We start from the raw sequence: 72,089 nt of genomic DNA on the forward strand, positions 1-72,089 counted from the left end.
TTATCGGTATGAGGATTACACGGGACAGGAAAAATAGAACCTTGAATTTGTCCCAAAGTGAGTATATAAAGAAGGTGTTGAAAAGATTTAACATGCAGGATGCAAAAGCAGTTAGTACACCTTTGGCTAGTCATTTCAAATTGACTAAGGAGATGTGCCCAAAGGCACAGGAAGAGGTAAATAAAATGTCTAACATCCCGTATTCATCAACTGTTGGCAGTTTGATGTATGCAATGGTATGCACAAGGCCAGATATTGCACATGCAGGGGGAGTTGTGAGCAGGTTTATGAGTAATCTGAGTATGGAACATTGGAATGTTGTGAAATGGATTCTTCGGTATTTGAAAGGAACTACTACGAAGGCATTATGTTTCAAAGGATCTAATGCTGCTCCGAGTGGATTTGTTGACTCTGATCTGGCAGGTGATATTGATTGACGAAGGAGTACTGCAGGGTATGTTTTTACTATAGGGGGAACTACATTCAGTTGGATTTCTAGGCTGCAAAAGGTTGTTGCACTTTCAACCACTAAAGCTGAGTATGTTGCTGCTACAGAAGCCAACAAGGAGATGATTTGGTTACAATGTTTTCTAGAGAATTGGGTTAGACACAAGAGGATCACCCATTATATACTGATAGCCAAAGTGCCATTCATCTTGCGAAGAACTCTGCTTTTCATTCAAGGACAAAGCACATTCAGCTCAGGTACCACTTCATCCGAACTATTTTGGAGGAGGATCAATTACGACTTGAGAAGATTCACACAAGTGAGAATCCTACCGATATGTTCACGAAGGCAGTTCCATAGGAGAAGTTGATTTCTTCATCAGTTTCTGTTGGTCTTCTTGATTGATAATTGTGGAATTTATACCAATCAAGTCCAAGTGTTTTATCCAGTAGATGCTGCAAGTACAGTGGTGTCGTCTAGTATCAGTCTCCAAGTGGGAGCTTGTTGATATGTGGTGACTGATTAGCAAAGTACTGTACACTCAACATGTATCCTCGTTGGGATCCGGGGCTGGGTCGAGCCCCAAGAATGCGGGCGGTAGCCCACAATGAGGGTTCGAGGGTGGCAGCCCCCGAGAATTTTTTTTTTTGATGTTTTTGTTGATGAAAACCGACATTGTAATAAAACCCTAAAAATACCGACTTTGTTTGGTGCCCAAAAAATGCATATTATAAGCGACTCGAATGCTTAGGGCATAGTGATGTTGATGTACTATTTTTTTTGCTGGATAATAAGAAAGATTGGATGACTGTGTATGGTGGACGTAACCCATTTGGGTGAACCATGTTAAATCTTTGTGTTATCTGTGTCCTGTTTTATTCTTTTATCTTTTGTATTTTAATTTGCATATAATTGTTAGTTCATATTTGCTTTGGATCTGCTTGAAACCCTAACAGGTCTGGCCCTTAGGTTTTGCAATTCTAAGTTTGGTTTAGTCTCGCCACTCCTTCAAAATCTTATGTATTCTCTATTTATCTATGCCCTCTTGATTCAATTGTGCTAGTTTTTTGAAATGAATTTCTCTATCCTTTCTATTGAATCGCTTTATCAATGTCTCGCTGAAATCTTCTAAGGTAGTGATTGAATCTTTTCCTTGGGCCATCATGCCATGATATCGCCATTTGTGAGTCATCCCCTCAAGATGCAAGTTGGCAAACTTGATGGCCTCTTCTTCAAACTTAGGATTCAAAAGGAAACATGCGTCCAATTTTTGCAACCAAGCTCTTGCTGAAGAGCTATCAGATACAGTAAAGGTGGGAATGGTGATCTTTCCAAAGCAATGTTGAATGTCCTTTTGGGGCTGCTCATCACATCTTCTCCTCCTATGCCCATTCCTTGTCTTCATCTCATACTATTTTGTAAAGGAAGTGTCTCTTCACATGCCAACACTTAGGGCATTGTATTTATCATGAATTCTTGTCATTTCATCTCCCTGATTGGGTTGCTCTTCTTCCATTAGTGTTGTCCCTTCCTTTTCCAGAAAATTGGCTTTAAAGGCTCTTGTATTTGGGTTAGCTAATTCCCTATCAACACTAGAGCTGCTCCCTTTGATCCCATTTTTAATAGGTTTACCAGTACTCAGTGGTTCATACAGTCCTCTTAGGAGTTGGACCATCTCAACCATGGTGCGCCTCATATTAGCTTTAAACCAGTACCCCTCATATTAGCTTGAAACCTATGCCCCCTATTGGTAGCTGATGGGGATAGAATACCATTTGTTGTACATATCAATGAGATGTGCTTTACGTCTAGATAAGGAGAACTACTCCTGGATATATTTTAGAGAGATGATGTATGTATAGAGATAGTTGGAAACCATACATATATATTTGAATAGCACTCCTGGCTGCCCCAACAAAGGTATGTGTAGATCGATGAGGACACCACCTGAAATAGACTGTAGACAACACCTGCCCTCCAGCTTGATACACTAGTATTCAGGAGGATCTAGACTGTGGAAAACACCTCCACTCCAGTAAGTCAGACTACATTAAGTAAACACTCGGCTGATACCACCTGCCTTACCCTGCTGCAGTCATAGTATGGAATAATCAAATTAACTAGTTACTTACCCCTTGCTGTAGTCACAATACGAAATAATTAATTTTTTTTTAAAAATAAATAGCCGTCGAAATTTCGACGCGAACTAAACTTTGCACCGACGACCAAACCGTTGGACCAACAACATTCTCGTTGGTGCAAAGTTTCTGGTAGTCGTCGGAATTTCGATGCCAACTAAAGAAACATTCAACAAGGATGTTGTATGTCCGACGACACTTCCTTGTCGGACGGTTGTCGATGCATATTCATGAGGGAGCGTCGGAATTTCGATGTCCATCTTACAACATTTTTGACCGGAGGAGCGATCATGGTCGCCGTCGGAAGAGTTCACGATGTCGTTGGAATTCCGACATTAAATGGCTTCGTCGGGAAGTCCGACGACGATTTTTCAACGACTTCATTTATCGACAGTCTGGACGAAAAGTAGTCGAAATTCTGACGATAGGCCGTCGGAAATTAGCCCCGAATGTACTAGTGATATAGTAAGAAAATTAATATTTTGAAAAAATATATTAATTTTTTCTTTCTTCTTGTTATATATAATCTCTTATGAGTTCTTTGAAAGTGAACCGATATGTTTAGCAAATAAAGTGGGCAAACATATCTATATATTTTCATGAACAATAAAAATAATTCAATACTAAGGCTTGGTATGTGACAAGGATGGCGAAATTTCTTGATATTCACACATACATAATATAGTCTATCATTAAAAAAAGGATCATGAAAATTTTAGAAATATTAATTCATAAACTATCATGTAATTATTATAAAATTCTTTCAAATTTAATTAGGTGATAAATTTTTGAATTAATGTTTCAAATCAAACTATAATCTATAAAAAAGAGAAAAATAGACCAAGAGGTCCCTTGAAATATTACCCTAAACCAAATTGAACTTAAATACTAAACTAAACCGATATTTAACTCGAACACTAAATGAAATTGAACCCTAACCCTAAAAAAATATAATTGTAACCTTAACCCTTAATTGAACTCTAGCCCCAATCTTAATTAAATATTAAACCTAATTAAACTTTAATTCTAACTATGAACCAATCTATCATAAACCTAATACTAAACAAGATTGAACCTAACCCTTAACCTAACTAAATAATAAATCAAATTTAACCCCAACCCTAACCTTAATCCTAATTAGATCAAATTGAACCCTAACACAAAACCGTTTTAAACCTTAATCCTCTACCAAATTGAACCCTAACCCTAACACTACACCAAATTGAACCCTAGCACTAAACCAAATGGAACCATAAGTCAAATTCTATTTGAAATCAAATTCAAACTTAACCTATACCCAATTGAGTCCAAACCCTAAATTAAATTAAACCCAAATCTTTAGGTCATGGAGAATGCTATTGAAGATATAAAAATAATCACCTTGAAAACCAAATTAAACATTGAACCAAATTGAACCCTAACCTCAACCCTAAACCAAATTACACATTAAACTAGACTGAACTCTAACCTTAACACTCAACCAAATTGAATCTTAACCCTAAACCTTGAATTGAGCCTTATACTAACCTTATTTTAATGATTTTTTAATTAAATGACAACCTTAGTTAGTGTCTTATCGAGTGATCTCTTTTCTAATTAATATGTTCACATTACATATTTTTAAACTAATATTAGTCTAATCCGTCATAAATCTGAAACCAAGTTAAACCTTAACCCTAACACCAAACAAAATTGAACCCTAATACTAAACCAAATTGAAGTTTAACTCTAAACCCAAATCTAAATTGCACTCTTACACTTATAAAACCTTAACACTAATTAAACACTAACTTAAAACCCATTTGATTATTAAATTGAATTATAACACTAAATCTTAAAGCCATCATCATCAAGTTTATCTACTCTAAGGTTTAGAGTATTTGACTTTCCAAAATCTATTGTCGTGTTGGATGAATTTTTAGAGTCATTGTTAAATTCAATTAAATAATAGCAAATAAAAATACAACCATATTGTAAATAAAATGATAAAATATTTAGTTTTGTATTTGATATGATTGAATCATGAATTAAGATTGATTAATTATCATAATCAAATATATAATATAATTGGAATAGTGATAAGGAAAGAGCATATAACATAGTGATTAATGAGTATAGATTGATTAATTATTCATTTGAAAGCAATATTTTATTACTGGTTGGAGAGGGCAGTAGGCCCAGAAGTAGGCCCAGAGGCAAGCTTGCTAAGTTGTAGGTTTTATTACATTCAATTTCTTTCATATATATCTATCTTGTAAGTAAGGCTTCAATGTCTCATCAATTGATCAATGCAATAGGGGAAGCGTACCACTAGCCGTTATAACTAACTTCGTGTACCCACAAATTCTAAACAATACGTCAGATATTGACAATTTTTTTTTTGGTTGTCTTATCATGTGACGTAACTGCTTTTGGCTACTATTTTGGCTTCTGGGTAGTAACGATGCACACTGTGGGATCCATTATGCGCACAAGGGTCAAAAGTTGCACTTTTCAAAGTGTCACCTGATATATGCTTAAAGATGCCTCAATAACTATGCACTTAAAATCACCAATACTTATGCACAAATGCCCTAGTAGTTGTGTGCTATGGGTACCAATAAAGGTGCACAAATGGGTCAATTATGGTCCAAAAAAGCTAAAAAATGAGTGACCATTGGTACATGTGTAATTTATTAATGAGCTTTTGGTTATTTTTTTTTTTAAAGTTAGTAATTGGAGGGTTGGGTGTGCAAGGAGTGAATGGTTATTGGAACATGAATGGTAACATGTGCTTTTCCCATATGGTCCTTATATATGTTTTAATTGTTTTTAATAGTAAATCTTGTCATTTGTTTATATTTATGAATGCTAATTTAAAAAAAATTTGATATCTCTCGACATCCTCTACATGAATTTTATTTGTAAAATATAGGTATGCTAGTTTTAAAATTATTATTTGTAATTTCAAATATAAATAATTGAAATAAATATTGAACTTAATAAAAAATTAATCCTTAAAAGAAAAAGGAGAAGGAAAATTAGAATAGAGCTAATACTTTTTTTTTTTTAATAATTTTTTCTTTTTCTATTTAGAAACTTTAGAAACAAGATAATGAACGAAATAATTTTAAAAGATATTCTTATCAAAAGAAAACGATAAAATATACATTTTTAATTTTATGAATATTTTTTTTCAATTAATAATATTAAAATATTTATTTTTTTAAAATCAATATAAAATGGTTATATAGTCTTTCATCCTTCTCCATTTCAACAAGTAGATGGTTCACTTCATATAGAAAATACTTTTGACATAATGAAAGAAGAATTTTTTTATTCTAATAATTAAAAATAATTATTTAAAAAAAAGAACATATCCCTTTTAAAAAAGAAGATAGTTTGAAAAGAACCCTTCCTTTCTTCAAAATAATAGTTTAAAAAAGAACACTTCTTTTTAAGAAAGAATAATTTAAAACACAATTCATTTAATTTTTTTAATGCTATTTTTAAATGATTAAATTTACAATTATTTGCAAAAACTTTGCTTTTAAGAATGGAAAACATGGCAAACCATCATAAACCTCTTGCGAGACTCCATAAAATAAAATAACAATAGTAATAAAATTCAGCACAACAATTGTCCCCACCTAAGCAGCCCACCTAAGCAGCCCATCGGTTGAATCCAAGCCTCAGAATCAAACCTAAGACCAATGAAGAACAAACCTATTGTCCAAGCCAACGCTGCTACCTCTATGAGCTACCACAACAGATTTGTAGTCACAAATAGGAAGAACAATGTTTTTTTTAATAGAAATACACGGTATTAATCATTTATCATTTATAACGCAACGAGTTCGAAGTGACTAATCAACCGCATGCATACATTAGGCACGCAACGCACCAAGTAAGATTCCCGCAGAATGCCCAACACTAAAAATATAAATTGCCATTTGTTTTCTATTTTCTAATATTCAAATGCAAAAAAATTTATTAAAGCGCTTCCGGCCTCATAATAACAGGAGGCAGGCGATGCCGGTAAGCCTGCAACGGAAAATAAATAAATTCTTACATCTCTAATTTGTTGGGAAAAAATGGAAATCTTTTGGATCTACATTTATTTAGAAAAGGAAGATCTTCGTTCTGCTTTATAAATTCTTAGGAAAAACGTAGGAGCTAACTCAATTCAACAATATAGAGAATTGCGATAGATATTTAATCTGAATTGCTGTAGAATGACGCAAACATGGTTTTTTCAAAATATAGAGAATTGCCATAGGTATTTAGTCTGAATTGTCGAAGAACAATACAATTAAGGGTTCCCAGCCTGAAGAAATTGAAAGGATTTGAGAGGTATAGTGCAAATAAGGGTTTGCAGTAAGAATAAAGTAGAGAGGAAAATTCATGAAGTTGAGATCTTACCTGTAGGCAACAATGGCGTCTTCCCAAACCCTAGGAGGTAGTACCCGGCTGGGTCGTGTTCTGGGAACTTCGCTTGACAAAATAATTAAGAATGCTGCATGGCGAAAGCATAACAAACTGGTTACCCATTGCAAAGCCGTGCTGGATAAGCTTCCCGAAATAATATCAGACTCTTCTGAAACTTCTGAAAAAGATCTATTTAGTTGTTGTCTGTTCAATAATAATTTGGCTTGTTTTAGCCCTTCCGATGAAGAATTCATACTGGAACCCTTGCTTATGGCCTGTGACACTGGATCTGTCAAGGTCATTGAGCCTGCCGTGAACTGTATTCAGAAATTGATCATTTATTCGCATTTATGTGGTGAAGTTGACAGTAGGGAGAGGGGAAACCCTAACTTGTTTCAGATTTTTGAGTCGGTGTGTAAATGCCATGATCTGGGAGATGAAAACATGGAGCTTGTTGTGCTCAAGACTTTACTTTCTGCGGTGACATCAGTGTCACTGCATATTCATGGTGATACCCTGCTTCAGATTGTGAGAACTTGCTATAATATTTACTTGGGGAGTAAGAATGTTGTCAATCAAGTCACTGCTAAGGCTTCACTGGTACAGATGCTTGTTATTGTATTTCGTAGAATGGAGGCTGATTCTTCCACTGTTCCGGTGCAGCCCATTGTTGTTGCAGATCTCTTCGAAACGAGTGAAAAATCATCCCCAGTTGACTATATCAATGTGCTTCATTTTGTGCAGAATTTTATTAGCAAAGTAATTGAGGACATTGAAGGGGTGTTGAATCCCACTACTTCGTTGAAGTCTATGGGGCATGAGGATGATGATGCATTTAAGGCCACTGTTTCCGGTGATGGTGGCAGTGCAGATCCAGAATATTTGTCTGATCAATTGACCGACAAGGATATGCTGGATGCTAAATATTGGGAGATTGGCATTTTTGAGAGTGCAAGGAATGGTGATTTAGTAAATGGAGATGCAGAGAAAGATGGCGGAGATCTTGAATTTCAGATCAGTAATAAACTACGCCGCGATGCATTTTTAGTATTCAGGGCTTTGTGTAAGCTTTCAATGAAGACAGCCACAGAAGAAGGTGGTTCTGTGGAGCAGGTGTTGATGAGAGGGAAGATTCTTTCACTGGAGTTGCTGAAGATATTGCTTGAGAATGCTGGATCAGTTTTCCAAACAAGCAAGAGGTAAATTAGAGTACTGATGATTGTATTCGTATATATGTTTCTACAGAATTTTTCCTGTTTCACTATCTTTTCTAACTGTAGATGCTATTCTTTGAATAAACTTTGTTCTTTTCTGTGAAATTTATGTTTATGGTTCACTTCATGATTCTTTACGAGGATAATAAAGGGTAACAGTTTGCCAAGATGAAAAAAGTAATAAATAATAATAAATCGCACAAAGGTTAAATTTTATTGTGCATAACTTACCAATTTGTGGTGCATTTCAACCATATTTAAATGAATTGGATGTCACTTTGAGTTAATTATGAATCAGGATGATTCATTTCTTTTTGAATGAGGGGGAGTAGGAGATTCCCACAGTGATATTTTTCTTCCTGTATTTGAGTTTTTTTCTCAAGTAGCATTGTGTGTGAAAGTAAATGATAAATAATATAATTTTCTAGATCACTACACCATTTAACATTCACGCCAATATACATATTTATGAGTGATCATATATTTAAATGTAGTTTCGCACAGCTATTGTTACAGGCTTCAACCACAATTTTTTCTCTGTACAAACAATAAAAGCTCTAAGTTGCTGATTCAGGTACGGGATATGGGTTTGGATATAGAGGTATGGCAACTTTTTTTCTTTGTGTATGGGTATGGGTACGACTATATATATAACTATAAAATATAACTATAAGAAGAGTTATACTCGTAGATGCATAATTGCCAATAAATAAAATTTTAAATGCCTTATAATATCATATTCATAATTTGCAAAAATGATAATATTCAAGTCTCAAAATGGCATTACACAATGAAAATTCAAATTACAATCGATTTTTAATATTAATATTCATCTTCATCAGAATCATCAAGATCAACAATTGGTTCAACTTCTTTTGAAACACAATCCATTAGATTGCCACTCCCACTAGCTGTGTCTGTGTTAAGTGCAAGAGCTGCCTCATCTATAGAGACTCGGGCAAGCTGTGCAACTGTAGCATCTAAATCAGCACAGGGAGGGGCTAGATACCAATTCTTTGTCGCACCCTCAGGGGTTAGATCCCAATTCCTTGCCACACGCTCATTGTATTCAGGTTTCTTGTGTGACAATAGATGAAGGTTGGAGTGTATGTAGACCAAATCCTTTACTTTTTTTGCACCCAAATGTTGTGTTTGAACGAGTGGATGTAGTATGTACTCCAATTCTTTTCAGCTGGAGAAGAACTTGCAACTTGTTGAGTTTGTAGACAACATTTAGTATTTAATTTTATAATTCAAGAATCAGAATTTAAAACATAGATAAAAAAAATATGTTAAGATGATATATAGTATGTTGGCATTGAATGAACAATGATAAAAATAAAAAATTACATGATTGGGAGAAAATTTTAATTGCAAGAGGCTGTGAGTAAATGGAGCCTTGACCATGTACATACAACCACTCATTTGCACTCATCTTATATTTGTCATGAAGAGCAAAAATATCATGACTTTTTGAAGATACAAATTGGTCAAACTCGCTCAAGACAATACTTAGAATTTCTTCATCTATATATATATCTTTCTAAATCCAACCTTATAACCAGTAGCAACCTCCCCAGCTCTATATGGTGCCACCCTCCTTGGCAATGCAAATACCTCTTTGGTATAATATTTTGGCAACAAAGCAAATGTTAAGAGATGTAAGGGGGTGGTCATCTTGTTCTAACGGTCAACAATAATTTGTTGCACAATTTCGAAAAATGTTTTCATTGGGTCATGCTCCTTGGCCTCTAATATTGTTCTTAATCTCTCCACTATGGAGTCCATGCCATCATATATATCATTCAAATATGGGCTATTAGTGTTAATTTTAAGATCAGACAGTAGCAAAATAGATAACAATCAATTCAATGTACACAAAGAACACCAATATACCTTGGGAAAACCTCCCTCTTGGAGGTGAAAAACCCAGCTATAGTTCTCAGATCTTATTATTCAATAATCAGTAGGTATCTTTACAATTTAGCTTCAGCACATGAAGCATTTAACATCAGCATAGTAGTGTTAGGTGACAGGTCTGCAAATTAGGGCAAACATAGAACTTATCTGCAATGTACAATGTGATCGCTGCTGCAAGGGAGAATGGTGTTCACTGTTCACTGTCACTGCTAAGTGAATTGCAGACCAGATAATGTGTTCGCTGACCCTACAATAAGGTTTGCTGCCACTGGAAACCAGTTCACTGTCCTAGGGATATGATTCGCTGTCTCTGCAACAGTTCGCTGACCTTGGGATATTGTTCGATGTCTCTATAAACAGTTTGCTGACTTTGGGATATGGTTCGCTCACCTTGAAGGGTGATTCGCTGTTACTAAGGAGCGATTTGCTGATGCTAAGGAGTGATTCGCTGACACTAGTAGTTTACTGAATTTGCTGAGTGGATGATTGATCTTTCTGAATGGATCATAGATGCTCACTCTCCAACTTGTATATGCAGGTGATTATGCATCCTAATTTGTCTTAGGTCGGTGTTGTCAATTTTGGCGCCAAGAGGGATAGGTCACGATTAAATACAAATTACATATGAGAGATTTACAAGTTACACGATCACAAGTTATATGATCACAAGTTACATATATCGCCCACTTAGGGCCCGGCTGACACAAAAATCATTTATGCCTTCTAAGGTCAGCAGGGCCACATACACACTAGGTGTGCTAGGTCGGCCCTAGAAGGGCTCCGACCTAGCTACATGCATCAACACTCCCTCTTAGCTAGGGAGGAGACCTTCTCAAGATCCGAGCTACATGGCTGCTCCCATGAAAAATGTAGATACATATAACCACCATGGCTACTCCCAGAGGGTGAACAAGCATAAGTGCTATGACATCCACCATGCCTACTTGCAGAGGGTGGATCCACCATGCCTACTCGGAGGGGGGTGGAAGAGGGCTTTCACCTCAAACTTTTCCCAGAGAAGAGTGCATTACCACCATGCCTACTCACAGAGGGTGGTTCCACCATGCCTACTCGTAGAGGGCAGAACAAGGACTTTCACCTCAAATTTCTCTCGCAGAGAAGAATGCATCAACAAGGGATTGCACCTCAAACTTCTCCCTCATAGAGAAGAACTCATTAACAAGGGATTGCACCTCGAACTTCTTCCTCACAGAGAAGAACTCATTAACAAGGGCTTTCACTTCAAATTTCTCCATCACAGAGAAAAATGTATTAACCAAATCTTCATGATGACATGGCTCCCTCTAAAGCTGGAATGTCAGGCTCCCTCTGAAGCTGAAATGTCAGTCTCCCTTTGAAGCTGGAAAAATGACATTTCCTCCTTTTAGAACAAGAACCCTTTAGGGTTGACATTTGACCTTGGCTCCTCCTGAGGTGTCCCTATGTCAACTTCTGCAGAAGAAACTAGAGGGTAGACCTAGATTTGCACTCTCGAGCAATGTGGCCATACTTGTCACACCTAAAACATTGAATGTGAGATAAGTCCTTTTTCGGAACAAGATCGGGACCTCTATCTCTATCCCTCTTTCTTCTTTTGCCTCTTTCCATAGAAGTGTGTGTAGCAAGGACTTGATTTTCCACATCATAATAATTATGCTCAATTCCTCTTGATATCAACCTTGACTCTTCTTGAATACAATCAGCACGAAGGCGATCAAATTTGGGAAATTTGGATCTCCCACTTATGCCTTGGATAAATGGCTCCCAAGAGTGAGGAAGGCCATTCAAAGCTAGCATGACAAGATCCTTGTCCACAACTTCATCTCCAATGGCGCTAAGCTGATCTCTCAATTCTGCAATCTTCATGAAGAAGGATATGACTGATTCTCCCTTTGCCATCTTGACTTGGTGAAGTTGCTGCTTCAATGCAAGTGCTCTACTTGTGTTGTTGATCTCATACATCCCTTCCAATGTTTTGAACATATCTCTGGCAGTAGACATCTTGGAAATGATAGGCATGAGGTGATCCTTCACGGAGTCAATCAGGATCTTCTTTGCTTTGATAGCATTCTTCTTGAATTGGAGTTTCTCTTCTTGATCTTCAGGCTCAGGTTGATCTTTTCCTTCTACAAACTGAAGTAGATCATTCTCTTCAAGTGCAATAAGAACTCTAACCTTCCACAAGGTGAAGTTCAAAGCTTCGTCAAGTCTATCTTCAACTTTTAAACCGGTCACCATCTTCAATGCTGGAAATAGCGAGAAGAAGGTGAAGTGCTGCTATCAATCTGATCACAATCAATTCGAACCAAGCTCTGATACCATGTTAATTTTAAGATCAGACAATAGCAAAATAGATAACAATCAATTCAATGCACACAAAGAACACCAATATACCCTGGGAAAACCTCCTTCTTGGAGGTGAAAAACCCAGCTATAATTCTCAGATCTTATTATTCAATAATCAGTAGGTATCTTTACAATTTAGCTTCAGCACATGAAGCATTTAACATCAGCACATGAAGCATTTAACATCAGCACAGTAGTATTAGGTCTGCAAATTAGGGCAAACATAGAACTTATCTGTAATGTGTTTGCTGACCCTACAATAATGTTCGCTGTCATTGGAAACCAGTTCGCTGTCCTAGGGATATGATTCGCTGTCTCTACAACAGTTCGCTGACCTTGGGATATGGTTCGATGTCTCTACAAACAGTTCGCTGACTTTGGGATATGGTTCGCTCACCTTGAAGGGTGATTCACTATAACTAAGGAGCGATTTTCTGATGCTAAGGAGTGATTCGCTGACACTAGTAGTTCGCTGAATTTGCTGAGTGGATGATTGATCTTGCTGAATGGATCATAGATGCTCACTCTCCAACTTGTATATGCAGGTGATCATGCATCCTAATTTATCTTAGGTCGGCCTTGTCAATTTTGGCACCAAGAGGGATAGGTCATGATTAAATACAAATTACATATGAGAGATTTACAAGTTACATATATTGGCCACTTAGGGTCCGGCTAACACAAAAATCATTATGCCTTCTAAGGTCGGCAGGACCACATACACGCTACGTGTGCTAGGTTGGCCCTAGATGGGCTCCGACCTAGCTACATACATCAACAATTAGAATCAACATAGCTAATCATGCTCATGATGGGCTCAACGAAACTCAAAACATATTCCACACGAGCCCACCGCTTATCATCAAGGACCCATGCTTTTACTTTTTGGGCTCTTTCTGCATTTGATTGCCTCATGCTCACGATGGGCTCAACAAAACTCAAAACATATTCCACATGAGCCCACCACTTATCATCAAGGACCCATGCTTTTACTTTTTGGGCTCTTTTGCATTTGATTGCCCCATGCTGATGATGGGCTCAATGAAACTCAAAACATATTCCACACGAGCCCACCACTTATCATCAAGGACCCATGCTTTTACTTTTTGGGCTTTTTCTATGTTTGATTGCCTCCATACAGTCTACAAGGTGTTGATGACCATAGAACTCAAGGCCCCTTGCATTTTCACAAGTCATCTTTAGATGACTATGTGAGATGCAAATATGTTTCGACAACCTAACATGGCATAAAAAATACATGTCATATATCAACTATAACAAAATAAAAATTAAAAAATTAAAAAATAAAATTTAAATTACCTTCAACAACACCAACTTGGAGAAGGTCTTGAATATGGCTTGTGATATGTGATGATTAGTCACGAACACTTGGATCTTCTCGACCTTCGTGTATACTTGTTTGACCCATTCAATTTGTATGCCAATATTTTGCAAGATTAAAATGAGTGGACTGCACATGGTGTCCAAAAAAATGTGACTATATGTAGCCTCCACTATAGACCCAATTGCCCTACAATTTTTTAGCATTGTTTGCTATGACTTGGACAACATTTTTAATCCCCACCATCTCAATGGATTCTATGAAAATATTGGGATGAAACTTGCATCTCTTACTTGTCCATCACAATCCATTGCCTACAAAAACATTGCTCCTTTAGGGGACACTGCTATAACTTTGACCAATGGTCTATTTTTGCAATCTTTCCATCCATCAGAAATGGACACTTGTTTTTGGCCATGTATCTTTGATCACTCTCAATAATTTCTCTACTGAAGCTTTTGCCTTTTCTCACCTTTTCATACTTGGGACTAACATAATGAGGAGGTGTATTGCAAAGGGTATTCTCCATCTCCCGCCAATAAGGTGTTCTAACAATGTTGAAAGGAAACCCATTGATATAAATGCAATGAGCAATGCTTTGATCTGCAATCTCTCTGATTTCATTTTTGAAGGTCCTATCTAATGAGCCTCTTTTTCGTGCAACCGAAACATCCTTTGGTCCAAAAGATGGTGGCATTGACATGAAAGGATGTGGGCCAGCTGGTTGTGTCAAGCCACTATTACTAGGAGGTGTCTTTGATCTTTCCTTGGCAAGAGGATAATCATTAGTCTTTGATTTGTTGCTTCTCATGTTGGCATCCTCTTCTTCTTTAATATGAGATATTATTAGATCATGTGGCAGCCCTTTGTCATCTGGCCCCTGACAAGCTTTATTTCTGTGTCCAGGGATGGCATATAAGTGAGCTTTCAATCGATAATAGGAGCTTGTTTGCTCTTTGCTGCAAAGGTTACATCGCCAAAGAGAACTCTCACCACCAGACATTTGTTTAATCATTGTTGTATATTGCCAAAGAAAACTAGCTTGGAGGAGAAAAATGGTGAGAATGATGTTTTGTTTAGAGGAAATGAGTTGCAATGACCGAAGAAAGCAAAGTGAGGGCAAAATTAGGTATTTGGTGGTGGTTATTTATAAATGTATTTTTTTTTAATATTTGTAGGGTCAGTTTTTGGATGCCCTCGCCAGCGGGTTCAACTAGGGTACCACTCTGGGCTGCATCAGAACCAAACCCACCCATTTCCAGCCTCTAGGAGGGTGGTACCTTGGGCGAACTTGGGGCTGCATTGCTAACGGACTCAAACTGGAATCAAACCCTCACCTATTTCCGGCCTCTGGGAGCCGAACCGACAACATAGTTTAAGAAGCTTAATGGAAAGCATCCTCAAGAAACACAATCACTAGAATTGCTTGTATTTGGCAATGGTTTGGCTAGGTACTTACCTATTTGGGTCTGCTGAACTTGATTTTGTAAACCAAATATGTGAGTGAAAAAGTAAAAGAATGTCAGAGAACGAAACTTGCATGGCCTCCTACAATGTACAACTTACTATGCAAAATATCAATTAGTTTAAAATTATTAAATCTAAAAAATATACCTTATCGAAGCTGTTTAAGAATCCCTCAAGTATGGTAGATTGATACTTGGAAATTGTTCAAATATACCTCCAACTTACAATTTTAGCTCTGGTTTCTCCTATGGGCTTGTTGGCATGCTATTGCTTCTCTTGTATTATACTTTCTTCAATACTAGCACATAAATTAATGACAAATGTTGTTCAACAATGTTGAGTTTCTTAGAAGAAGCAAAATTGTATCCAAGAATCATTAGAATCTTTTTCCATAGTTAGAAGTTTTTCACTTTTTGCCTTACGTTTTACCTAGATTTTACTTGGCGGGTTGACTGACATTACATTGCTTCTCTCACATGATCATTGTTCATGCTGTCACATTAATATGAATACTAGAGTAGCCGGATGCTCCTCTGTACCTCCTTGGGCACACGTATCCTAGTATCCGAAACAGATATGTATTCGATATGGCCCGGATACACGTCGGATATTGTACCCACGCATGCCCAAAAAACCTTGATTCTCCAACCGTGCCAAATACTATGTGATCTGATATTTTCAAAACTTGACGTAAATCTTCCTAAATTTAATTAAAAAAACTCCATTCATGCAATTTAGAAAAAAAATGGTGTAAACAAAGCTTGCACCAAATTTTTGGGTTATCTTCCAATGCAACTCTGCTATTTTTGCATATCGTAAATTGTTAAATCAACTTATAATTATTTATGGTACGATTATGTGTCTATATTGTTAATGCATGATAGCTTCGGTAAGATAAATGATTGAATGAGAGATAAATGAAGTCTCTCATTCAATCATTTATCCTATCGATAATTATGATGAATATCTTCAAGCCTTCATTTGATAAACCATTCTTTATTTGTATATGATCAATCTAATTAGTTCGATCAAAATGCTTAACTGTCGATTATCATTCTATATCATAGAATCCCGATTTAATATCGGTTACATTATTTGTTCACCGATTATTAAATCGGGTTAACCATTGCAATCCGATTTATTTCGGTTAACTTATTTAATGATAAACAAACAATTATCGTGTAAACCAAACATTGATTAGTATCGATGTTAACATATGTTTGCACCGATTGATATCGAGTGACACACCGATTAATATCGGGTGGTAGAATAAACATACACCGATTGTTATCGGGGGTTAAGACAAAGCATACACCGATAAGCATACATCGATTGTTATCGGGTGTTAATATAAGAACACACCGTTTGATATCTGTTGGTAAATAAACACCGTGTATTATTATTATGATTAGCGAAGGGGCACGATCAAGTAATGTCTTGATTGGCCATGTCTAAAAGACATGGCCGGTCAAGGCATTGCTTGACCATACCCAGTTTGCTATATATATCAAATGGCATTCGTGAGAAAGGACATCGAAATTAATAAACGCTCCTCTCACCTGCCATGATCAAAAGAAGATAGTCAGATTTATATTTTAAATCAGTAATACATAAAACAAGATAATATCATCTAGAATATAACCTGCATATTGAATGTAAATTGAACATCATTTACATGGTATCAGAGCTAGGTTAAATCGAACTTGAGGCTGTTCAATTTTGCGGAAAATTCAAATCAAGCATATATTCAACATCACAATTCTTCAAATGGCTAGCGCTATCAGATTTGAAGATAGACTCGGAGGAGGTGATGACTTCTCAACATGGAAGTTCAGAATTCAAATGATTCTAAAAGAAAATAAAATCAAATCATTTGTAAAAACTGAAACTGTAGAACCTGAGACTAAACCTGACAAAACAACTTGGAGAGGGAAATGAGAAGGCTATTAAAATCATAGTTGATGGGGTAAGAAACAATATTATGCCCACCATAAGGAAACATGAAACAACCTTCAACATGTTCAAAGCACTTGAAGATGCATTTGAGATATCTAATGCCAGTAGAACCTTGGCTTTAAAAAGAGAAATAAATCACATAGCCATGATCAAAGGAGAATCAGTCAATGCCTCCATGCGAATATCTGCCCTAAGGGATGAACTGACAACCCTTGGATATGAGATCCAAAGCAAAGAATTAACTCTCATTGCTCTAGATGGGTTGCCTAGCGTATGGGAAACATTCATCCAAGGCATCAGTGCAAGGGATGAATTTCTAGGAGGAATCAAGGCAAAATAAGAAAGGGATCAAGCAAAAGAATATAGATGAAGATCTCCAAGTTCTAAATACAAACTCAAACAAGAAAAGTAAGCAGAAACAATTCAGGAAAAGAAAAAGTCGTCACGACAAGAACACCTTCAAGAAGGACCTTTCTCAGATTCAATGTTACAGATGTGACAAATTTGGGCACCATGTTGCCAAATACTAGAAAGAGCTAAGCAAGCCATTTTTGCCAAAACAGGAAAATCTAAAAGGGAAGAGGACCCCAAGAAGTATGTACTCTATTCAGCACTCACAAACCAAGCATCTAATAAAGTTAACTCCTGGGTGATCGACAGTGGCTCATCCAGACACATTACAGGATTTAGAGAAGTACTAGACTCCATGAAAGAGGAGAATGATGAGGAAGTAACTATCGGAGATGACTCTATACATCCGATCAAAGGAGTTGGAACTTGCACCATCAAACTAAAGTAAGGTGTATCATTACAACTTAAAGGAGTACTATATGTATCAGACATTAAGAGAAATCTAGTCTCAATATCAGCACTGGAGGACAATGGATACAAAGTGACCTTCATGGACAACAAAGTATTGGCTTGGCCAAAGAACTCATCCATCAAAAAAGCTAAAATGATTGGTCAAAGACAAGGCTACTTGTATGAGCTATGCACAGAGCCCAACCTAGCCCTAATTCATGAAACTACAGATGCTAAAGAAGTCTGGCATAGAAGACTAGGCCACCTAAATTTTAGAGCTTTATCATCAATGGGAGACCTTGTCACAGGTCTACCTAAGTTAAAGCAATATCATTCAGGGCCATGCAAAGGATGTGCCCTAGGTAAAAATACTAAGGGTGCTTTTCAGAATAGTACTAGGAAAACAAGTAAAATTTTAGAGTTAGTTCATTCTGATGTATGTGGACCTATGTCTATACCTCATTGGAGGGATTTTTGAGATCCTTAATAGGTTTAAAGAATTCAAATCACTAATAGAGAACTACTCTGGTAACAAAATTAAAACCCTAAGAACTGATAATGGGGGGGAATACACATCAGAATTATTTAAAGAGTTTTGTAAAAATTCAGAGATTAAGAGGGAGTTAACAATACCCTATAACCCTCAACAAAATGGGATAGCTGAGAGGAAAAATAGGACAATCGTTGAAGCTGCCAAAGCTATGATTCTTGATCAGAATCTGAATGTCAATTTTTGGGCAGAAGCAACTAGCACTGCTGTATATATTCAAAACAGATGTCCTCACTCTCATCTTGAAGATAAGACCCCTGAGGAAGTCTTTACTAAATCAAAACTTGATATTAGCCACCTTAGGATATTTGGATGCCCTGTCTATATTCATGTACCCAGGGATAAAAGATTAAAATTAGAGCCTTCTGGAAAAAGGGGAATCCTTGTAGGATATAGTGAAACCTCCAAGGCCTACAGGATCGAATATTGAACTAAGTAGGGATGTGATCTTTGAAGAAGACAACCTTCAAAAGAGCCCAAAGCTCTCTAGACCCTGAAGTCTATATCCCCACCCCTAGCATAGATAGAGATCCTACTCCTGAGCTTCAGAGGGAGAATCCTGAGGAAACTATAAGTGAAACTCAAAGTCCACCTAGAGAAAACCTCAAGAAAAGACCACTATGGGCCACCAAGACTGTAGAAGAAGCTCATAAGTTTGTTGCTCCTTTAGAAACCTTCAGGGAAAGCAAAAGGCCTAATAAATTCACTAGCTATGTTGCCCTTATGAATGATCTCTCTAAAGCCGAACTAGACAATGTATTAGATGCATTTGAACATCAAGTATGGAAGGATGCTATGTCTGAAGAGTATCAATCCATTATGAAAAATGATGTTTGGGAGATTGTTCCTAGGCCAACTAAGAAATTTGTGGTTTCATCTAAATGGCTTTTCAAGATCAAACATGTTGCAGACGACAGTATTGAAAAACACAAGGCCAAATTTGTAGCTAGAGGGTTCTCACAAAGGGAAGGAATAGATTATGAAGAAACCTTTGCACTTGTTGCCAGGTATACATCAGTAAGAGGTGTATTAGCCATTGCAACAGCAAAGGGGTGGAAGGTACACCAGATGGATGTTAAGACAACTTTTCTAAAGGGTGAGATCTCAGAAGAAGTCTACCTAGAGCAACCTGAAGGGTTTGAAATTCATGATGCAGAGTTTAATGTGTGTAGACTCAAGAAAGCTCTCTATGGGCTTAAACAGGCTCCCAGGGCTTGGTATGAAAGAATTGACACCTATCTCTTAGGACTAGGCTTCTCCAAAAATGATGCAGATCCTAATCTCTACTACAAAAGAAATAAAGGTGATATGCTAATATTGATTTTATATGTTGATGACTTATTAATCATAGGAAATGATCACCTTATAGATCAATGCAAGAAAGATCTATCCAAAGAATTTGGTATGAAGGACTTGGGACTCCTTCATTACTTCCTAGGATTGGAAGTATGGCAGAATTCTGACAACATTATACTAAACCAAGGAAAGTATACCTTGGATATTTTGAAAAGATTCGGAATGCTAAACTGTAGACCCATGACCTCTCCTATGGAAACCAATTTACATAAACTTAAAGAAGCAGCAGAGTCACAACCCACTGACCCTACTCAATACAGACAGATGATTGGGTCCCTGATGTACCTGGTAAATACAAGACCAATAACTGTTATGCATTTAATGCTCTAAGTCAATTTATGTGTGAATCGAAGGAGATGCACCTGGTTGCAGTAAAACACATTATGAGATACCTACAAGGCACCCTAAACCTTGGTTTCAAATATGAGAAAGTTGATATAGACCTACATGGATTTACAGATTCAGATTGGGCTGAAATTGTGACTGACAGAAAAAGCACTTCAGGGTGTTGCTTCAGTCTTTTTTCAGCTATGATATCTTGGATCAGCAGGAAGCAGTCTTCTGTAGCTCAAAGCTCCACCGAGGCATAATACATTGCAGCTTCTATGGCTGCCCGAGAGGTAGTATGGCTTAGGAAGTTGCTTGTGGGGTTGTTTGGAGAACCTATGAAACCTACTATTATACATTGTGACAACCAGAGCTGCATAAAACTTTCAGTAAATCCAGTGTTTTCCATGATAGATCCAAGCATATTGAGATTCCATACCACTATGTGCGAGATATGGTAGACAGGAATGCGATCCAATTAGAATATGTGTGTACAAGAGATCAAACTGCAAATATTTTGACCAAACCTCTTTCCAGAGTGAAGGTTGATCACTTTAGAAAAGGTTTAGGTATGATAGAAAGGTAATTTGCTTTGTAATTTGTATTTGCATATCTATAAGATGTTTAATGTGTAAACTTCTTTGTCATGATAGGACATTTTTTGGATCTTATCCCCTGGGTTCATATCTAAGAGGTGACGATCTCTCAAGATAATGAACACTTGTATGTAGACATTATAAGGTGACGATCTTATGATGTCCGAACCAGTTATCATGTTGGATCTCTGGTGTGTCATGGATGTGTCATGGATGTGCCATGATTGTGTTGTGATGAAACATTTGTATAAGGTGTTAGTGCACGTATCACAACTTGGATAAGATGAGAATTTAATCCTTCTCATATGATTATCCTTAAGTATTGTGTGTTTAGGCAATACTGATATCACATGCTTAGGTGATATCCTGTCATCACAAGCTTGACGTGATGGACATTTGTATCACGTGTTTAGGTGATACTTCATATCATGTGATTAGGTGATATGATTTCCTAGAGAGTCAAATTGAGTGAAGAATGCTAACTATCATTTGAATTGTGATGCTGGAATATATTGTTTACATTTATCTTACCTAGCTAAGAGGGAGTGTTAATGCATGATAGCTTTGGTAAGATAAATGATTGAATGAGAGATAAATGAAGTCTCTCATTCAATCATTTATCTTATCGATAATTATGATGAATAACTTCAAGCCTCCATTTGATAAACCATTCTTTATTTGTATATGATCAATCTAATTAGTTCGATCAAAATGCTTAACTGTCGATTATCATTCTATATCATAGAATCCCGATTTAATATCGGTTACATATTTGTTCACCGATTATTAAATCGGGTTAACCATTGCAATCCGATTTATTTAGGTTAACTTATTTAATGATAAACAAACAATTATTGTGTAAACCAAACATCGATTAGTATCGATGTTAACATATGTTTGCACCGATTGATATCGAGTGACACCGATTAATATCGGGTGGTAGAATAAACATACACCGATTGTTATCGGGTGTTAATATAAGCACACACTGTTTGATATCTGTTGGTAAATAAACACCGTGTATTATTATTATGATTAGCGAAGGGGCACGATCAAGTAATGTCTTGATCGGCCATGTCTAAAAGACATGGCCGGTCAAGGCATTGCTTGACCGTACCCAGTCTGCTATATATATCAAATGGCATTCGTGAGAAAGGACATCGAAATTAATAAATGCTCCTCTTACCTGCCATGATCAAAAGAAGATAGTCAGATTTATATTTTAAATCAGTAATACATAAAACAAGATAATATCATCTAGAATATAACTTGCATATTGAATGTAAATTGAACATCATTTACATATATTGCTTTTGAAATAATGAAAATATGCTCTAATAACTTAGAAAATTGTGTTAAATGTATGGGTATGTGTTTTTTATGAATGTTGTATCCAGCCGTATCCATATTGGGGGTCTTAAAAAAGTATCCATATACGATGCAGTATCTGTATTTGTATCCATATCCGTGTCCATGCAACTTTGATGAATACTGATTATTACTACTCAGTGAGGCCGAGTTGCCTTGACAGTCTCTAAATTGCTATTTAGACATCTTTTAATATTTCAAATCTTGGGGAGGGGAGCTATGGGATCTCTTCATGGGTGAAATCAACAGTTTATTAGGAGATTATTTCTTTGAAAGCATTTAACTAAAATCCTCTTCAATCAGATTGTGTGATTATTCCCAGGGGGTATGTGACGTTTTATATGTTCCATGATGTTGAACCTTTTCCCAACCTTTTCTGAACTTTTCTGAAACCCCAAACTTTGTCCAACACACCCCCTCTCTAAGCTGCTAAAGCCATTCAAATATGGTAATTATGGTGACAAATTCTATTTAAAAACAGACAATGCTTTGAATTGAGTATGGAGGATGAATAATAAGGTCAAGAGTGATTTGGCAGTCATAAATGGCAATAATGTTCTTGACCCTCCATATTGGGAAAGTTCAGAGTGGTAGCTTTCTACAATGTATAATGTCTATTTGAACCTGTTGCAAGAAAATATGGGTCAAGGAGAATGGTGTTAACCAATGAGGATGATCGGACTACCCTAGATAATAGACTACGATAAAATGGTTCTGAAATGATTGGTCAGCAGGGAAAACCTACGCACTCATTTATGGTATAGCTGCAAATATGAATTCTTTAATAATGACATGATTATCAAGATTTGTTCTCCTAATGATGATGCATATGAGGAGTAAAAAGATGAAAGAATTTAATGAGCAACCAATAAGGATGATTTGACTCCCCTAGACAATAATGTATGATCAAATTGTACTAAAATGATTGGTCAGCAGGGAAAACCTATGCACTCGTAAATTGAATAGCTGCAAATATGAATTCTTTATCAATGACATGATTATCAAGACATATTCTCATAAATGATGGTGGGTATGAGGAGGAAAAAGATGAAAGAATTTTATGAGTAACCAACAAGGATGATCTGATTCCCTTAGACAATAATCTATGATTTTTGGTACTGAAATGATTGGTTAGCAGAGAAAACCTATGTCTCATAAGTGGAATAGCTGCAGATATGAATTCTTTATCATTGACATGATTATCAAGACATTCTTCTAAATGATGGTTCAAATGAGGAGTGAAAGATGAAAGAATTTTATGAGCAGCCAACAAGGGTGTTCTGACTCTGCTAGACAATAATCTTTGATTAAATGTTTCTAAAATGAGTGGTCGGTAGGGAAAACCTATGCACTCTTAAATGCTATAGCTGCTAATATGAATTCTTTATTAATGACATGAATATCAAGACACATTCTCCTAAATGATGATGCTTATGAGGTGTAAAAAGACGAAATAATTTTATGATTAGGTTCTCAGATAGAGGGGTTTCTTCTTACGAGGCCTGATTTTAATTCATAGTTCCATTTAAATCATTTTTGAATCCTGGGGTTGTGTTCATTAATTGCACTATGACAGGAAAGGAATTATCTCCTTTGCTTTTGTGAGTATCCTTGAGCTGAAGAGGGTCCTTAAAGATACTATTGCTTGAAATGAAATGAAGGATTTTAATAACGTCCACGAGGCCAAAGGATCCTATGGGACCCACGGACATCGCACACCATACAAAATCAGGGCACCATGACCTTAATCTGCATGTGACCTCTTCTCAAGGTCTGCTCTTCTGCAGTGAATTTTTATCAACAGATTTGCTGTTTTTTCGAGTTTTGTTTCTTCAAACAAAGTGTTTAAATTGTCCGTTTTCAAAATGTCTTCATAAATGGCCTGGATGTCATTGAATGTTGGGCATTCCAAAACAAAATGCCATTCCGTCTCTACTGCTCCTGTGTTGTAAAATAAGCATATCCTCTTTTCCCACTCTTCTTTAGGCATCATCCATCTACCTGTTTCATACCTCAAATGATGAGAGCTGGTTATTAACTGAGCCATTAGCATTTTTGCTTTCCATTTAATATTTGCTCCTATGTAGGCTTTTTCTTCTTGATCTTATGTGGGGTTGAATTCTGTTATATAATAGACTTTTTTACGTCCATCTTGTTTTGTCCATAACCTGCTCCTGAATTTTTCCTTCACAAATTTTTTATTTCTTCATTGATGTCTGGGCATTCTTGTATACTCATGTCCCATTTTTTCATCCATTTGCCATTTTGTTTCAGCCATTTGTTTTTCCTTCTATCTAGTCTTTCCTCCATAATCAACTTAGGCCAATGATGTTTTTCCATATTTTTAGTCTTCTTTAGATAGCTTACCAGACGAACCATCGCTAAAGCTTTTAAGGGATAGGTGCCGGTTTTCACACACATGGACTGAGTATAATCCTTTTCAACTACCCACAAAGTGGCTCAATAAAACAAATGATTTATTGAAAATTAAACTATTTAGAAAGTACATATTGCAGTATACTTTGATGTTAGACAGCTTGTAATGGATAATACGAAATATTTTTATACGGAGATGTTGCCAAAGGGAAAATAGTGAAACAACAATCAGGTGTTTATGCTTGTATGTGGATTGGGGGAAGTGTCTACGTTGTGTGTTCAAATACATGGATGTGCATGCTCTGCAGATATGTGTGACCCAGTATTTTTATTTTTTGATATCCTTGTCTATAACTTCATGTTGAATTCATGAATGATTTTTCTTCTAAATACATGATCATTATTATGCTAACAAGACAATTGCTCAAACTGGTCACTCAAATAAATATCATGATCATCACTTTTTTTTTGGCTGATGCATGCTTGCTGGCATTTGAACAGGTTTCTTGGTGCAATCAAACAGTATCTCTGTCTGTCACTTCTGAAGAACAGCACATTGTCACTGACAAACATTTTTCAACTTAACTGCACTATCTTTATGAGTTTGGTATCAAGATTCAGAGCTGGACTGAAGGCTGAGATTGGAGTCTTTTTTCCAATGCTAATTCTCCGCGCCCTAGAAAATGTTGCTCAGCCAAACTTTCAGCATAAGATGATAGCTCTTCGTTTCCTGGATAAACTTTGCACAGATCCACAAATTCTGGTTGACATTTTTGTTAATTATGACTGTGATGTTGAATCTCCAAATATTTTTGAAAGGTGCATGTCTTTTTCACTTTATATATGTGCTTTAAAGTCTTTTTGATAATTCCCATAAGGATAAGTACTTTTTTTTAATGCAATAAATTTTATTAAGTTATAATGGAAATTTTTTCTAGTTTCAATTGTTTTTTGCTGGGTTGTTTTTATTTATATTTCTTGCTAGCATTTGGATTTTTCTTTGTGTGCGCTCTGGAATAAATTGCAGCATATTTCATAATAGTCTAAATGCTGCCAGAAATTTGCAGGATGGTCAATGGACTCTTGAAAACTGCTCAAGGTGTGCATCCAGGAGCTGCTACTATATTGTCTCCTGTGCAGGATGCTACATTTAAACTGGAAGCCATCAAATGCTTGGTTGGAATCTGTAGATCTATGGGAGTTTGGATGAACAGACAGTTACACATGCCAGATTCTCAGTTGCCAAGAACTTCTGTAGCAGATGATCAGAATTCAGATACTACAAATACAAGTCCAGCAAATGGAACTGGTGAGGATGCAGCGAATGGAGTGCAGCTGCTTGGGGAAACCAACAAAGATATATCAGAAGCTGCTACATTTGAGCAGCGTCGTGCTTACAAACTGGAACTACAGGTAAATGATTTTATCTTTTTGCTTTATCCATTCATCTCACGATTTTGTTATTGTGCTGTGTTAAATATCTCCCAAATGTACAGAAATCTTATCAAATGGTACAATAACATGCACTACTAAATGACTAAGCAGGAAGGGATTTCACTTTTCAACAGAAAGCCAGGTAAGGGCATTGAATTTCTTGTCAATGCAAAAAAGATTGGGGACACACCTGAGGAGATAGCAACATTCTTGAAAAAAGCTTCTGGCTTGAATCAGACTATGATTGGGGATTATTTAGGAGAAAGGGAAGGTCTTCCTCTGAGAGTCATGCATGCATATGCTGACTCTTTTGATTTTGAAGGAATGGAATTTGATCAAGCAATTAGGTCTTTTTTACAAGGTTTCAGATTACCTGGTGAAGCACAGAAAATTGATCGCATTATGGAAAAATTTTCAGAGCGCTATTGCAAATGCTATCCAAAGGCATTTTCTAGTGCAGACACTGCATACGTGCTTGCTTATTCTGTGATCTTGCTCAACACAGATGCACACAATCCAATGGTCAAAAACAAGGTTTGTATTTAGATTTCATCTCTTTATATATGTTTTTGCAGATAAATTCAATTTGCAAACTCAGATTTACTTGGAGTACAATTTAGGTGCTACATTTTACAATATCTTGTATTGCAGATGTCAAAAGCTGATTTTTTAAGAAACAATAGAGGAATAGATGATGGAAAGGATTTACCAGAAGGTTACCTTGGTTCTTTATATGATCGTATAGTAAAGTCAGAGATCAAAATGAAAGCAGATACCTTAACTCTTCCGAGTAAACAGCCTACCAATGAAAACAAGATTTTGGGTTTAGACAGTATACTTAATCTAGTCATTCGTAAGCGTGGGGATGAGAAAGTAATGCAGAAGAATGACGAGCTTATTAGACATATGCAAGAACAATTTAAAGCAAAGACTGGCAAATCTGAGTAAGTTGTATTAAGATTTAGCTCAAACATTTAGCTCTAGGTGCAGTGCTCTTCACAGGTAACTAAACTGATAAACTTGAAATCTGCAGGTCAGTATATCATGCTGCCACAGATATAGAAATCTTGAGGTTCATGTTGGAGGTTTGCTGGGCTCCAATGCTAGCAGCATTTAGTGTTACTCTGGGCCAAACTGATGATGAAGTGTCAACATTTGAGTGTCTTCAAGGCTTCCGTTATGCAATTCAGGCTACAGCTGTCATGGGTATGCAAACTCAACGTGATGCTTTTGTCACTTCACTTGCAAAGTTCACATCTCTCCACTCGGCTGCTGACATTAAGCAGAAGAATATTGGTGCCCTCAAGGTTAGTAAAGCTTTCTGGTCTCTGAAAATTTCACTATTGGCAGTCACTATTTGTTTTGTTATTTGGTTGCTTGCTGTAAGAATATTTTGGAAAGAAACAGAATGCCAATGTCATAATGGTTCATTTGTTTGAAACAATATTCAGATCAAGTTTGCATTTATTTTGGTGTATCTTTTGAGTTGCAATGGGTCGGATGCCACCTTTTGATGGGTCTAGAGGAAACACAAAGTCAAAGAATTTAACAAATGGAACCCTGTTCATCCTGGGTTGATAAAGTTGAATTTTGATGGTGCATCCAAAGGGAACCCAGGTCTGTTAGTGAGGGGGTTTCCTTCTTGGGGATGACAATAAAGTTTTCCTAGAAGTGATATTGATTTTATTCTAATTGGAACTAATAATAAAGCTGAGGCAATTGGTTTGCTTGATGGGTTTAATTTTGCTTTCTTCCAAGGTTTCAAATCGCTAATTGTAGATGGAAATTCACAGATAAATATTAATGCAATGCTATAGGTGACCAACCCCCCTCTGGAAGTTGAACAGGATCCTTCAGCAAGCTTGGAACCTTCTTTTGAAATACACCACAGCCACTATTAGATATGAATCTTTAGCACTACTTTCTCAATCGTCTTTTCCCTCAATTACCAGCGTAACACCAGAGGAGTGGGATGGATTTTGTTCCCATCTAGTGAAGGACATGATTTTATTCTCCCTTTGTGAATCGATGATTGAACTGCAAGTGTCTACTGCCTTTCTATCTTAGAGAGGTAATCCTTGTGGCTTTTCTCTTTCTCTCTGGATGAACGCCTCTCTTCTTCTTGAGTTCTGCCCTCTTATCTTACAGACAATTCATGTTGTTGCATTCAATGCTGCTGATATTAGATTCTGATTTCTGATGCCTGTTCTCCAATCTATTTTGTTTTCTTCCACTCGAATGCTTTTTCCCATGCCCTTTTCTTTCTGACATAGCCCTCCTCATGTATCTCTTATGATCCATGAAGGTGTGCGTCCTTTTGAGATAGTTGCCCTTTTGTGAGGGGACGTGACTGTTTGATATTTCTTTAATTGATTGCTAACTAAAGAACAGTTTCTTTAATTGCACCCCATCATGCTATTATTGTAATTTCTGCTTTAATTTTAAGATAGTTGTTCCTTAATGAATAATGATTGCATCTCCTTACTGATGATCGCTGGATAATGGTTGCTGTTCCATACTGATGATCGCTTACCTTAAATGATGATTGTTGTTATATGCATGGCTGTTGCTATATGTAATCAGCCCAACTGTCTATTATAGATATCTCTTTTGTGGTGGGGGCATGTCATCTACAAATTGCTGGTAATGTATGTCTTATGGGTTGGGCAATTCTCTAAATCCATTTATGAATTTCTGATATGACAATGAGTGCTGTTATTATATATACTATGACATGATCGGGGGCATGACAGTCCACCCTTCCCGAAATTTGCTTGTCCTCAAGCAAAGTTAGTGTTCATCGAATCCAAATCAACTCTCTGATCATCATAATTTGTCAACTTAACCAAGGTGTTGAAAATTTGTACTTTTAAGACAAGTTTCCTCTTATCTTTCTTTTCTCATCACTTGAGAAACATAGATTAAGATGATGAGTAATTCTGACACACATCTAAGGTCTTAACTGCGATGTTCTTTTCAAAAAGAAATAATTTATATTCTTTTTTGGTCCTTCATATTTTGCAACTAGTTCCATCATAAAGTTTCCAAATTTCTTCTCTTTTACATGTATGGTATTAGATTTCAGCCTTAAAAAGAATGATTGTTTGCTTGTGAGCTAAGGTTTCCAATTCATAAACTTTTAGAGTATAATTTCTTCTTATTCCTCTTTGACATCTATAGTGTATTAGGAGTTTTCCTGATCAAGAATCATTTTCATTCTTGAATGGATTAGCCATATAGATACTACAAATAATCTCAGTTGACTATCAAAGTATATATGACAATTGTTATAATTGAGAGCGTGGATTGTTATACCTCATCCTTAAGGTCTTTATTGCGTCGAGAAGTTTGTTGTCTTAAATAATAATTAGTAATTCCTTTGTAGGAACCAATCTCGCCATATTGTGTTTGACTTTGGGGGTTGTGTTGATGTGGTTTTTAGGCGCAAACACAAAATAAAATACCAAGGTATCTTATCCTCTCTTGAACAAAGTCTCTCAAATGCTATGCTTTGCGATCAAATGAGACAACTCCAAGGTTCCTAATGTCGGGTCATGACATGTGGATAAACTTAATGGTTTGATGTGATTATGCTGGAATCACAAGGGGACTTACGTTGTACATGAATGCTTGAATACTATTGGAACTTGATCATCTGATATTGCAATCTCGTGATGCTTTCTTTCCTAAATTAGCTTGAATTGAAAAAAAAGGACAAAAGGGTAAGGGTTTAGGAATTCTATTCTAAGGTCCAAAATGCAAGAAAAGAGTGAATGATTTGATGGAATCCTATTGGGCAAGGTCTCACCATCAAATCGAACAATCTGACACAAGCTTAGTGCAATCATCTAAGATATAATTCAAAGATGTTTAAATCATTACCACTCAAGTTAATGCATAAACAATGAACACATAACAATTGAAGTTAAGCTCATATAATTCTAGTTGACCATGCAAGGCACACTTACAATCAACAAGAGGCTAGTGGTATGGACTAAATGGATTCCACACAAATGCATTCAACAAATTCCTCCATTCAATCTAATCAACATGAAAGCATATGAGAAGTAGAAACCATGTGACTTGTTGAAATAACACATTTCAACATGACTTCAATGAAAAGAGTATCTCCATTTACAAGTCTTTGTAATAATTTCTCCTTCTCCTATTCTATCTTCTAACTTCTAATCTATCTATTCTTCTACTCTTAGTGTCTTGTTATTATTCTCTATTAACCTTTACAAATGAGAAGTTTGAGCCTTAGAGAGCTCATTACAATACAAAGGCTCAAATTGTTTTGAGATCAATGGCCGAGATTTTACAATGAAACCTTAATTAGGGTTTGTTACAACAAACTCTTCTCAGCCAATGAAATAATTACAATCTTTGGACACATGTCTTCTCTTGAATATTTGACCAATAGATAATGGGGGTAGGTACATTGGAGTTTGTGCCCCCATGTATGAACTTGGTTCATTGAATTTGGACAAGCTGATGTAGAACTTCTTTGATTGGTGGAGTAGTGATCGGGATGTTGTCTTCATTTGCTTATACTTGGTAGATCAACACAAAATGTTTGAACAATATCTCTTGATACTCAACATTATTCACTTGCTCAATATGATGATGATGATGGGAAGCATCGTTATGGTCTAGCCATTCCTCCATCTTTGCTTGCTTATCTTGCCTTGAGATAATTGCATGATCTCTCCTTTACGCTTCAAGGTTTTGACCTCCTCATGTTATCATGCTATAGTTCACTCCTAGGAAGGGGCAAAGGAAATGACAGCAAATTTGCCATCCTCAGCTTCTTCTACCAACTTCTTCATCAATTCATCCCTTCAAGCGGATTCATTGCATCCATATCAGATCTCTTAGGATGATAAAATAAATTTTCATTAGGCTGGTTAAAGATCAAAATCATTGATTAACAAGGTATTAAATCGCAACTCATGAAGGGCATAGTCATTTTGGACCTCTAGAATGCAATGGAAGTCATGCTGGGTGTCTCAAATAGCAAAGGAAGCAAGTTTGCTCCAGCAAGGGAGCAATGGAAGTGAAATTCGCTCCAATTGAGGAGCAAAGGAAGCAAATTCGCTCCTATGATGGAACAATGGAAATTTTCATTTACTTATTCAAATTTCGCCCCTACAACCTGCATCTCAATGAAGTGCAATTAGACCACTTGGATGACGAAGGAAACTTGTATAATTGGTGAAATTTCATCCAAGGGATTCCTCAAGTGAACTTGTTTGACACCTTATCTCCATCTCACATATTGCTTCTATGAGGTCAAAGGAAGTCACTCCAAAACCAAGGCAAAGGAAGTCGCTCCTGGACTTAGGCAATGGAAATCTTCTTTTACTTAGCTAGATTTTGCCTATGGTCTTCACTTTTCAAACCTCCTTCACTTACTTTGTTTAAAGTGACATCACTTGACATCTTTCCAACCTAAGGAGGGAGAAATGACTCTTACCACTATCTAGCCGCTTGAGAAAGTGCACTTCTTTAAATAAAAGGCTAATAGCAAAAGACTCTACCGCTATGCTAAAAAGCAAGAAAAACTGGGGGTCCCCATTTGCAATGGGGCAATGTGTGAAAATGTCACAACAGGTTGGTTTCCGCTTATGTACTTGATTGTATTTATATAGCTTTTGGGGTTGATTTTAAGTCATTAAGAACAGTTGTAATATGTATTGAGGAGTTAGATCCTTGCTGAACCAAACCTTTAGTAATGAGGACCTTCTACTTGTGTTCACTTGGTTTTGGGAATTTGATTTGTGGGAGCTGTTACCTCAAGTTTTTCAATTCAGCTCCAAATACTTGGAAAGGGTTTACATTGTAATAGACTATCGTGGACTCTTGATGAATAATCATTGCATTTCAAAAGGATTATAGGGCCTCAATCGTTTAGCATTTCCATAACCATGAAGCACATGTAAGATTTGATGCATTAAATAAGTAAGATTTGAAGCATAAGCTACAGTGATGCATGAGAAGGGTATATATAAAACCCCTATGCTAAAATATGTTGGGCATGAATCCAACATGTCAAGTATGAAGCATATGCATGAAAACATAAGACATGAGTCATACATCCAAATACACTTAAATGGTGAGGCATGTAGTATACATATGAATGCATATAGGCAAAAAGCACAAAGTATCACATAAGGCATGATTCATACATACAAATACACATAAGGTGTAAAGCATGATACACGTAAAGCATGAATTGTACACATTAATACTTGTCATGTGTAAAGCATGAAGTATATACAAGAATACATTTAAGGCACAAAGCATACATGCATAAAGCATGGAGTATATGCATGAATACACTTAAGCTATGAAGCATACATGTGAATACACGTAAACACGTGAATACGCTTGAGGCACGAGACATACATATATAAAGCATGAAGTATACACTTGAATACACTTGAGGTATGAAGGCTGCATGTCAATACACATGAATACACTTAAGGCATGGAGCATATGCGTGAATAAATGTAATCACATGAATACACTTTAAGGCATGAGACATACATATATGAAATATGAAGTACGCACATGAATGGAACATTTAAGGCATGACACATACATGTAGCTCATAAAACATGAAGCATGAAGCAATATACATAGAAACACGCAAGGCATGAAGCATAAATACATGTAATTCATGAAGCAATATGCAAGGCATACAACATCCACATAAGGTATGAAGTAATGCACGTGAAAACACAAGACATGAAGTGTACACATAAGGCGCGAAGTGTAAATACACGCCAGGGATGAAGCATACATTTGAAAGGCACACACATATAGGAGTGCAATATTGTCTTATTTGATTCTAATCCACTTAAGAATAGTTAACCCTAATTTTATAACGGTTAATTAGGTTTGTCCCACAGGCTGGCAGGATGGTGCTCTGGTACCATTTGTAAAGTCTCTTTCCTAATTTGCCTAAAATCACAATTGCAACAAATTAGGGTTAGGGTTACATCTTACCAAATAATTATCTCTTTAATAATGCGATCTTGGGATTTTCAATCCTGCAATCACATCATGACCAACATATGCACATATACATAGTACAACATGTCCAAAGTTTTTCAGCTTTGTTATGTCAAGGCAAAACAATTGGTGACTTTCTAGAAGAAATACAATACAATTTTAGAATCTAGAATCTCTAATTTTTTAATCCTATGGTTGTAGATAACATTGAGAGATAAAGACAAGAAAAGTAAAAGTAATGGAACAATGTATTTCAAATTGAGCTAACTGTTATAGGAAAGAAATGTGTGTATAATAAGATCTTTAGCCTAATCATCATTTAAACAAACTAACAAGGTTAACTTGCCGTGGTATTTATGTTTGTTCCTGAGCACACAATGGTCTATTTGTGTAAGTTTCTTTTTCTTTTTTCTTTTTTCTTTTCTGTTCATTCAAGTAGACATATCACCATTTGCCAAGTATTGTCTCACTATCAGCTAGGTGTCTATAACCATGGTAGAGTTATTTTTGGCTTTTTTGAGGCATTGTTCTACTACCGCTCAAGCATCTATAGCTATGCTAAAGATTACCTTAGTACCTGTTAAAGAACTTATATATTATCCTTGGTTTGCCTTTATTTTAGAGGGATATTTCTTCGGTAAATGCTCGTTGAGGTTGAAAACTACCATTGCTTTTAGAGGATTAATTGCTTATGCAAATGATAAGGTTAAATTATAAATTGTTCAAGGTGAAATTTTTAAATGTATGTGTTACAGATTTTTTGTTCCTAGTAGGTCTTGCCAAACCAAGAAACTTGTCCAATCTCTCTAGAGTCTATACTCCCTGGTCCTTTAATCGTAATACATAATTTACATACTCAAAAAAATGATTTCTAAAAAAAGTAAAACATGGATAACTAAATCCCTTGTATCCCACCAAGTACCAACCTACCCCTTCATTAAACTAGTCTTGCCTGATTTTGGTTAATTGGGCCAAGTTTATGGTCTCTTCACTTACTATGTTGAGACTGGAAATAGAACACTACTGAAAAGTAAAAAACTATAAAGCAAAACAAAAAAAAACTAATCAGTTAAAGCTAAAGTTTACAAGAAACTTAAAACAAAAGCAAGCATCTAAAACGTAAAGGATTTAAGGGAATCTACATCTTAGCCAACTTTGTATGAAAAACAACCAAAAATTCAAAGAGAAGACGTTTGTGGAAAGTAATGCTTAAGGTGTTGCCTTTTCACAGCAAGCAGCAATGGTTTCCCTTGCATATCCTTCGAGTAAACTTCCATTCGAGCAAGAGTTTCCATTTGAGCATGAACTGCGTCAGATTGTCTCTTTGCCTGCTCCTCGCTTTGAAAGTTATTATGATTTTGATTATGGGGGTTTTGGGAAAACAACTTGCATATGGATAGACCAAGGACCTGATGAATTGCCTCAATTGATTATCTTCAGGGAGGAACTGATTGAATATGAGAAATGCATTGAGAGAGGCCTACCTTTCTGAGTTTATAGATGAGTTTGCTCAACTTCAAACCATCATTGTTGCCATGCTCCTGCTGCATAGCCTGAGAAGTCATGCGAGGTCATGTATATATGCCACTTTTGTGAGTCTTGTTCACTATAGGAGTCTTGTATATAGCTTAGAGTAGGTTTTCTTTCCGCATGCTTTAGTTTAGAGGTTGTTGACCCAGGTTGTTAATTTGCCTTGAGTCATTTGACTCAAGAATCTTAAGCGGCTCAATTAGTTTATTTCTTTAGCTTAGCCTTCTTTAGCTTTAGTTTGCTTTGGAGTCAGTCATTTTGCTTAGTTTAGGTGTCCTAAGTGGGAACATTCATTTGTGAGACAGGTTTGTGATGTTGTCTCACACACGCTGGCAAAATTGTGGATCCTGTGTTTGGTCCATTTCTTAGATATCTACTTATGAAGTGCTTTTGATTCCGAGGTTGTTCCTCTCTGACTTTATCATTTGGTTAGGATTTGTACTTGATTCGGAAGAGAATCACTTATTATGTCTTGATACCGACATCTTTCAATTACTCTATTTCACACTCTAAATAATTACTCTAAGCCATTGTGGTTTCTTAGGTGAAGTCGTGGCTAGTGAAAAATTTAAAATCTTGCTTCAGCACCACTGTAATAGGATTACTATCTTCTCACTTTTTTCATATATAGATCTTATTGTATGCCTTCTCTTAAAAATTAATAATCTGGAGCAGCTAAATCATGTACTACTACCTTGATGGATCGAGTCATTCTTTATCAAGTAATTACTAGTCGTGTATTGCATTCCTTTTAATTCCCATAAACCATCTTAGAGTAGGGTCTTTGAGCGTGGTTGGAAATAGTTTTAGTCAGTGTGCATTTGTGGTATAATCTTAACTTCTACATGTTGATTTTAAAGCAATCAGGTGTTAATTTAACCAATTTGAATATAATCAGACTGTGTATAAACAATAACAGTAATAAAACACAAGACACAAGAACAGTAACAGCAATAAAATACAAGACACCAATACCTTGGGAAAACCTCCCTCCTGGAGGTGAAAAACCCAGCCTTTAAATGTGCTATGTATTATCTCAATGTAGATAGTTTACAAGACTTATCTCAGATTTCAGTTCAAGAAATCAGTGTTGAATGCAGCCCTTTAACAGCAGATGATAAAGTGGAGCAGCAGAAGTCTGGATCTGATTTGCACAAGATACTTTACAACTTCGCTATATTCAATCTTGCATAATCGCCTTGCACAAGTTCGCATTAGAGAGAATTGCTGCTAGCAGAGCAGATAGAAGAAATATGAATTGTGTTGTGTCTCCAAATGACTTCATCTTGGAGCATTATATACCAACCTTAGGCGCTAATTACCCTCAGGTCGGCTTGCAAATAATAATAAATTATTATTGTATATTCCCACGTTGGATATTGGGTCCAGCCCAATAGTTGTTTAATTTCCCTTTGCATGTTACATTTTGGGCCCAGCCCAATGACACATTGAATTTCTTTATCATGCTACATTTGGGTCTAGCCCAATTTAAGATGACTTCCAGAATTTTATGTTTAAATACAAGTGCATACAATAGGTATCCAAGCTAGCTACTGTTTCAACACTACAGAGGACATTGAAATCAAATAGGAATATATCAGGGTCCTCTATCTTAAGGCCATGGAAGCTGGAAAGAGTAGAGGGAGGTATAATTTTCATCGTGACGTTTCTTTCTTGATTAGAAATAGGGATTCAAAAAGTTGTAGTTCTAGGAGGTTGTCTCTCCCCTCCTAGATCCCCCATTGTAAATTCGAGAAAAGATTAGGGATCAATGGGGTAGCTTGAAGGGGTAGATTGTTAGATTCCTAACTGGAAGTTACTAGTGGATTGGCTTCAAGTTGTTGTCCCTTAGGAATCAAAGGTCCATTTGCTTGCCCTACCCTCATTTTTGCCACTATTACAAATGTCTTTGTGAGGTTTATTGGCTGGAATAAATCTCCCTAGAGGATCTCTTCTTCTCTACATGCAATAATTGTGTACCACCTCCCACCTTGCTTGTGGGGTGTTAGTAGAAAATTTGGTATTTGATGCGTTGTCTAATAATCCTAAATGCTGAAAATAAAAGTTTGTTGTGCCTAAGAAAATAGGAAATAACTTTTAAAACGTATGGCACTTCTACTTGATGGATTGGGTCATCTTTTATCAAGTAATTACCAGGCATAGGAGATTACATTGAAATATCAATCAAGGACATGTTTCTTGAGATAGCACCAGTACTGTATGTTTGGCTGAGGAGTTCTAGGATTCCTAGTTATTTGAGCATAGTAATTAATTTACTGAACTGAAAGACAACTAAGTTAAAATTGAATAATTTTGCTATAATGATGCTATAGTCCTATGGCTACGGGTTACGACTATAGATTCAGCTGTAGGTTCTATTATTAGCATTGATCAGTGACTGCTACATGAATGATTAAATAACTGATTTAACAGTTTTAATCTTAAATTTAAAACAATAGAGTGGCAATGTACCTCAAGTGGGCCCTTGCTTGGGGTAGTTACACTTTCAATTTTCAAACAAATGAATTTTCAATCAATCAACTCTGCATTTGCAACTAACTCAAGGCGAATTGATATAAGGCTTGCTGCTTCTATTACTTGCTTGCAAGAAAAATACAAATGCTGGAAATTGTGTTCAATTCTATTCACAGAATTTGCAGTATTTAAACTAATTATAAACATCTTCAACTCATAATTACACATCAATTGATTCTTGTAAAGTAGGAAGAGGATTATTCTTCAAGAGGACACGTCATAGAAATTCATGTGAGATTTTGCCAAGATCAAGAGGCAATGGAAAGCACAAATAAGAGAGAACAAAATAGATGATAGAAATAAACTGTATTCTATCAAGATGAAAAATATGATCAACTGGATCATTAAGCATTACATACAATGAATATAAGCCTGCTTATATAGGCAAGGCTATATGGATATGTGAGCACACAAACATGACATGTGGCTCAATAAGAAACAAGGGTAGGTAGGAAATAGGTGTGGGTAGGTAGGAGAAATAATATAATAGTCCACATGAGGTGGATCACCCACTGAATGTGGAGTGTAACAACAAGATCACACCATAAAAGGTGGAAATTCTCCTACACACACTATCCCAATGTGGCACAAACACCCAAGTGTCTCATACCCAAGTTACTATGAAATGCTTTTCCTAAGTAAACTTAAGCAAAGTGTAATAATATCCATGATGAATAATTATTTACACCAACACCCCCCCTTAAGTGCAACTTAGGGGAATGCACTTAAGTCTACAATGCAACTAAGCAATGCAAAATGGGTCCCAGCTACTAGGCCATGTTAGGCACCCATGTACAAATGCAAATGCAAATGCATGAAAACCAATGCAATGAAATCTCTCACAAAGTGGGGAAAGAGAGAAAAACCCAATGGGAAAAAACCCTCCCCCAGAAGAGAGATGAAAGCTATACAAGAGAACTCTCATAGAAGAATGTGAAGAACAAAACCCCATGTGAGGAAAAAGTCCCCCCCATATGAGAGAAGAAGAAGAAGAAGAGAGACTAGGAAGCCCCCCCTCAATGTGGAATTTGCACCAATGATAGAAGCTCGATGTATGAGGAAACTGCTCCACGATCGTCGAACAACATTCCTCCCCTTAGGAAGAAACAAAACCAAAGGTGTATCCATGAAGTCTCCCCAATCATGAAGGGAAGATGTATGAAGAAAACTCATGATGAAAGGAATCTCTGAAAACTGCTCAAGTGTCCTCATGTCGATGCTAAAAGATACCCCCTCCAAAGGTGGTAAACTGTGCCACACTGCTGAAAAAGGCACTCCAAGATCTAGTGGAGATGGATGTAGAACATGTCCCAAAGACTCACATGTCTCCTCAAAAAATAGAGACCTCCTCCAACTGCTGTACATAAGTATCCACAATCATGTCAACCTCGAAAGAATGATCATGTAGAGAATGAACAAGAGGGTCAGAGTGTTCCCTCGCAACAATCGAAGAAGGATCACCATCATCAAAGAGAAGATGAATGTCATCAATGATGTCTCCCAAATCTGCAATGTAGGATTCCATAAACAAACCTGCAATGTCTGTCAAGTAACCATCCGATGAATCTAAAGCTGGAAGACAATGAATATTCTGCTGCACTGAATCACATGAAGGCAAAACTATCGCACTATCCGCATCATCAGGTGCAATAGGTGATTTGATATCAATATGAGGAGATGAAATACAAGGCTCAAGAATGGGTTCACATGTGAGAATCCCCATGTTCAAGTGTCTAAAGTTATCCTAAAAAACTGAACCATCACAAGAAGTGTGATCATCATGTGTAGAATCATCAAATGTGAAATCATCATCATCAACAAAATCTGAAAAGGAGTATAACCGAGATGCATGATCAACCACCCCAGTCGCAATGATAGCTCTAGTCTCCAAGTCTCTAATGAAAACTGACTCAGGTGTGAACTCCACAACTCTCTTAGTTGCGCCATGTGTGATTTGATAGATAGAAAGGAGATTGTTTGTCAAGTGGGGTACACACAACACATCATTGAAGGAGTTATCCCCAATGTCAATAGATCCTTTCCCAATCACATCCATGTATGTATGATTGCCCATCAAAATTTGCGGCATGGTGCAAGTCTCAAATGTAGAGAACATAGATTGTGAAGATGCCATATGATGAGAAGCCCCTGAATCTAGAAGCCATCTCTCTGAATCATGACTGATAGTAGCACATAGAGCTTTTCCTTTTCTTGTCCCAAAAGAGTGAGTCTTCCCACTTGTAGAAGCCATGAATGCTTGCCCTTTTCCTTTTGAATGTGAGGAAGTGGAAGTTGATGAATCATCCTTCTTGTAGACATTAGGCAAATCAATGTTATGCTTTTTGATGATATGTGTGAGCTCATCAATCTTCTTAGAATGGCGGCGATGCTCCTCATGACCAAACTTTTTACAATAGGCACAAGTAGGTCTCTCCCTCTTTGGTGAGTTATCCCTCTTGGAAGAGGATGAATCTCCTTGTTGTGGAGAAGATGGTGCTTTGTCCTTAGGCTTTGATTGCCATTTCTTCTTGTTTGAGTTGTCCTTTCCTTGATTTCCTTTGTTCCCTTGATTTGCCACTAATGCTTGAGACTTAGAAGCCTTAAGAATGTCCATGCTTATCAACTTAGTTTGTTCCCTCATCAAAATTTCATTGAAAGCATCAAATGGAGGCATTGTGTAGCTTGAACCCATTGTCATCCTATGGGTTTGGAAACTAGAAACAAATGTTGTATATTCTTGTGGAAGCTTGCCCATCAAGTTGAATATCAATTGAGTATCCTTCTTATCAATGCCACAATCTTTGAGTTGTGCCTTCAACTCATTTGCCTTAGTGACATAATCTTGTATAGTATCAAAGTTCTTGGTATCCAACATGGTGAGATCACTATCAATTTGATATCTCCTAATCTCATCAACTTGACCATACAATTCTTGAAACTTTTTCCAAGCATCTTTGATTAAAGTACATTTCTCAATATGAAAAATGAGATCCTTTGATACATACTTTCTTAAGGTACCAATTACCATGATATTTTTAGTGAGCCAATCCAAGTGACCAACTGGATCAACCTTAGGATCAGCAGGAGCAACAATAGTTCCATCAATGTAATGAGTGAGTCCTTTTTCCATAAGTTTACTCCATGCATCAATTTTCCAAGTAGCATAATTATGAGGAGTTAAGAGAGGAAACTTAGAAGAACCCATAGCAACAAAAAGGAAGGAACACAAGAGCACAAGAGCACAAGAGACACCCCCTAAATTCACTCAATCAAAGTACCCCCCCAAAAATGATGATTTTGGCACTTTATATGTAGTGCGTGTACAATAGGCCACTTGCAAAACAAGACAAAGTGGACTTTTGTTTTCAATTTACAACTTCTCAAAATGAGATCTAAGAGACTTCAACAAATACTGCTAGTGATCTAAACCGAGATCCAAACAAAATGCAAGTACCAAATATGCCAAAAATGGCCAAATAATGAAAGTACAATTTTCTACTTAAAATTACTGCAAACAAATGGCAGATTATGAAAGTAGATGAAAAAATATGCACTTCCAAAAAAAATGGCACCTGAAAAGGAGTCCATATGAGCCCAAATAAAGCCTCCAAAGTTGTAAAAATCGGAATTTCATGATTTCCGAAAAATCTGTATCCGAGAAACAGAAAAATCCTGCACCATTGTATAGATCACGAAATTCTACCCCAAAACAAAAAAAATTGCTCGAAAAAAGGAGTTCAGATGAGTGAGATATCGCTATTTGAAAATCGCTTGAAAAATTATAATTTCTGGAAAATTTCCGTCGCGGCTTCAAACTTCAAATGCCTCTAGATTTGGCCTCCGAAGTCCGATTTGGATGAAACAAAAGGCAAAACTGACTTTTTTGGACCTCCTCAATCCAATGGTAACCTCAGATTTGATCCATCAAGCTTCAATAATAACCTGCGATAGAAAGATCCAAAATGCAAACCCCAAATAACATCAAATTTCTCTCAATTGGCAAACCAATGACATTCTAATGGCTCTGATACCATGTGAGATTTTGCCAAGATCAAGAGGCAATGGAAAACACAAATAAAAGAGAACAAAATAGATGATAGAAACAAACTGTATTCTATTAAGATAAAAAATATGATCAACTGGATCATTAAGCATTACATACAATGAATATAAGCTTGCTTATATAGGCAAGGCTATATGGATATGTGAGCACACAAACATGACATGTGGCTCAATAAGAAACAAGGGTAGGTAGGAAATAGGTGTGGGTAGGTAGGAGAAATAATATAATAGTCTACATGAGGTGGATCACCCATTGAATGTGGAGTGTAACAACAAGATCACAGCATAAAAGGTGGAAATTCTCCTACACACACTATCCCAATGTGGCACAAACACCCAAGTGTCTCATACCCAAACTACTATGAAATGCATTTCTTAAGTAAACTCAAGTAAAGTGTAATAATATCCATGATGAATAATTATTTACACCAACAATTCAGAAATGAAATCCTAATGTAATTCGCTAAATCTTAAATGAAAAACCTGATCTTAGAGGCATGTATAGGCAAATGGCAGAATTGTGCAACAAAAAGATATTGCCATTAGTTGATATCTAAAGTCCTCTTTCCTCACGAAAAAAGTGATTTACTAGTAGCAAAAGTCTAACTTTCATGCTCTGGTACCCTTGGATGTGGCTACTCCAGCTATAGGTGTTCATTCTTATTGTTGCAAATCCACAACCCTTCGAGCTACAGGTACTAACTCCCGTGGCTACAGGCAGGCAACAGTCCATCTTTCTTTTTGATGCACGTCAGATTAGTCCCTTCACAGAATACTTGTCCAAGATAATTAACAATTTAACACAATCCAACCTATCATCACAATTTTAGTAAATCATATGCTTATGCAGTCATTTGTCAAATTATCAACAATTAAGTTTAGTGCTTCAAATTTAACAGAGTTTTGGAAATATCAGTGCATGTCATGAAAATGTTTAGAGGCGTCAGCAAAACACAGGAAATAGACATAATCAGATATGGCAAGTTAAGGACTCATCACCTATAAAATTTGAACTTACATTCTCCAATTTCCAAGGCTCTACATTGTTGCCAAATTATGCAGTTATACTTTAATTTCTATGGCTTTGTAAAATCTGAGCCCATTCTTTCTGCTGTTGAGAGTAGACAATATCCCTTTCCCCAGAAGCATGGGTTCACAGCTCTGTAAAATTTGAACTTGAGACAACCTGATTTTATAGTTGTACAGTTCTGCCTCATATTCTGATTGTAGGTTCTAAAGATTCTCCAGATACTTTTTTTGTTGTCATTTATGTATGTATATGACCCAACATCTATTTAAATGCATGTACAGTGTTGCAGAATCAAAACCCAATTAAAACACTGTACCGGGTTGTGGGGCCTCTCTAGGTACAGCCAAGGAGTTTTAGGGGACTTACTCTTCCTTCTTGCATCTTCTAAGTGGGCAACATGTTACCGGGCTCTGATTCTCCTTGTGTTGGAATTTTTTAGAAAGACACTAGAAGGAATAGTGAGCCCCCTTTAACTCCTTGGTTGTGCCTGGAGAGGCCCCACACTCGAGTGCAGTGTTTTAATTAGGTTTTGAACCTGCAACCATTGTCCATGTCTTTCAATGGCTCAATTGTTGGGTCTACACCTAGGGGTTCAGCTCTCAATCATTTATTCCTAGTGGTGATGAAGATGATTTTTGTCTTTCTTTCAAATCGTGACATTCAATTTTTATTTGAAGTTTCTTTGAAATTCAAATACCCTGTAAAACCTACATCAGCTCACTTTTAGCCTTTGCCAGTTTTACTTTCATCTCACTAAACTTGCCAGCCAGTTTCTAACACTCAGATATCCCTGCAGGCAGGATATGAACATGCTTTCAAGTGTAAATGTGGCCAAGGTTTGACAACTATCACAAACCATTTTCCTAAATTCTTCTGCAACTCTTCTTTGCAGAATTACTTCTCCAACTATTTTCATTTGACTGGAGAGAAGCTGCAATTTATCATTTATCCTTCCTTGCTTCAAAGCCACCCACATTTGACATCCTAACATGCGTTCTCTGCCAATTACAACAAATAAATTCTGTCTTCTGGTAGCAGCCAGTGAAAAATCATGCTGCACGGTATTCAGTAAAATGACTGAAAATTTCATATAGATAGATGCCTTCCAATAGATGACTGAAAATTTTACATAGGAAAATTTTAAATAGATTAATCCCTTCCAATACCCAAAAAGCATAGGAAAAATAGACGGATGTCTTACAATAGTTGACCAAAAATTTGTACATTGGAAAATCTCTCTAGAAGGATTCTTGCCTCTTTAATTTCAAATTGTAGCTCTCGATCTTTAAATGCCACCTGCCTTGGATGCACTTCCTAGTAAAAGCATTAAATCTTTCTCATCCTGAAACTGATAGGTTGCCTGTTTCAGCTCTAGGATACACATAGAACCAGGAGTGAGAGCCTGAAGTCACCCTGTTAGTGGAGGCTACCTCAAATGGAACTTGTGAGACCAAATGGTTTGACTTTCATTGCATCTTGCTTTTTGATTTCTTTCTTCTCTCACCATGCATTCTTTGGAAAGGACTAATATTTGTTAAGCTAGGAAACGACCACCATTCATTAATATAATTCTTTTAAGAAACTGTTTAGACATAGTTGCATACATCTAACTTCTTGAAAAATAGAAATATAAAATGTTGCTAGCTTTCTATTGTAAATTTCATAGGTGCATACATCTAACTTCTTGAAAAATAGAATATTAAAATGTTGCTAGCTTTGTATTGTAAATTTCTAGTGAACCTTAACATAGCTATAACAAGGGACTAGTTTACCCCATAACTCATGACAGTCGTTCTGTTTAACTGTTGGCTGCTTTGTTGTACAAGGGCCAGGGACCTTCAAAAACCTGTTTTTATCAATATAAAAAACATAACTCGGACAAATTCAATACTGTCAAATGTAAGTAATGATTATATAATAGTATATGTTCTTTATGCATAAATCTCATTTACTCTGGTGCTTTTATATTCTTGAGTTGAGGTCTCAGTCCTTTGATTGTTAAAAGGCTTTTAGGATTGGATTAAGAAAGAAATCAATAGTTGTTCGATTGTATATTTTTCCAGTTTTGCAATTAAATGCCGATTACCATTGATTAGCATTCTTTTCAAATGTTTTGCAGGCCATTATCACTATTGCTGACGAAGATGGTAACTATCTCCAAGGGGCCTGGGAACATATTTTAACATGTCTCTCTCGTTTTGAGCAGTTGCATCTGTTGGGAGAGGGTGCTCCTCCAGATGCCACCTTTTTTACAGTGCCTCAAAATGAATTAGAAAAGATCAAGCATCCTTTATCCCCTGTTTTCCATTCACAAAAGAGAAAGGGAGCAGGTCAGCTCCAACATGCAGTAACAGCAGGTACAATTGCCCGACGGGGATCATATGATAGTGTTGGTGTTGGGGGTAATGCTTCAGGAATAGTAACCCCAGAGCAGATGAACAATTTAGTTTCCAACTTGAACATGCTTGAACAGATTGGCAATTTTGAGATGAATTGCATATTTGTTCATAGTGAGAGGTTGAACAGTGAGGCAATAGTTGATTTTGTAAAGGCCCTTTGCAAGGTCTCAATAGAAGAGCTGCGCTCTCCTACTGACCCTCGAGTTTTCAGCCTCACCAAGATTGTGGAAATTGCGTAAGTAAATAAATATGGAACATGCAAAATAATTTCAATCTATGCAAGAGTTTAAGGGCCCAACATGATTAAACAAATTTTTCCCATGCAGGCATTATAATATGAACCGCATCAGGCTGGTTTGGTCTCGTATCTGGAATGTGCTATCAAGTTTCTTTGTCACCGTTGGATGCTCAGAAAATCTTTCTATTGCTATTTTTGTGATGGATTCTCTACGGCAGCTAGCCATGAAATTTTTAGAACGTGAGGAGCTTGCAAATTATAATTTTCAGAATGAATTCATGAAACCATTTGTGATTGTTATTCAACAGAGCAGCTCCATAGAAATCAGGGAATTAGTTATCCGATGTGTTTCTCAAATGGTTTTAGCACGTGTCAACAATATTAAATCGGGATGGAAAAGCATGTTCATGGTATTTTAAACCGTCCGTTTGTGATTTCATGCTTTATAATTTGAAGTTGTTTACCATTATCTATAAACAATGCTTGAGTGCAATCTTAATGTTTCTTACTTCAGGAGTATTTCTAGCAATTAGTGAACTGTACATTTTTAACATTGTTGATGCTATAAGATATATGCTTCTCTCTCATAAATGTTAATGAATATAATTTTCCTTTTATATTTGTTTTGATTTCTTTGGTTTTGCTAATCTTGATTCCTCTCTAGGTATTTACAATAGCAGCGGCAGATGATCACAAGAATATTGTGCTTTTGGCATTTGAGACCATTGAAAAAATAGTACGAGATTATTTTCCTTACATAATTGAAACAGAGACTACCACTTTCACTGATTGTGTCAACTGTCTGATAGCATTTATGAACACCAGATTCAACAAGGATATTAGTCTCAATGCAATAGCATTTCTTCGATTCTGTGCTCTGAAACTAGCCGAGGGGCGGCTTATATCTTCTCTGAAAAACAAGGACAAGGAAAAATTTGTAAAACCTGGTGTTCCACTTGCTTCTGGATGTAATGGAGACATAGACAGCCCAAAATTCACTGACAAAGATGACCATTTGTCTTTCTGGTCCCCTTTATTAGCAGGTAATGGTGGTTTTTTAATCTACTAATTTTATGATTTGAAATTGATAATTCCTCTAGCAATGTTTTTATTTCTTTTTAAATGAATTTCCTTGGGAGCTTATATTAATTGTGAATTATTAGTCATATTACCCATGTGTTATACTGGCATTGGTTACAGGATTTTCTAAACTCACATTTGATCCCAGACCAGATATTAGGAAAAGTGCATTGCAAACTCTTTTTGACACGCTTCAACATCACGGGCATCTATTCTCTCCTGCTCTTTGGGAACGGGTGTTTGAATCGGTTCTTTTCCCTTTATTTTTCTATGTTCCACATGACTCAAGTCCTGTATCAAGTAGCTTACGATCAAATGATCTAGAAAGTAAATATACTGATCTTAATGAAGATGATTGGATTTCTGACACATTTACATTGGCACTGCAACTCGTTGTGGACCTCTTTGTCAAGTTCTACCCTCTGGTGAATCTGTTACTTGGGAACATGTTGAAGCATCTTACTACTATTATAAAGCGGCCCATTCAAAACTTGGCTGGCATTGGTGTATCTGCTTTTATTCGTTTGATGAATAATGCTGGTACTCTCTTTTCAGATGATGAATGGCAACAGGTTTTATCATTTTTGAAAACAACGGCTGAAGAAACAGTTCCAGAATTTGCTCAGATTGTTTACATCATGGCTGACATTGAGACATCAGACAGTGCAGAAGAGGATCCTACAAAGTCTAGCAATCCCGTCTTTGTCAATGGTACAATTTCTACTCAAGAAGCTGAAAATAGGGATGAAAACAGATTAAGACTTGCTGTCTCTGATGCAAAATGTCGTACAGCAGTACAACTCCTCCTAATCCAGGTATACTTTTCTTTATTCTGGTTAAAAACATTGAGTATGTGACAATGTGTTTTTCCTGTCTTTTTGTCTGTAGCTTGCTTTTCATGTCTTATATTTATCATCTGTTTTATCTAGCTTCTCCTTGGAATTCTGTAGAAAACCGTCAAATATAGCACTTTCCTATTTATAAAAGTGGGATCTGTTTTTGGTGCATTGTTTTAAACAGCATTTTCTTTACCTTTTCTTGGTATTTATTTTATTTATACAACCTTTACAAACTTATTTGTTTCCAGAATATATGCATAACATATTTTTGTATGAATGTTTTGCAAAAATAGCTTAGAGATGATTTGATGTAGGCATTCCTATTTGTATTTTTCCTTTGTAAAGGTCCTTTTAGGCTCCCCAGTATCCATTATGCTTGGTTATGGTTTTTTTGGATGTCTAGTTTTTGCTGGCAGAGCCAAAAGTTGATGTATATTTGTCCCTTTAGTGTGCTTCCCTTGAAGATTTTTGAATGTTGTTACCAACACCCAGGGACTGATTTTGTTAAGAGTAGAATCATTCTGCCTATGGGCAAGTAGATGGGAAATCAGTGGAGCAATTGATTTTCATAAACCTTGATGCAGTTTGGAATGGTTTAAACTTTACGCTACTCTTTTGATAATTCATAATAGTATGCCATGTGCTCTTGTTTGTAACTTTGTACTATGATGTCTTGTTGTGGTTGTAAAATCATTATTACTGCTAAAAAGATCCAGGATATGATCTGTACTTGACATAGTAATTTCATATATTTAGTTTGTCCTTGGTCGATATAAATCTAATTTTTGTAGACTTTTGAAGCATATGCTTTTACCTTGTTCTCAGGTTATTATGGAAATACATAATAGGCATGGGGAACGGCTCTCAGCAGCAAACACTATTGCGCTTCTAGACATACCCTATTCTATTGCAGTTCACGCACATAATGTGAACAGTGACTATCCTTTGCGCTTGAAGGTTCAGGAAGTTAACTCAATAACCCAGATGCCAGATCCTCCTTTACTTAGTCTGGAGAGTGAATCCTACCAAGCATTCCTTAAATTGCTGCAGAATGTGGCACATGATAAACCTATTCTTGCAAAAGAAATTGAAGTAGAATCCCGTCTTGTACAATTGTGTGAAGATGTTTTGCAGGTTTACATAAATGCAGCAACACCTGAACCCTTTTCTGGATCATATGATGATCTTGCAAAAGCACACAGGATTATTCCTCTGCATTCTGCAAGGAGGAGCGAATTGGCTTCTCGAGCTCCATTAGTTGTGGCAACTTTGCAAGCTATTAGTCAGTTGAAGATTGCTACATTCAAGAGATATCTGTCTCGACTTTTTCCACTTTTATCAAGCCTAATCAGCTGTGAGCACGGTACAGGAGAAGTGCAGCTGGCATTAAGTAACATACTCAGTTCATGCATAGGTCAAATTTTGTTGCAGGCTTGAGGAATGGCCATAGTTGTATCACACTAGCTTTGGCACTGTTTTCATTGACAGGTTGAAAGATGCATGTTTTGATGCTTTGATTTAATGTCACTGCCTTACATGTTAAAGCTTTACTGAAGTATTGCAGTTGGTATTGTTATGGATATTTCATCCTGAATGCAATGGCTGCATTTTAACTGTTCAGTTGAGCATTGGTTTGGGGCTCTTGGCAATCATAATCAGACATATCAGAGGCAGAGGTTATTATTGGTTCTGGTCCCTATAATGATTTGAATGTTTTTGCATACAGTGTTCCTGAAGCAGATAAATCATATGTAATAAGTATCAGGCACTGGGTGATTTGGTGCTCAGTATAGCAGATAATCACTATCTTAGCTGGTTACAGATGTAACCAGAGAACCCAGGCGGTTTATCAAGTTTAAGAGCCATTGGAGCAAGCAGTCTATATTTTTTGTATACAGGATCCCTGCTTTCAGTTTATCTGATTCATTATTAATTCAAGTTTTAAATGTCCATGGTATTTTGGAGACCATGTAGATGGAGAAAATAATTCTCTGTTTTTTTTGAATAAATCAATAAAATTATAGCAGGATGGTACACTGATGCACATGGCGCAAAAAAACAAGCTTGGAGGTGTCCTAGGCACATATCTTCTGTGATTCTGGTAGTCATCATTCACGATTTTTTTAACCAGTTAAAAGTCATCTTAAATTTAGTTCTCAATTTAATATAAAAAAATTGGGAGAATAACTACTAAATGAGTTAAATCAGTCAGGCTTAGGTACTTAACCATGAGTAAAAGAAGTGTGCCTGGAGGAAAGTTGTCTTTGATGTAACCATTTATGGAGTCAGTAATGTTCAGATCTTTTTCTAATTTTTGTATCATAATTTTCTTTTTCTGGAATAATACATATTTTTGCAATTTTGAACTTTCAGTTCCAACATTCATTATCAATGATTGACATTTTGGATAGATTTGAGGAATATTATAGCTGACTGATTAATCAAGCTTCAAATTAGTTAACTGGTCAACATACAAAGTTCAGCAATAAATTATTTCTAGAGTGACGTAATCTTGCCGCTTGGTGGTTTGTCCTCATAAAGACCCACTGATCTTGCATCGGTGGTTTCTAATATGACCTTGGAATAATAGAATTATCTAAATTTTGATGGATTTGGAATAGCAATGGCAATGAACAGGAATCCTTGCTAGAGAAAAATCTAATTCACACAATTGAGTTGCTTTTTCACTGAAAACAGTTTGCAATCTGGAGCAGTACTATACAGTATTCTCCTTGGTTATATATATTTTTGGTTGTCCATCTCTTCTAATTTTTATTAGATTCACAACAACTTGATCAATATTTTATTACTTAAAAAGCAAGTGACAAGCATCATGATCCCTACAGCAGTGCAGTAGTTATTAGTATGAGAACTAATTCTACACAACACAGTAGTTACAAGTGCACTTTTCACAAGATTAAGCACTTCTTGGTCACGTGGCACCAATGTTTGGATTCCAACCTGACTGATAAATCCTAGTAACAATAAATTATAACTAAGGTTTTGAAATAAGTCTTACATAACTCCTAAGGATTGTATGCATCATGTGGATGAACATTCAAGGATCATCATAATTGTAATGTTAAAACTTGAATTTGTGCAATTTTGACAAAATAAATTATATTTATTATAGTGTCTATTCCTATAGTATGTTTTAATACTCAGTTTATACCATTTTGTGCGAATGCCAGAATTTTATGTTTATTTACATACTCGTGGTTTATGTGTTATTTTCTAATATTTTTGTGTTCATTAGTTAGTTGTCGTCATTTTTGATAACTTTAAGTTCTATTTGTTCTTGGACTAAAGAAAACTTGCATAGATGTGCTGCCCAATTGCCTACTGTATTGCGATCGTATGAACTTTATTTTATGACCAAAATATATTTTTTGATTGACATTTGTTTGTAAGCGTCGCTCATCTAAATCGATCAAGATTCAAATAGTTTTTCATTATTCCTTTACCAAAAATAACTTCTCTATTATTGAGATTTTGAAATCAGTCTCCCCGCTTTTCGTGCATTCAATTGGTTTTCTAATAGATGGCTATACACTTTCCAATCTTCTACATTCTCAAGCTCTCCTATAGGACATTCCGATCTTCTACATTCTCGTACTTGCTATGGCTTCATTACATAGAGATTTTGGACTCTTCACCCCTTGGTCGTATTCCCCATAGTTGCTTAGCTTTCATTTGTGTATTATTCTTTTTTAGTTCAAAGAATTTAGTTTATTCTAATATTTCTAATATTTTTGTTGTCATTTCTCAATAATTTTGTTGTCATTTCTCAATATTTACTATATGCATTTGATTTTTGTGTTTTACATATCCAAATTCATGTACATATGTCTCCTTGTATATAAAGGTCAACAATGCATTTGAACATGAACACAATTGTGTTGTCATTTGTGCTACATCTAATTTTTGAAACTTTTTTAGATTTTATCTCACTAGGTTTTTATTTTTGTATCCACTTTACATATCCTATCATAGTATTCTTATATTTCTCATTGTCCTTAGTTAATAGTATTTCATTTTTTTAAATCAATAACAATTTCAACTTTATTTGTTCTAATTAGGTTAGATTGATAGTCTAGTTAGAACATTAACATGTATGCATTATGCTATTTCAATATTTAAGTAGTTAATTTACACATTACACAAATTAAAATTGCAAAAATACCATTTATTGAGAACTATAGACATTAATGGGTCCTAAGATTGAGACTTTCAAGCAACAAATACTCTAAATATTAGTTATAGGAAATATTTAATAATATCATCTTAATATAATAATATTTTTGACATATCTTAAATAACATACATGTAACACTACATGCGAACAACTCGTAGTTGTTCATTATAAACATTTTGATTTAGTTCAATTGTTAATGATCATAAATGAAGACGTAACTCATTACATAATTGGTCAACCATTATTATATTGTCCTAAATATATTCTCTTCACCCTCTAGAAATCTCTGTGTCCTGCAAATCTTTGCCTTCATCAAAATTTCAAGATAATTGTGCTTCTCTTCTTGCATGGTCTTTGTAGAGGGGAAATATTGTAGACCTGTCTATAAAATCCATTTGAACATTGTTTTCCATTCTTCCTCAACTCAAATAGTGGAAGCCATTAAGGAAGTCATCAATATTGACTATATGATGATTCATTTAAATTTTAAGTTTGCTTCATTTCTTTTTATTATCTGATTTCCAATGACTTAATCTATTATGATGGCAATGGTCCTAGTGGCAAAAATGTTTGTGTGACTATAATATAGATAAGTTAGATACAATGGTAGCAATGAATTGATGATTTCCAAAGGGCAATTTAGTAGTGTTTGTGGATGAATTTAGAGGCATAACTTTTGTGGGTTGACTACATGAACTGGAGTGAAGAAGCATGAGGATAACCGATAATCTCCATAAAATTTAGAAAGTCCTCAAAATTGGCTATTGGGAATTGTGGTTGGGGGTGTTTATATTTTGAATGAACCACAAACTCCTTTCACCACTTAAAATCCCTTTGTAGAAAGAGTTTGATTTGAGCACACTTAGTGAGTGACATAATTTCTTTTAGGTATAATACATTTTTCATGACAGTATAAATTTTGATTAAGGGCCAATATATAGGTTTTAACAAGATCTTAAACCCATATACATTTACTGATCTATAAAACAATAGTTGATTGACTACCAAACAACAAAGATACAAGAGAAAAGACAATAACTTCGAGCCATTTTACAACATAAGTGTAGCCAAGTTGGCTTTGGATAGAAACAACTCAAACTTACACTATATTTGACCCCTTCCCTATAATCCATACCCATTTAATCAAGGGTTGGGATTTCAAAATATATTTAAGAAGGCGTTTTCCTTCTTTGAATAAACTTTTAAGACACCATTATCTAGTTCCTCCAAATGTTGAGAAAGGGGACAATCCTCCACTAATGCCTCGACCAAATACACCTCAAGTGATAAGAAGAAAGGTCCAACCAAAGATGTTGCACAAATCCTAGAATCCACGATCTATTAATGGAAATAGAGTCGTCTACGATTATGTGAGTCTAATTTTCTGGTTTTAGTTATTTTGATTTTTGTTCTTAAGATGATAATCATGTAAAATAGTTGTATGCGATGTAATAGTGTTGTTTGGCCATGGTAAAATATTTCTTAGACTCGTGTAATTTTTTTCTTCATATATAGTATAAGTGTAGAGGCACTCTTCCTTCTTACCAATGAAAAAAAAAACTAAATTAAATTTTAGGATAATGGATACCATTCACCTTTCAATGCTATGTTTTGATTAATTATATTGAAATACATACATGATAAATACTGTATGATCTTCAAACATGTTGGAGTGGGAAAAATGGAATGTCCATGTGTGGGTAGGGACATCCTTTGTTTATTATTTATTCTTTGAGATACATGGAATATTGTGTAAGAAGACATTGAATGTGGAGGTTACATTGAAAATGTCAAAATTGGGAGCTACAAAGCATCTTCTCAATTTCGTGGATACAATAAACATTTAATGCATTCATGGAGAGTAATATTTGGATCTTAGTTAATATGACCATTATGATAGAATCCATGATATCTATAATGCATACAAAGGGTGTAAGAGGAGTTACATACTATTATGAGATGCTTGATCATGATCATAGAGTTGTTGGATTTTTACTTTGGCTCATTGTTTTTGATACTAGATTGTTTTATTTTTTATTTTCTTATAAATTGGAGGCATGTTATGCAATACCTTGAGCCAAATACCAAAAAAATTGATCCTAAAAGCCCTACTAACATTTATTACTTGGATAACAATACTATCGGATCCAAACACTGAATTGGATCTTAGATAACTCGAATTTATTCACTTTTTACACATCAACAATATCATTACATTTCTCAACAAAAAGTTACATCAATAAGTCCCAATCTTCTTATTACAAACAAATAATAATAGATTTAATTTTCCAATCTCACTCTTATTACAACAATAAATCTATTACATTCAAATGATTCTACAATATCAACAATTAAAACCAAAATAAGCAATCATATTCATACCAAAAATAATAGAAAATCAAATCAATACAATGTTGCTAGAATCTATATCCAATGAAGCTCAAATGTGAACTTTGTATGAGTTTGGACTTAAAAGTAACTAGGGTTTTTAGCCTATGTTCTCCTTGTTCAAACAAAGCTGCTTAAAATGGTTTAAAAAAGCATGTGTAAAGTTTACTTGTTGATACTAGAAATAACACAATTTCTCTTTTATATCCATCAAAATAATAACTGATAAGCTACAAAGTAAACCTACAACTTCAAATTTGAATAGCGATTATGGGTGAGAAAGATTCCACTCTCAAAATTTATAGTGCCACAAACAAACTATTAACGATGTTAAACTAAATGCTAGGAAGTTGGTAAGAGAATGAAAACAAATGCATGAATACCAAGGATTAATGGTTAGAGATACCACAAGACATCTACTATAAGTTGGGAAGTTAAGGGTTGAACAATGGAAATGCTGATAAAGATAGGTTTGAAAGTTTGACAAATACAATATCAAGGTTGAGGAACGATGGGGAAGTTTGAAAATTTGATAAAAAGAAGGGAAAATAATAGTTGGAAGGAAATACATACCTAGAAGGGGAAAATACACAGTAAATGAGATTAGGGGAGATACACAAGAACAAGACTAATATGCATAAACTTAAATTAGTTCAAAATGAGATAAGACAAGTTTTCCTCATTCACAATTTTATCCTCAAGAAATTATAAATTTATATGTTCCAATACTTGAGGGCCTTCCCACATTTTATCTTTCAAGGGGGAGATCTTTCCACCAAATCAAATACTCCTTTGTGCTTCTAATTTTCATCTTCCTCTCCCTCACATCCACAATTACTTTGGGAATCAAAATTAACTTTCCTTCTTCATCAATCGAAGAAAAATCATATGAAGGTACTTTATGTTTACTAAACACCCCTTTGAGAAAAGATATGTGAAAGATATTGTGAATGTTAGTTCCTTGCAACTTGAGTTTTTTTAATTCATTTTCCCTAAAGGAAGATTGTTTGTATCATCGCAATCTCACAAACACCATGTATCCAATGTCAAACATTTTCTCAATCTTGTGGTGGTCTGTATAACCTTATATTGATTCTAAGATTATTGGAGATTATTACTGATTGAATTCAAGATGTCTCATCTTTTCTTGACCATATTACTTACCCTTGGGACCTTGTTGTATGATAGAGAAAAACCAACAAGACTTCAAGATTCATACTCATACAAATACATGAGTGATGCTATCTTTATTGACATGTGATAATGGTTTCATCACATTTCTCTTCTAGATGAAGTATTTTGATCCATGTCTTCTATTGATCAATAATATAATTTTTCAAATAACTTTTCACCCATTTGTTCATATATAGATTTGGCCATCAATTTATGGGTGGTTGCTAGTGCTGGTGGTTAGTTCATTACCTACCAAAAGGAAGAGCTCTTACCAAAAAAATCATGAAATGACTATCTCTATCACTCACAATTCTCTTTGCTTGTCCATGGATATTCAAAACTTCTTTAAAGAATATGTTAACAACTTGTGACACCTTAAAATTTGAAGAAATAGAAAATAAATGTGCATACTTCACAAGATTAAAAAAATATATGTAGTGCTTACCTTGGAATTCAGAAATTTTAGTGACGAATTCCAACAAAACGCTCCCCCACTTCTACTCTAGAATTGATAAGAGTTGCAAAATACCTATAAATAATGTGTTTTTTATTATAACCAAGGACATCATCCTTGAGGCCTTTCCAAATCTCTCCCAATCAACTTGTGGGTCTCGAAATACCTAAGGTGGCCCACCAATGGAGTGCCATAAACCAACCTCAAAATATTTCCTTTCATCCTTGATTTTGGCACCAAGTAGATTCTTACCTTGTATAAAATGAGTTTGTTGCAAATTGTGAAGCTATCATCCAATAGATCCCTTTCCAACACATCAATTTCAAACATTCTTAGAATATTTTGCCTTGATATTTTCCTTCCAATTAGAAGGAATGTGAGACATTGAATGTAGGTTCAACCTTTTAGATAAAGCATCAACACTTTTTCTTTCTTTCAATGTATTCTATGTTAAAATCATATTCTTAAAGTTTTCTTTCCCACTTCTAATACTAATTATTCTAATTCTTTTGATTAAGAAAATTCCTCAACTTATTGTGATCAATCTTGAACAAAAATTGGACACCCACTAACTATTGCCTAAATTTGATTAATGTGTGCATGATAGCCAACATTTTGATCATACATAGAGAACTCCCTTTCCACCTCTTTGAGTTTTTGACTCTCAAATGCAATCAAGTGATTCTTTTGAATAAGCATGGCCCCAATTCCTTCTCACGATGCATCACATTCAAAAGTGAAAGGAAGAAATTTAGAATAGCCAACATGGGGCACAAGATCATAGCTTCTTTCAATTTGTTACATACTCATTGTGTAATCTCAATCCATGTGAAAAATCTAATTTTTGTTAGATCAATTAAGGGCATGGTTAGTTGAGAGAATCCATTCATAAATAATCTATAGCAGTCACAAAGGCAAAATAATCCTCACAACTGTGTCAAGGTCTTTAAGGGAGGTTGATTCCAAATCACGTAGCTCTTATCCATGTTCACTTGCACTCCATGTTTATTGATGATATGCCCCTAATATAATATATCTATCGTGATAAATTCATACTTTGCATCCTTTGTAAATAAATGTATTCTCAATGGGAAACTCACACTTTAGAGAAGAAGAAGAAAAACTAAACATATGACATTGGATCTCCTTTGGGAGGGATCTATACCCTATTTTTGGACATATATTGTCATTAATGTAAAAAGAGTATTTTATTTGATGTCAAAGGAGTATCAAGTGTGCTAGTCAATTGTGTCATTGATGCTATGACATATGGATGCATGAAGAATTCATAACATTGTCATGTCATATCAAATCATTTTGAGTTGTAGAGATATTGTGGCTAGCTATGATGATGAAATCAATTGAGGAATGTTTGTAGTATCATATTGCATCTATTCATGTCAATGGAAGTGATTCCAATGTTTGATATGAAATGTTTGATGTAAGTTACCTAGATAATGAGCTTGTACTAGTAACTTGTTATGATCCACATTTCTTCACAGTTGTGAGTTATGTATTGTAGTTTGAAAGGAGAGTATGTTTACACATGTTTAATCATATTCTAAAGTTTCTAGAATTGATGATTATTAAACATAAAGTTTGAAGTAATAGAAGAGTCACTGTGCTAGTTAATAGATGGGTTTCTATTCTGGTTCTATGCGATAGCTCAGTGGAGGTAGTATGTGGATGATTGTTGGGAGAAAATAGGGTTATTTTGGGAATTGTCTAGTGTTTTCTTTCTTCTCGAGTAGTGTGTGGGCTTTTGGACTTGGCCTATTACACATTTGGATACTTTTGGTTAAGGAGATTTTGTGTGGCTAACTTGCAAATATTGCTTTTATGTTTTGAGCCAACATATGAATGTAATTGTAATTGTAATACATATATATAATGATCTAGGATATGTCCTAGGTAGTTGTGGTTGCTGGAATGCTATGTAGTTATAGCTTCATTGCAAATATTAGAGTGATACAAGTACAATAAGATTTGATATAATGTGAACTGCAATCTAATCATTATGCACCATCATAAAAAGATTATAAGCAGTGTGAGAGAGAGAGTCTACAGACTAATCAAATTAAGTGCAAGCTAAGTTATTACACTTGAAGGTCCAAAAATCATATCTTTGTATTTTGGTAGGAATGGTGTCTTACCTACTGAGTTGGTTCTCAAATATTTGTATTAGGGGTTGGTGTCTGCAAACATAAATGGGGATTGTGTCTTTGGTAGATTGGTGCCCACGTCATTTTATAAATGATTCATTATTTTTGTGAGGTTGGATTTGGGTAGTAGATCCAAGTAGCTATTCTTACTGTGGTTTTTTCCATCCTGGGTTTCCACATATATCTGGTTTTCTTTGTGTAGATGTGTGTTTTATGTGTTGATTAATTACTATATCTTTAAAAAGATTTAAGAGAGTTACATTAATGTTTCAAGGTTCACATTTAAGAGAAGCTATTAGTGATAATTAATGTTTGATTAAGTTGAAATCAAGATATACTTATTCACCCTCCCTTAGTAGTATATTTTGTGACCTTCAATTAGTATTAGAGCTAAGTTCCTTGGAAGAAGCTTAACAAATTGAGGTTAATCTAATATGGTACACTCAATTGCTCAAGAAGGTTTGTCTTCAAACCACACTCCACTTTTTGATGGATCTAATTATGTATTTAGAGTGCAAGGATGAAATTTTATTTTATGACTCTAGGATTTGAGGTTTGGCAATCAATTATGGATGGATATGAATTTCTTGATAGCCCTCAAAGAGATCATGTTGGAAAGAAGGCTTGTGAGAATAATGCCAAAGCAAGAAATGGTACTATAGACACATAAATCTGTCCACTAATTAAATGTATATTTAATATTTATTTAATGCACTAATATTCCTCTATTAATTAAATTTACATTTAATTAATTCATCTCAGCCTATTCTTCTATTCTAATGAAATTTATTTAATTATAACTATAGTCCAAAATATTAAATAAATTAATAAATTTATTTAATTCCCTCTTTCTTCTCATTTAAATAAATTAATATTGATTTAAAAATCACAAATCAATATTTATTTAAAACTCCCCATCCACTTGCATTCTCCTACAAATGCAAGTTGCATTCCCCATTTTAATTAAATAAATCATTTAATTAAAAAGCTTATTTATCCTCACCCACTTGTCAAGCTCACTTTCTCACTAAACCCCCTTCTAGATTCTTCTAATCCATTCTAATTAGCCTAATTCCCTCCTAAACATTTGCACATTCCTTAAGAAGGGGTCACTTCTCATAAAACATGCAAAGTCTTCATAAAGCATTAAAGGCTTTATTTCTTCAACAAGATAACCTCTAAAGTCTTCCAAACTTGTAAGGTTCTTACATGACCATTAATGTTTAACTCACCTTTGACCATTGGTTAGAGACTATCTCTCTAACACAACCATCCTATCAACTCATAGGTCTCTTCAAGCATTCATTGCTTTGACCATGGTTATCCTTTTAACCTTGCACAAGAGTTTATCCTTTGGATAAAATATTTATCCATTAACTCAACCCTAACCAAACCCCCTAGGTTAACCACCATGTCTTCTCAAGCATTTAATGCTTCTTCCCTCTCCTCTCAAGCCCTCTCATGGTGACACTTGTCATCATTGCATTGGTTTGAAAGTGTCACATGGATTGAGAATCATGCAATCCTAGCCCTTCACAAACTAGATCAATCTTGACCCTCCAATCCACTATTTTGCCCATAAATAGAGCCTCATTCCTCAAGCAAAGGGGGAAGCATTTTAGCATTGTTATTATACTCGTATTGGCATAAACACTTAAGCTTTCTCATAGTGATTCTACTTCTAGAATTTGCATAGCAATAGGAAGTATCATTTCTCAACCATTTTGAATCTCCATTTGGCATCCATGGTTAGTGCTAAGAACTGAGAGCTACTCTCATTTGGATCTTGGAGAGGAGGAAAAAAAGGGAGAAGAAAAAAGGGCATCATGGGAGCATCTTAGGGAGTCTCTTCTCCCTTCTTTTCATTTGATATTGCTTCATTTGTATTCTTTTTAATCTCTTTTGGTATGTATTGGAAGGTTTTTAGAATTTGTTGTGTTTATTTGGTTTTTGGTTGAGACTAACAACACTAACTCTTTGGTTCAATGGCTTGTCCCCTTTTCAATGCATCATTTTGGTGAACTTGACGTGAATCGTGGGGCTATGTCCCATTCATCTTCTAAAGTTAATTTTTTCTAATTTTTTTTGAAACTCGCAGGTTTTTCATGCATAGGTAGCGCTTTAGCGCTTTTGACGCTCGATATAGCGCATTTATTTTGGTTTTTGCGCCTTGTCTAGACTTCTAGCGCTTCTGTCTCATTCTAGCACTTTAGTTATCTATTCTAGCGCTTTAGTCCTAAAACAACGCTTTCATTGTTTGTTCTAGCGCATTTGGCTTAAACTAGTGCTTTTGCTTCACTATAGCGCTTTTGATTCTCTGTTAGCGCTTTTGTTTCTAGCAGATTAGCACTTTTGTATTGGGCAGAGAGCTCAAAATTGTAACCTCAAGGAAAATTTTAGGCTTTTGAGCCCACCATTTGGACTAAGAATTTGAAGGTTTTGCAGGTGCTAACGTTTTGTGTAGGTTCTCAAGGAGTTAGCTTAGTTTATTTTACTTCTTTTTGTTAAAAATTTCATTATTTTACAAAAAGGCTTAAAAGAACTCATTTTCATTTTGCAAAGATCTAAAAAGAACATCATCTTTCATTGGTGTTTAAAAAGAATCCCATTTTCCTTTTTGTCACAAAGGGTTTAAAAAGAACTACAATCTTTCTTTCTTGCAAGGCTAAAAAGAATCTCATTTTATTTTGGGGCAAGTTAAAAAGAATTCAACATTTCCTTTGGTGCAAATAAAAGGAATCTCATCTTCATTTCTTTTGCAAAGGGTAAAAACAAGACACATTGACATTGGCTACACGATTTTATTTTGTTGACCAGGTTTGCTTTCCAAAGTTTTTCAAATATCAAACATTTTTCTATCTTGGTTAAAAAGAACACCATGTTTGTTGAAGCAACATCTCCAAGTAGGCAATACATAACATTGCAATGATGGGATAAAAGGAACAACTTGTACACTATGCTGATAGTTCTAATACTTAATGTAATTATAGATGCCAAGCTAATAAGATGAGAGGGGGGGGGGGTGAATCATACAAACTTAATCTTCCTTAAAAACATCAGATTCAACCTCGGTAACATATATTTCAGTAATATATCCAAAACTGCTAAACATGCAAACTCAAAAGCATATAAACATCATAACACTCATAACACCAGATTTAACGTGGAAACCCAAATAGGAAAAAACCACTGTGGGATTTTAGACGCACTAAGAAATATACTCTTCTAGAGTATGCTCGGTTAAAAGAAAATCCTGTTAAAGATTACAAACACATTGCTAGATGTGATCCGGTTAAGGGATTTCCCTCAGATCTGTTAGGATCTTCACCTTGTTAGAAGTGACCTTGTTAAAGGATTTCAAACACTCAATCAGAATGTCACCTTGCTAGAGGGTTTTACAAATAAGACTGTTAAGTCCACTTGGCTAAGAGATTTTCTATCACTTCACAAAATAACAGTAATAAAAATCTATTTGCAACTTCACATCTAAAATGCTAAAGCAGATTCTTATTTGTTCAATACAATATAGACATAGAACTAATCTTGTCCATCTGCTGGGCTCTATACTCTGTTATTCAAAACAAGTCTTCAAGCTTTAGTGCTCAGTAATCACTATGTAGCATCCCTGTGCATACACTTGCCCGCATACATTGTTTATCAACAATTCCCTATTTATAAACAATTTGCCAACCGCTTAATCTCCTTGATCACATTTCCCATGATCAATCATAGCCATCAGATCTTCAAACTTTGTCCAGGTTCATTGTATTCGCCGATCTGAAAAACGTGTTACCCCACCTTGGAACTTGCATACATTTCTTGCATATATTGCTAGGGTATTGCTGTTCAATCTAAGCTGTAGATCTTCCTGCTGATTTTCCTTTGCCATAGATTCTTTAACAACTTCATTCACAACATACCAATCATTTAATCATAGCCAGCTCATCAGCTTCATTAATTAAATAATGCTTTTATTCATTTAATGCATTCTGTTATTACTCGGTTGCAACTCGGTAAATACTAAACTTCACTCGGTAGACATTTCGCCTTCATTAACTGATAGTGATAACCTTAGGGTTTACCGACTAGGTTCTTTGCTCGGTAACATAACATAGTATTAACCTTACAATCAATAACATATGTATGATATCAAAACAATCTAAACATCATGATCTCATCATTGTCTAACTCAGTAATAGTTGCCCATTGAATAACTTATTTCTCCCCTTATTCATCATATTCTTTCTGTGTCTTTTACCGACATCTTTATACTCATCAAATCATACTTCTTAAGATATGGCAACATCATACTGAATTAGAAAATCAATTTCTTGACCTCAATGACAAAATAATAATATTAAGATAGTAAAACATCCTTGATCAATTTTATCCATAATCATCAACAACCTTCTCAATATCCTTATTGAAATGCCAACAATCTCTCCTTGTCTATTATAATGCCAACAATCTCCCCCTTTGGCATTGATGGAAAAACCAATTGATTTGACCTAATTGATTCAGATTGCTGTGAGATTCTGAAATGCTGAAATGCTCTCCTTCTGTCATCAGAATTCTCCCCCATACATTAGTCTTCTCTTCTTTTCTCTTCAGTCTTCTTTTTCTTTTCTTCAGTTTTCTCCCCCTTTGACAACAATGCCAAAAAGTAAAGAACTAAAACATAATTTCTTCCTGTATAAAGTGAATTCCTACTGTTATGTATCAACTTAGTCTCGGTCAGAGAATTTTGTCTTCAACTCCTAAAGATATTCTGTAGAGTCATCGAATTGATGCCTTCACCGAACTCGGTTAGTGAGTAGAAGATAGGGGTAGGACCCCTAACTTACTTCTGAGATACTCAAAAGTGTCCCTTGGCAGTGGCTTGGTGAAGATATCTACTATTTGTTCCTTTGTGCTAACATACTCCAACACCACTTTCTTTTCTTGAGCTTCTTCTCTAAGATAATGATATTTGATAGAGATGTGCTTTGTCTTAGAGTGCATAATAGGATTCTTTGAAATGTTAATGGCACTAGTATTGTCACAGAATATAGTTACTGGCTCGGTAACTTTCTCATTTATACCTTCCAACAGTTGTTTGATCCATGCTATGTTGGTACAATTCAATGCTGCAACAACGTATTCAGCTTTTGCTATTGACTGTGAAACACATCCTTGTTTCTTGCTAAGCCAACTCACTAGTCTTTCTCCTAAAAAGAAAGCTCCTCCACTTGTGCTTTTCCTGTCATCAATGTTACCTGCCCAATCAAAATCAGTATAAACTTTTAAATCAAAGTCATTTCCTTTCTGATATACTAAGCCATAATCCTCAGTGCCTTTCAAGTATCTGAAAATTCTCTTGATTGCTGTCATGTGTGTTTTCTTAGGATTTGTAGAGAATCTTGCAACTATACCTACTGCATGTGCTATGTCTAGTCTACTGTGAACAACATATTGTAACTTTCCAATCATGGATCGGTAAAGTGTCTCATCAATAGATGCAGATTCATCATTCTTTGATAATTTGCAGTTGGTAGTCATAGGGAGTACTTACTGGATTTGAATCCTCCATTCCAAATTTCTTCAAGATTTCCTTTATGTACTTGGATTGAGTAATGGAAATCTCATTTTTTATTTGCAGTATCTGTAAACCTATTAAATACTTTATCTCATTGATTAATGACATCTCAAATTCTTTGCTTATTTCATTTCCAAAGTTCTTACATAGAGAGTCATTTCCACAAAATATAATATCATCAACAAATATGGCTGAGATCAGTATTCCATTTTCATCATTCTTCATGTACATATTGCTATTTTCACTTGTTCTTATAAAACAAATCTTGATTAAATAAGAGTGTAATCTTTCATACCATGCTCTAGGTGCTTGTTTCAAACCATATAAAGCTTTGTTCAATTTACATACCTGATCTTCATTCTTGTTTTCAACAAATCCTTCAGGTTGTTCAATAAAAACTTCTTCTTCTAATATACCATTCAGAAATGCAGATTTGACATCCATTTGATATACCTTGAAATTCTTGTAAGCAACATATGCCAACAATGTTCTTACTCCTTCTAGTCTAGCCACAGGTGCAAAAGTTTCACCATAATCAATTCCTTCTTCTTGAGCATAACCTTTGCAAACTAGTCTAGCTTTATGTCGAATGACCTCTCCTTTTTCGTTCAACTTGTTTCTAAAAATCCACTTTGTACTGATTACATTTTTGTCCTTTGGTCTTGGGATTAGTGTCCACATGTCATTCTTCTTGATTTGATCAATCTCTTCTGTCATAGCATTTATCCAATCTTCACTGTTAAATGCCTCTTTCACTATTCTCGGTTCAAATTCAAATATCAAACATGTGTTCTGTCTCAGTTTGTTCCTTGTCATCACTGGATCATCCTTATCTCCTATAATCTGACTTGATGCATGATGTCTTCTGACATACTTGGCTAATATAGGCTCGGTAGGCTCTATATGATCTTCTTCATCACTTGGTAACTGGATATTCTCTTCATTTTCTTCAATAGTTCTCTCGGTAAGACTTGTCGGTTGAACATAGACAAATTCATCATAATCTTCTGGTTCCTTGGAATTTCCTTCATCATTTCTTTCTACAAATTCATCAATTTTCACATTTGCACTTTCTACTATTTTTTTAGATGATTTGATCAGACATTTAAATGCTTTACTTCTAGAAGAATAACCAAGAAATGTTCCTTCTTCACTTTTCTGATCAAACTTGCCATTTCTATCATCTTTGTGTACATAGCATCTACTTCCAAAGATTTTAAAATAACTTACATTAGGTTTCTTGTCATACCAGATTTCATATGGTGTCTTCAAAGTACCTTTCTTTAGTTGTACTCAGTTCAGGGTGTAAACTGCTATGCTTATTGCTTCTCTCCAAAATGTTTGTGGTACTTTCTTTTCAATCATCAGGGTTCTAGCACAATCCACAATAGATCTATTTCTTCTCTTAGCAATTCCATTTTGTTGTGGAGTTCTTGGTGAAGAGACTTGTCTTTTAATACCATGATTATTGCAGAATAAGTTGAACTCATCAGATGTGAACTCTCCTCCTCTATCTGATCTAAGACATTTCAGTTGTCTTCCTGTTTCATTTTCAACTCTTGCCTTGTACCATTTAAAGATTTGAAAAGCTTCTCATTTTTCTTTTAAAAACATAACTTACATCATCCTTGAGTAATCATCCACAAATAATATGAAATATTTATCACCATAATAACTTTGAATTTTCATAGGACCACAAAGGTCGGTGTGCACAAGATCTAAAATTCCCTTAGAAGTGTAAGACTTACTTGTAAAGCTTGATCTTATCATTTTTCCCATCTGGCATCCTCGGCACATAGCATTCTCAGGTTTTTCAAGACTCGATAGCCCTCTTACTCGGCGCTTCTTGCTTATTTTGATCAGATTATCAAAATTTACATGACAAAACCTTTTATGCCATAACCAGGTCTCATCTATCTTTGCATATAGACATTTATTCCGAGTTGAGTCAAGGTGAAATGTATTACCTTTTGTTTGTGTCCTGGTAGCAGCTAACTTTCCATTCTTGTCATAAACTTTGACAATTCCTTTCTGAAATTCTATTCAGTATCCTATATTGTTTACCTGTGCTACACTCAACAAATTGTATTTCAAACCTTCATCCCAATAAACATCATTGCACTTTGCATTGTCAAGAAGTGTTATGGATCCTTTAACTTTTACCAGACATGGTGCATCATTACCAAATCTTACATAGCGTCTGTCATAGTCTTCTAACATAACAAACTTGTGTTTATCACCTGTCATGTGATGTGAGCATCCACTATCTATGATCCAAGAGTCATTTGTGTAGACACCTAAAATTGTCATATCTAATTAAATAAATATTTTATTTATTTAATTATCTAAGCTTAATTCTTCTATAAATTAAATAAATCTTTATTTATTTAATTAATTCATTTATCCTCCTCTAGCCTTATTTCTCATTTAAATAAATACATTTATTTATTTAAATTATCATTTTCCTAAATTAAATAAATATTCTTATTTATTTAATTATCCTACTTCTTCTATTAATTAAATAAATCTTTATTTATTTAATTAATTCATTAGCCTTTTCTACCCATGACACATGTCATTCATCTCTTAATTCATACACTACCTACCCCTTTCATTATTTTATTATTTCTTTTACCTACCCTCTAATCATAGCCAACCTCCTTTTACACCTCTCAATCTTATCCCTCCATTTCATATAGTGTCTTCTATATAAGGAGATGCTTCCTTCATTATCAAATCCTAATCATTCTATGCATCCTAATCAATCATCCTAATCATTCATGCTAATCATCTTTTATGCAATTGACTACACTACGATCCTACTTGCAACCACATTCCATTCTTTGTTGAGCTCTTGTGCACATAAAATCTGAGAGCAAATATATCAAGCAAGATCAATGGAGATAGGAAGAATGGAGATCAAAACCCTATTGGACATGTGATGGTATAATCTTTGTGATTTCATGTGATTTGCATTGTCTTAGGTAATCTTCATATGTTATGGTGGATCTTTGTTGATTGTTAGGCTAGGGTTTTGTGGTTGAATTCATTTAGCCTTTCAATATTGTTATTATTGTTATCCATTTTCACCATATACATTTTGGCACGCCCCGTGGGACATGGATTTTTCTTAGATCTATATTTTTTGCAGATTTTTCTAACCCTATATTGCTATTTTGTAAAACAATTTGGAGAATAATCTTGTGCAGCTAGGGTTTTGGACACAAAATCAAGATCTTGGAGAGATTCGATCATATCTCACAAATGGATAGGAAATTTTGCACCAAATTTTTTTTTGCAGGTTGAAAAAAGTATCAGGAGCTCTCAATCCAAAATTTAGAATTTTTGGAGCACATTTTCATTTTCTATGAATTTTTTATGATTTTTCATAAAAAATTAATTTTGAGATCAAATGAGAGATTTTTTTGGATTTTCTTATATTTTTGGAAATCTCTCATAATTATACATAGGATCTATTATTTGTGAATTAAATTTTGATGCAAAATATTTCCCTAAAAATCGGATCTTTAAAAATTAGGGTTTTTCCTTATTTTGATCAGATCTCACAAACCGTTTTTAATTTTGACATAAAATTTTTTGTGCAGATCCGGAAACGTATTAGAAAGATTCAATAAAAATTTCAGATTTTTTGGATCGATTTTGCATTTTATATGAATTTTTTATGATTTTTCATAAAAAATCTATTTTTAGAGCAAATTAGTGAATTTTTTGGATTTTCTTACATTTTTGGAAATATATTAGAATTATAAATAGGATATATTCTTTTTAATTTTAAATTTGATGCAAAATAATTCCTCAAAAATTAGATCTTTGAAAATTAGGGTTTTACATTATTTTACTCATATCTCACAAACTACTTGGATTTGTTGCAGAAAAGTTTTTGTGCAGGTTTGGAAGACCATCAAGACTCTCCAATAAAAATTTCAGATTTTTTAGATTGATTTTGCATTTTATATGAATTTTTTATGATTTTTCATACAAAATTAATTTTTGGAGCAAATTAGTAAATTTTTTGGATTTTCTTACATTTCTGGAAATCTCTTGAAATTTTACAAGTGGTCTTTTTTTATGATGAATCAGATCTTTGAGTTGGTCAACAAAACGCATTGTTGAAGACCCCTATTTCACAAAGTCTTTTGGATCTAAAATTTACCTAACTTGTGTGCTTGCAGGAAGGGGTGATCATTTGAAACAATCCAAACTACTAATAAATCTTTGTTGTAGGTCCTTGGCAAGGGTTTTTGGATTTTTATTGTGTGTCTTGTTTTCATAGACTAGCAAACACTTCAATTGGTGCACTAAAATTGAATCATTGTCTTTTGTGTCTTGAGCAATAGGCTCTTTTTATTTAATCTTTAGAGGGCCTGTCTTCCTGTGTGGTCATTAGGACTACTAGTGAGAAGAGAACGACCCAAGTGGTAGCGAGGAAAACCCACCTCTTCCGAACCACTATAAACAACTGTATTCATGGTGAAAACTATGGATAACGTGTGCTAATTAGTTCATACCGACACTATGTCTCCCCATAAACCCGTTTGATCAAATTTATTTGATCATTTGTAGGGCGTAACCCTACTGGCTGGGAGCCTTCTGTATTTACAGAGCTGAAAGTGCCGCATGTATGGCCACACGAGCGGATGCCCTTACTAGCACCTTTTTGTTTTAGAAGCCCAAATCCTTCTAGTTGTTGGGGCAGGAGGTCAGATCTCTGGTAGTGGCCCACACACATACGGTTCTTAGTAGAGATACAAAGTTCGCCACGGGGAGTTTTCATGGGGACTGATGCTTGGCTGACCCGAGAAGTGAGTGCTAAGAGTGGAGCCAGTGAGGTCAAACATCTAAGTATCCGCTCTGAATAGCGTAGCCTTGGGGGTAAAACCTCATGTGGGATCAACAACTATTGTCTTGGCCAGCCATAAGAATTGTGCTTGACTTATTTTAAACATTCAAAACATTCAAAACCAAATAGCAAAACATTGTGTCTTTTGTGTCTTCAAGTGTATGCAAAACATTTTTACATCAAACAACACACTTTTCTTGGAGAGTCTAAACACTTGCAAACATTGAGTCCTCATCAACATTGTGTCCCCTTGTCACGAAAAACAGTCAAACATTCAGATTTGGTCACAACTTCACAAATTGGAAAAATTTTACAGTCCAGCAAACAAGAGCAATCAGTTTCAGAATTCTTGAGCTTCCTCGGTTGTTTCTCCAGGTTTTCGTCTAGCATTCAACTTGTCTTTGGGTCTCACAAAATCCATCATTGCTTTACACCTTACATTACATTCACATTTGTCTAAACTTTAGTCAAAAGGTCACTTGCTTGTCCTCACTATACTTTGTCAACACACTACATACAACAACACTTTGCTAAGTGGTCCCTCATCAAGGTTTCTTACCTTTGGGTCTCATTTGGTTTTACTTAGAGTCAAGGTCAACTTACCTCATCAAGAGAAACTATCCTCTCTTTGGAAGTCACACCTACTCTACTACATACATACTTGGTCTTACACTTTGGACATTGCAAGTACACTTCAAACTCATTTACATTCCATTCAACTCTTGGTCTTCCATACTCTTTCCTTTTTTCATCTAGTCTCTCACGTCTTGGTCAATACCTAGTTCATGGTTGAAACCCGTCTTCAAAAATCTAGGAGAGAAACTAAAGAGGCTCAAGAGTCCGCAAACATGAGTTCTTATGAGTATGACAATGATATCTTTTTCAATTCTGATCATACTACATTACCTGACATGGATGTCTATAGAAACATTCCAAATGTTGAGAACATGGACACTATAAACAACAATGCTACACACAATGACAATGTGGACAACTTTTCAGTACATTCAGTAGATGTGGAAGAATCCATTATGAATCCCCATTTCAATCGATTGGTTGAGGAAATAATGAGGAGGGATAGACAATACTTCTTACAAATGATGACACAAAGTGGAGCCAAGATACCTCATGATTTTGACATGTCTCAAATAATGGAACATAGACCTTTGCAACAACCTCACTCCAATATGGATCAAAGGAGACCTAATAGTGGAGGAAATAGAGGACCACATATGGTACCTGAATCACCATCAGCATTGCTTCAAAAACCAGAGGTCCCACATACATATGGTCAAGCATATGATACTCACTTTCGTAGACCATTATGGAAGTCTTATGCAGACAGATATGCTCAATCACATACCAATGCTAAGGAACAACCACCAAAGCAATTGGATATTCAAAGGCATGCTCAAAATTTGGACACAAGGAAACCTCATGTCAAATTTGGGGGCAACACAATAGAACATGACATGCCTGTAGAATATGGTATACATGCACAAAATAGATATGGTGTTCCTCAACATGAATCTATACCAAGTGGTCCACATACACAACATTACTACAGACCTCCTCCATATGAACATGTGTATGATCAATATCATCCATTTATGCAACATGCTCCTCCTCCAATTGGTGCCTCAAGAATGGGGTATGGTCCAAGAAGTCGATCTCCACCTAAGAGCAATTTGGAGCAACAAATCAGGGACTTACAAAAGAAAATGGAGGACATAAATACACCGAAGCCAACATACACAATGAGAGACATATGTCCTTATCCATTTGACAAGAGCATTCCAATGCCTCCTTTTCCTACACACTTTGTGATGCCTAAATTTGATAAGTATAGAGGAAAAGGGGATCCTAAGGCGCACATAAGACAGTTTTTCATAGCTTGCATTGAGGTAGCAGCAGAAGAGACATATTTGATGAGATTATTCCCACAAAGCTTAGGTGATCAAGCTATGGAATGGTTCTCCCAACTTCCACCTGGAATTAAGTCATGGGGTGACTTAGAAGAGGCATTTATTCAACATTTCTCCTACAACATAGAGACAGACATATCAGTCACTACTTTGTGCAATACTAAGCAAAAAGAGGGAGAGTCTTTTGCATCATTTTTACAAAGATGGAGAAATCTAGCCAGCAGATGCTTTTGTGAAATTCCCCAAAAACAAATGGTAGAAATGTTCACACAAAATGTTAACAAAGACATTGGTTATGACTTAAGGAAAGCTTGTTTGTCCACCTTCAAGGACGTCATTGAAAAAGGCTTAGCGACAGAAAAGGTCCTAATTGAACAAGGAGTCATTAAAATATTCAAGGAAAACAAAGATGACTTTAAAGGAAAAGACAAGCCAAGATTTTGGAATAAAAACAAGAACACAGTCAATGATGGTGTTGTTGATGCCAACACAGTGCGACCCAAATTCATTTTTTCTGGATCAAGTTCTACAAACAATCAAGTGAATACTCAAACAACTTCTAGATCATGAAGGAAGTATACCCCGTTGGGAGAACCACTTGAGTCAGTTTTCAAGAAGTTAGTTTCAAACAAGGTGATCACAATTCCATATTTCCCGCCATATGAGCCAAAGGTTAAACCAAATTGGTGGAATGATGATGAGTATTGTGAATTTCATAAGAGCAAGGGTCATAAGATAGGAAATTGTCATCGATTGAAGAACATCATACAAGATCTCATTGATAGAGGTGAGATTGAGATTGAGGGACACTCATCCAATCAAGAACATGAGATGTTTAAGGAACCATTCCCAAAACATGACAAGGGAAAAGCTAAAGCCACAGATGACCAAACCAACTATACCAGAGCATCCTATAACTATGATTCAACTATCAATCACATCTCGATGGACAATTATGTCTCTACCATTATCATCAAGGACAAAAACCCTGAGAATTCTACCCAGAGACCCAAGATTGTCTTAAAAGGCATTGGATCTTCTTCCGAACCTACCTCTAAATGTCATGTTACAACCCGCCGAGGTGAATTCACTTTGTAAGGTGCTCCAGCCAAGAACACTGCTTCCTCATCAACCAAACCTGAGTATGACCTTGTAGAACAGTTAGGGAAAACACCCGCGCTCATCTCCATCCTTGAGCTCTTACGCATATCCCCCACACATAAAGATATTCTTGACAAAGTCTTGAGAGACACTGCCGTTCCTATTGATTTGAATGTGGACCAGTTTCAAGCCATGGTGGGATACCTTTCCGTTCCACATTCACTTACATTCACAGAAGCCAATGACGCATCCGTAAGTCAGCCACATAATGCACCATTACACATTGAAGCCTTCATACACAAAAATAGAATCAAATGAGTCCTGATAGATGGAGGAGCAGGTCTAAACATTTGTACATTGAGCACTATTAAACAATTGGGATATTCCGACAAAGCTGTGAATTCTACAAACAAAATTACCATCAAGGCATATGATGATGAAGAGCGTTCATCCAAAGGCACAGTCACCTTACCTCTCAGAGTTGGGCCCATTATAAAGGATGTGGTTTTTCAGGTCCTTGATCTAGATCTCACATACAACATACTCTTGGGACGTCCTTGGATTCATGAGATGAGTGTAGTACCATCTACATATCATCGATGTATCAAGTTTCCACACAATGGAGTTGAAGTGACCATCAAAGTGGATCCAAATCCATTCATATATTACAACAATCTGCAACCTCAATCAGAAATAACAATCCCAGTCAATCGCGAAGCTGTTCCTTCATCAGCATATGTGGATCTTGAATCCTTAAAAGCTTCTACATCCAAACAAGCAGAGCTAAAAGAAAAGTTCAAGATTAAAGACCTAGGATGTGGTGAGTATATATTTCATGTTGACCAACTCCCATTATCTCCTAAGGTATTCTGTCAACAGGAACAACCTACAAGCAATATGCAAGACCAAGGAATTGGGTGTGAACCACCTAGTGTTGTGGCTACTAAGTCCGAATGCAAATATCCTCTAGCAGTGCAAGCAACTCTTGATATCAATAGTCCTAAGAGTGGTTCCAACAAAGAATCTATTGTGTCTATCACCAACCCTCTTGATAACTCACATAGCCTTACTATTTCATCTGCTCATTCCATTTCCACTCCACTTCCAAACTTGGATCAACAAGAATCACAAAAGCCCTTAGTCATTGGGGATCAAGAATCAAGCTTTGAAAAGAAAAATATAAAAGTCAATAATAAATAAAAGTCCTTTAGTTCAAATCAAAATCAAAAGCTATTGGACTCTGCAAAAATCAAAGTCAAGGATAAAAATCCTATGAAGCAAAAAGAACAAGAGTTGATCTCCCCTAATATCAAAATAACTAGGGGCAAAAGTTCTACAATTCTAAATCAAAAAGCACACTTGTTGATCTTAAGTCTCCATCATGCTATCCTACTTTCACTTCTTTTCACAATCATAAGCCTTCATCACTCATCCACTTGTTCCACACATCTTTTCCCTTCTGGCAATACATCATGGACC

The 72,089-nt window shown here is 35.6% G+C and overlaps 1 protein-coding gene across 2 annotated transcripts; it reads left to right on the top strand.

Annotated features, from left to right (window-relative positions):
• The first annotated feature begins 6,462 nt into the window (after positions 1–6,462).
• Positions 6,463–48,816, top strand: LOC131070962 (brefeldin A-inhibited guanine nucleotide-exchange protein 2). Of its 2 annotated transcripts, XM_058006672.2 has the most exons (11): positions 6,463–8,192; positions 25,114–25,431; positions 25,680–26,025; positions 26,158–26,580; positions 26,698–26,990; positions 27,080–27,353; positions 44,340–44,854; positions 44,946–45,267; positions 45,522–45,900; positions 46,058–46,752; positions 47,602–48,816. In XM_058006672.2, exons 1-11 carry the CDS (start codon positions 7,000–7,002, stop codon positions 48,211–48,213), a joined length of 5,370 nt encoding a protein of 1,789 aa, XP_057862655.1. In that variant the 5' UTR covers positions 6,463–6,999; the 3' UTR covers positions 48,214–48,816. The 2 variants fall into 2 exon arrangements, with proteins under 2 accessions (XP_057862655.1, XP_057862656.1); XM_058006673.2 differs by lacking the exon at positions 6,463–8,192 and having other exon boundaries at positions 25,257–25,431; positions 25,670–26,025.
• Positions 48,817–72,089: the final 23,273 nt, after the last annotated feature.

This window comes from Cryptomeria japonica, chromosome 4 (assembly GCF_030272615.1).
Source record: "Cryptomeria japonica chromosome 4, Sugi_1.0, whole genome shotgun sequence".
In the NCBI taxonomy this organism is placed as follows: domain Eukaryota; kingdom Viridiplantae; phylum Streptophyta; class Pinopsida; order Cupressales; family Cupressaceae; genus Cryptomeria; species Cryptomeria japonica.

What these genes read in the sequence shown, in the direction of transcription:
- LOC131070962 (XM_058006672.2), top strand. Translation starts at nt 7,000, where the DNA reads ATGGCGTCTTCCCAAACCCTAGGAGGTAGTACCCGGCTGGGTCGTGTT. An exon ending in GCAAAGACTGGCAAATCTGA is followed by an intron (nt 26,991 to 27,079) that starts GTAAGTTGTATT and finishes TGAAATCTGCAG; the next exon opens with GTCAGTATATCATGCTGCCA. An exon ending in AGAATATTGGTGCCCTCAAG is followed by an intron (nt 27,354 to 44,339) that starts GTTAGTAAAGCT and finishes AATGTTTTGCAG; the next exon opens with GCCATTATCACTATTGCTGA.